Source organism: Nuphar pumila, chromosome 16, assembly GCF_984573655.1.
Source record: "Nuphar pumila chromosome 16, dmNupPumi1.hap1.1, whole genome shotgun sequence".
Lineage (NCBI taxonomy): Eukaryota > Viridiplantae > Streptophyta > Magnoliopsida > Nymphaeales > Nymphaeaceae > Nuphar > Nuphar pumila.
The window spans coordinates 83,490,518-83,562,606 of NC_143264.1; the positions used below are offsets into that span (position 1 = coordinate 83,490,518).

The 72,089-nt window shown below is 37.8% G+C and overlaps 4 protein-coding genes across 4 annotated transcripts in view; 1 reads left to right on the forward strand and 3 right to left on the reverse strand.

The window, feature by feature from the left end:
- Positions 1-8,961: 8,961 nt before the first annotated feature.
- Positions 8,962-23,417, reverse strand: LOC149813888 (dnaJ protein homolog 2-like). Its single transcript, XM_089990715.1, has 8 exons — positions 23,338-23,417; positions 20,317-20,542; positions 19,289-19,451; positions 19,046-19,184; positions 17,602-17,735; positions 17,355-17,497; positions 9,969-10,167; positions 8,962-9,538 (listed from the first exon to the last, which is right to left on the reverse strand). Exons 2-8 carry the CDS (start codon positions 20,464-20,466, stop codon positions 9,216-9,218), a joined length of 1,251 nt encoding a protein of 416 aa, XP_089846841.1. The 5' UTR covers positions 20,467-20,542; positions 23,338-23,417; the 3' UTR covers positions 8,962-9,215.
- An 11,535-nt stretch (positions 23,418-34,952) lies between these two features.
- Positions 34,953-43,621, forward strand: LOC149813889 (V-type proton ATPase subunit F). Its single transcript, XM_089990716.1, has 5 exons — positions 34,953-35,035; positions 35,883-35,966; positions 37,307-37,388; positions 41,421-41,503; positions 43,322-43,621. The coding sequence occupies exons 2-5, from the start codon at positions 35,904-35,906 to the stop codon at positions 43,484-43,486; spliced, it is 393 nt and encodes a 130-aa protein (XP_089846842.1). The 5' UTR covers positions 34,953-35,035; positions 35,883-35,903; the 3' UTR covers positions 43,487-43,621.
- Positions 43,622-44,619: 998 nt separating this feature from the next.
- On the reverse strand, positions 44,620-47,743 carry LOC149813890 (expansin-B15-like). The gene is made up of 4 exons (XM_089991220.1): positions 47,557-47,743; positions 46,964-47,076; positions 46,572-46,759; positions 44,620-45,102 (listed from the first exon to the last, which is right to left on the reverse strand). Exons 1-4 carry the CDS (start codon positions 47,741-47,743, stop codon positions 44,760-44,762), a joined length of 831 nt encoding a protein of 276 aa, XP_089847346.1. The 3' UTR covers positions 44,620-44,759.
- A 6,009-nt stretch (positions 47,744-53,752) lies between these two features.
- Positions 53,753-72,089, reverse strand: part of LOC149813891 (peroxisomal acyl-coenzyme A oxidase 1-like) — a 19,357-nt gene continuing 1,020 nt past the window's right edge. The window contains exons 2-14 of the mRNA XM_089992453.1: positions 70,283-70,391; positions 69,128-69,189; positions 67,772-67,981; positions 67,504-67,591; positions 67,235-67,397; positions 65,455-65,653; positions 63,188-63,385; positions 61,573-61,704; positions 60,824-60,944; positions 60,159-60,269; positions 56,641-56,710; positions 55,305-55,488; positions 53,753-54,210 (exon numbers count right to left, since the gene is read on the reverse strand). Of these exons, the coding sequence (XP_089848579.1) occupies positions 54,001-54,210; positions 55,305-55,488; positions 56,641-56,710; positions 60,159-60,269; positions 60,824-60,944; positions 61,573-61,704; positions 63,188-63,385; positions 65,455-65,653; positions 67,235-67,397; positions 67,504-67,591; positions 67,772-67,981; positions 69,128-69,189; positions 70,283-70,391 (1,857 nt within the window). The 3' untranslated portion in view covers positions 53,753-54,000. The remainder of the gene's footprint in view (positions 54,211-55,304; positions 55,489-56,640; positions 56,711-60,158; positions 60,270-60,823; positions 60,945-61,572; positions 61,705-63,187; positions 63,386-65,454; positions 65,654-67,234; positions 67,398-67,503; positions 67,592-67,771; positions 67,982-69,127; positions 69,190-70,282; positions 70,392-72,089) is intronic.

The following is a 72,089-nucleotide window of genomic DNA, read 5'->3' on the forward strand; positions in this document are numbered from 1 at the left end:
CCTGTTGTCGTCAAAGGACTCAAGCATTCCGGTTTTCTAATTTGCTTTCATGATTGGCTTCCAAAACTTTATTTAGATGCACCGATTGTACCTTGTCCCCCATATCGGTGAAGCTTTCTCTTGGACCAATCGGCGATCTCGCCTGTGTTGTCGTCTGCTCGACCAAGTTCTCGTATACCCGGATCTGCTAGCCTCCCTTAATTACAGCTCGTGTTGTCTCCTTCCCCCCATCCATCTCATATCATAGTCAGGTTGTTATCCGATGGGGGCATGGCTTCTCCTACTATAGAACCTTCAAATTCGAGCAATGATGGCTTAAGGAGGTAGGTTTTGAGTCAATCGTTCTCAAGTCTTGGAGTAGACCTTGTTATGCGACCCGGGCGGCATCTCGATGCCTGGTTAAACTATTTTGCTTATCTTGAACATCAAATCTTGGCTTATTTCCAATAACATAAGCAAATTTCAAAATCTGGGGAAATGGGAGCGTGAACTATCTTTTATCCATCAATCTCTCTTGGCTATGACCTCCCTGTCTGCATCCAATATTGAAACCCTCAATGATAGATCGGCTGAGTTGACTCTGTTATTGCAATTTTGGCAATTGAATGATGAGATTCTCTGGAAGCAGTGGTCTCGGGTGATATGGCTTAAGGTAGGTGATAGAAACACCAGGTTCTTCCATTCTTTCGCCTCTCATATGCATAGGAGACAAGTCATTCAATCTATGCCCATCGAAGGTGTTTTCTACTCGGGTGACTAGGTTCTTCAGCTGTTACCGATTATTTCACTAACATGTATTCTTGCAGCCACTCGACAGGTGGTTCTATGGGTCCTGCATTAGTATTGTCCATGGACTGGGCTCTCTCCAAGTCGATGCAGATGTCTTTCACTGAAGATGAAATCTTCTCGGCCGTGCGAGAGTCATCTAGTTGGAAAGCACCAGGATTTGATGGGTATCCTATGGATTTCTTTCGCATATTCTGGCACTGCGTTAAGAGTGACATTCTTAGTGTCTTTGCTAAGTTTCATCGCAACAATCGATTTTTGATTCACTCTCACCTGTCTATTGTTTCTCTTATTCCTAAGGATGCACCCATATCAGATATCTTGCGGTTCTGCTCCATATCCGTGTTAGGGAGGTTATACCACATTATCGGCAAGGTCATGGCAAATAGGATGCATTCAGTCGCTCCTAGGATTTTTTCGAAGGCACAGTTCGCCTTCATCCCTCATAGACGACTGCAACATTCTTTTATTTTGGCCACAAAAGTGTTGCACTCTCTCAAGATCAACGGGCGGCCTTTCTTCACTCTTAAGCTTGACTTCCATAAAGCCTACGACTTGGTTCATTGGCCTTTCCTTTTTCACATGCTGATAAATTTTAGCTTTGGTAGGCGCTTCTCTAGCTGTGTGCGTGAACTGGTTACCAATGCCCAATCCCAAATTCAAATCAATGGGGTCTGTGGCCAGTAGTTCAAACTTGGTTGTGGTCTTCGACAATGATGCCCCCTGTCTCCTTTACTCTTTAACACCACTTTTGAAGGCCTTGTGGTTTTGTTTAAGAGGGCAGTGGAGTGTGGTCTAATTGATTTCTTCGGTATCCAGGAGTTCTCGAGCCATATCCTTACCTACGCTGATGACATGATTATTTTCGGCAGACCCTCCATCCAACAAATGTTAAGATTCAAGTTTATCCTCTTTTTTTTCTATCGATGTCAGGTTTATCTATGAACAATGATAAGTGTTAAGTGTCCATGGTCAATGCCCCTACGTCTATGCTGGCCATGGGCCAGCGGATCTTCGGATGCGCTGTTTTGAAAAACTCATTTTCTTACATGGGCCTGCAACTTCAGATAACATGTATCCCAATGGCAGCCTGGAACGCAACTCTTCAAAGGGTTCAGAACAAAATATCACCTAGCAAGCTTCCTACCTTTCCATCGCTGGTAGACTTACTCTCATCAAGCATGTTTTAAATGTTATGCCATAATTCTTTGTGTAAATGTTCTTGATGCCTATGGGGGTCAGTAAGAAGCTCTCTCGGGTGTTGGCGAACTTCCTGTGGTCTGAGCAAGGTACCAACACCAAGCGCCACCTGGTGGGGTGGGAAACCCTAAGGCTTTCTCTGTATAGGGCGGGTTTGGGGGTCTTGGATCCCAAATTGAAAAGTATGATGCTCATCGTGAAGCAAGGCTGGCTTGCGCACCAACCAAGGTCTCTGTGTGCAGTGTTTTTCTCGCTAAATACGGGGTTGTTGAATCGTTGTTTGGTGGACAACACATGATTCGGCAAACTGTGTCATAGTTGTGTCGTTCATGGATCAAAGCTTGGCCTGTTGTGCTTTCAAATGTTGGCAATGATGACCCACAATCCCAGTTCTTTGGTCGTGCCTTTGGGCCTAACGACTCTTCGCACAAAAGCTTGCTACCTCTCTTTCTTTCCTTCGAGGGTGGACCGGTTCCCTGCGCACCTTATCTGGGGCAGAGGACCGACTTCTCGCTCACGCTTCCTGGAATGGCTTATCTTACACGAACGAGTGCAGACGGACAGCTTCCTCAAATCCATCGGCTTCCATCTTCTGAGTAAATATGTGTTGTGCGAGGAGGTCGAAGAATCTGCGTTTCACCTTTTTTGAGAGTGCCATATTTTTCAGAGCATCTTTAAGGTTACCTAGAATAAACCAGTTGTCAGCATGCGAAAGGAATCGTTCGCTATCGGCCTGTTGTGGGGCCCTCAGCTAGTTGACAGTTGCAATAAATGGTGGATTATTTAGCGAGTGTGGCTACTCTCGTCATGGTGGGCCGTTTGGATGACACGCAACAATGTCATTTTTTGGCAAGTTTCGATAGTTTTCAATAAATTAGTGAACTGTATTTTGGCAGACGTGTACACCATTTTGCGCATTAGCCTCCCAGATCTTCAGCGCAATCTGCCACCCTGACCCCCACCTGATCCAGGTTGAATCTCGTTGGTTTACTGTGTCTTTTGTTTTTAATTTTTGTTTTCTAGGCTTCTAGGCATGTCTGGGGCCGTTTTTGTGTTTCTGGCGGGTTCAATGTTGGTTGAACTTTTTTCGTAATGTTGATGGTTATAGTTTGGCTCTCTCTCTCTCTCTCTCTCTCTCTCTCTCTCTCTCTCTCTCTCTCTCTCTCTCTCTCTATATATATATATATATATATATATATATATATAGATATGTATATATGTATATATGTGTGTGTGTGTTACTAGAATATGAGAGCTGAAGTGCAAACCAAGATTTTCGTGGGTTTTTCTATTCTTAAATCTAATCATACAAATGTGTTCTACAAGGTTGGTTTTCTAGGAACCAGTTATTGAATTGTCCAATTACAATGCATAAGCAGGATTTTTTTTAGTACTTAATTTAAAATCAACTACTAAGAATTTTCATAAATATTCAACCAGATCATGTCGTGAAAAAATGATCGAACAGTTTATTCCTAGCAAATGAACCATGCAAAATGGATTAGCAAGCATGGATTATAAAAGAAGTGTAAAAAATTGCCTGGTTCACATAAAAGATCTCATATTTTCAGTTTTCATATTTTAGTGGCCCTACACTGAGCGTATACTACCTTTCTTTAAAGTCCTGATTGGTGTGTAGCAAGGAAGCCCACTCTCCAATCTGGTAAAAGTGAAGTACTAGTCTCTCTCTCTCTCCAATGAATGCTCTTTTTCCTTCAAAGAATACCTATCTATTCTTATGTGATATACTGAATATGGGATGTATGATGAAAGTATAATGATTACATATAGCACCTGATGGTTGGCCCCAGCAGATTATTACTTTTAGCACTGTCCCTCTCTATTCTCCTACGCATGTTGCATGAGCTACAATGAGATTAGCTTCCTTCAAAAGTAATGGTCCTTCTCTGCGGCTGATTAAAAGAAATGACTCTTTTCTGCAAGACAAGGTATTATCTAGAAACTGCTGCACTACTCAGTGTCATCTGAACAGTGGGTTAGCAATACAATGTAGGTCCTCACTATCACTGCTACGGTGAAGACCGTTGAGCTCTTTCAACAAGTAGAAAAGGATCTCCAATAACAGGACAGGAGGGTTGTGCCAGCATTTCTAAAAGTGGGCACAATTGAATTCCCATAATTAGACTAAAGCCAAAGGCATTTGATCATGTAACTCTTAGAGACTGCCCGGATGTCCCACTCCCTAGTATATTTGCTCTCCTTTTCCCTTTTTTTCTGCTTGAAGGATCCCAACAGTTAAGACTCTGTCAGGGATTCCATAGTCCGTGAATAAGGAGGGAAATCATGGAATCCTTAACGCTCTTAACTGTTTGGCAGTTTGTATCTGCCAAATCCCAAGAGATGAGATGAGATTTGGCAGGAACAAATCCCTCCCATCTGTCAAATCCCCCTACAATCTCATAGAGGTGGGGAATGTTATCCGACCGAATTCGTTTCCGTTTAGTTGCATTTGGTAAGCCAAGATCATAACAGCTCAAATTGTAGTTCAAGTTCGGACATGGAAATGAATTTTAATAACTCTCTAGATGGTGAATGACATGTCAACTGATCCGATTTCCCTCAGATCAGGGTTTTTCCGAATCCGCCCAAATAATAACCAACCGGGTGATTATGTTAGATCAAGAAAATGAATCCCAAACCCGCACTGGACGTCAATGGGTTGGATTCGGGTCGGATCTAGGCATTATAGAAGCTGGCTTAATTGGATCTGATCTAATTGGATTCAAGATCGGACAAAAAAAGATACAACCAAATCCGGATCCGACTAGTCTAAAACCAGATATTTACACCTAATCAGATTCAGATCTTAGTCCGATTTGGGTTTTAATCAGATTGGGTTTTGATTTCAATGCACAATTAATACCTAATCCGATTCTAAATTTTAATCGGATTCAGATTAAGGTTGGATATCGGGTCACATCCAACCCATTGACTTCCTTACAACATATATAATTTAAAGGGTATTTAAAATGCACATTTTCACTAAAAAAATAGATGTAAAATAATCAGGTCAGCTGATTCAGGTCGGATATTCGAAAAAAAATTGCCAGATCAGATGATATCCAGAAAACTTATGTCCCAAACACAACCCACATGTTACTAGGGTCGGATTCGGGTTGAATCCAATAATTTTCGGGTCAAAAATTTTCATGCTGTAACCCGAGTATTCAGGTTTGTGTCAATTAGGGTATCCAACACAAACCCAACCCGTTGACAGGTATATACCGTATCAATGAATGAAATATAACTCATGCTTTTTCAAGTATTACAAAGTCACAATTTAGATGCATTTTTTTCATCCTATTTTTTTGGATAATTCAAGGGAAAACCCCTATCAATGACCACACATCGTCTGGCCTCTGGTTGGCAAAACCCTTAAGATCCCCTGCTTCTGGTTGGTACCCTTGAGGACCCCCTTGCCCATCTGAGATAGCGTACACAGCTTAGACCTTGTGGCAAGGGATACCACCCGTAGGTTTCTAACCTGTGACGTCCCAACTTAGTGACATCCACAAGTCACCCCCTACCAGATGAGCAAAGCTATAGTTATATTTTGGTCCATTCTTGGCTTTTCATCTGTTTGCACCTTCCAATTATTTCTAAGTATTCAAAATTATTGGTTCAAAATATGCTCTAAAGTAAAAGAACCATGATAACCCCATCGGATTGATCAGATTTATTAGAAAAATGCCTACATCAACCGCACCAAACACTTGCGTGCATGCTCTCTCTCTCTCTCTCTCTCTCTCTCTCTCTCTCTCTCTCTATATATATATATATATATATATATATATATATATATATATATAGTCAAGTCCTTCGTTAGGCCCCAAGTTATGTCCTTACAAAAAAATGTGGCTGCCAGTAATTTTTGCTTGATCTAAACTAATAGATGTCATAGTCCACTTAGCAGATATCAGGCATTCAAATAGCCATTTTTCATGCGTCTTTTAGAGGGGTGAAAAAACAATAATTCATATTGTGCTAAAATTTTGATGATTCAAGCATAATATGAGATCTACATGGTTAATCATCTGATTATGATGTATAAAGGAGATTTTTTTTAAGCTTTAAAATCAACAGCTCATAATCTTCAAAAAAATTCAAGCATTCAAAAATCACATTTTTCATCGAAAATACACGATTCAACAGTTGATTCCTAGCAAATTTACAATGTTGAACACATCTACATGGTTGGATTTGCAAAAAAATACTGAAAATGCCCATATTTGTAGTTCTCATATTCTAGTGAATATATATATATATATATATATTAGAGAGAGAGAAAGGGGGACCAACCAACACATGGACAGTCCAAAATCTCTTTAAACAGTCGGATCCTCTCTCTCTCAACACCTCTACCTCTCCCTCTCCCTGCCCTGAACCGACCCACTGGCACCACCTCCACCCTCGCCTTCTCCATCTCTCTAGGTATGTTTAACGGGCCGGCCTTTTCAATTGTTGATGGCAAGAGTTTGTATGGCTGTCCGGTGGTCGGCCGCTAACCGCCTCCCGCTCTCTCTCACCAACCACCCATAGGTTGTCGGAAGGTGTGCTACAAGGCGATTTCTGGCTGACCACTAGGCAGCAGTCAAGTAGTACCTATATGGCAGCATGAAGAAAATAGGTGGTAGCCACCCTTCTCTCTCTCTCTCTCTCTCTCTCTCTCTCTCTCTCTCTCTATATATATATATATATATATATATATATATATATATAGAGAGAGAGAGAGAGAGAGAGAGAGAGAGAGAGTAATGTGCTCATTTTGCTCTCGTTCTGCCCAGTTAGGCCCCTTCAAAAAGCGTAGTTTTGATTTTTATTTTTTCTCACATCTAACACCATAGATGTGATCTATAAGTTTTGTTTAGTGAGAACCGGCATTTGGATCAGCGGAATCTGATCTGTATACAGGTTTTTCTGGTGATGCAAAATCAATGGATATGAAGACATCATTTTTTTAAACTCATAAAAAAACATTTTTTCATCGAAAAAATATGATCCAAGAGTCGATTCTCACTAAATTGAGCATGCTAAACACATCTAATGGTTCAGATCTATCATAAAACACTTCAAATTATAGGACCGTTCAACCAAAAGGTCCAAAATCCACAACCAGTGATGACCGAACAGTTCCTCTTCTCCAATGTTTGAGGTTTATATATTCATTTTTTGTAATTTATTTAGTAACAAACATGTTTTATACAACACATTTTTCAAAACATTAAAAATCAACCACTCAAAATGCATTGATTTTTAGCTCATTAAAAAACACATTTAAATATCAAAAATTCATAATCCAAAACATGTTGCTTACTAAATAAATGATAAAAATACAATATGTAAAGTCTGTTAGATGAAAAACATTAGGGCCAGTGTGGGATTTTAGACCTTCCTTTGGTTCAATGGTCCCCTTTGGGCTGGTGCTGCCCCTTTTTTCATTCCGCCACTTGAAAAATTATAGCTTTTCATGATTTTTCACACATCTAACACCATAGATGTAATCTATAGGTTTTTTAATAGGAACCAGATTTTGGATCACGGAAATCTGACCTATATATAGGGTTTTTCGATGATCCAAAATCAATGGCTATGAAGGCATCAGTTTTACCCCAGCTCATAAAATCACATTGATCGAAAAATATGATCCAAGAGTTGATTCCCACTAAATTGAGCATACTAAACACATCTAACAGTTCAGATCTATCGTAAAACACTTCAAACTATGGATCCTAATGGGGCAGAACAAGAAAAGTGGGCCTAATATGTTCAGTTCTCATATATATATATATATATATATATATATATATATAGAGAGAGAGAGAGAGAGCATGACACTTTTTTGTGCTTACCGAGCTTTGAAAAGATTGTTTCTATTTTTTCTAAAATCTGACCATACAAATGTGATCTACAGGTTTCATTTTGTGAGAATAGACTTTTGGATCATCCTTCCATCACCAAGTTAGGTTTTTATAATATTAAAAAAGCTACAGTACAATTTTTTTAAAATATTTAATGCTTAAAAGTCATTTTCTTTATCAAAAAAAACATGATCCAAGTGTGATTTCCTAATAAATGGATCATGGAGAAGACATCCTGTAGGGTCAGATTTTTTGAAAACCTGAAAACACCAATACAAGCTCAGTAGGCATGCAATAGGCACAAAAAGCATCATGCACCTACCATTTTCTCTTATATATATATATATATATGCATCTCTTTTAAGTATTTTATGATAGATCTAAACCATTAGATGCATTTAGCTTGATCTATTTAGTGAGAATGGGATCTTGGATCATGTTTTTTCGACATAAAAACATGTTTTTATGATCCAAAAAAAACTGGCACCTTCATATTGATTTTAGATCACCGGAAAAACCTGTACCTTTAGAAAAAATACTTAAAACTAAGAATTTTGAATGGGCCTAACAATACCAAACGAAAAAGACAGGTCTAAGGAACGGGCGATGCGCGCACACACACACACACATATATATACACTCCGTCCTAGTGTCTGATATGTTACTTCTTTTTAACCATGTGTCACCTAATGTTTCATTTGGCGGGTATCGAGGTGAATGAAGGATTTTTTGGCAACACAAATATCAGTGGCAATAAACACACCAAATTTTGACGACTTAAAAATTCATGCTTTTTTCATTAAAAAAACACAATCCAAGGGATCAACCATGCTGAATACATCTACTGGGATTGAGTAATTTGAAAAAACTTGCAACCATTTGATCCGAGGGCTATTGAAAATGCAGCCAACCGTAGCACATAATATGTTGTCGTGTGTGGAGAGAGAGAGAGAGAACTGCATGTATTCATTTTTACACTAGTCATATTCGTCATTATGAAGTCTGCTTCCAAGAGTCGGGATCTTTTTGTTGTGCATTTCAACAATGAACTTCCTAGACATGACGTCAAATGCTCTAAAATTCTAATGCTGAGAGCCTTTTGAATCAGAAGCACAAATAAGAGTAATACTTGGATGTTTACTAGTAAAGACTCGAACATCAAGATGTCATTCATGCCACGAAAAGGGAATAGCAGCTCCCAAATAAACCAACAAAATAACCAGAGAGAAAACGGAAGGATAAACTACGAAGCTTAAGTACTTTCCTAGATCATACACTGAAAACCAATAATGGGTCCACAAAAATCGAGAAGCAAACGTTACCCCAATCACTTGGTAAGCAATTAAGGAATCACTGCTGGGCGCACTGAACACGTGGGCCAGAAGACTCGTCATCCTCATCGTATGCTTCTTGCTGTTGCTGCTGTTGCTTTCTTCTCATCTCCTCGTCAATGTTCACATCATGCAACATGGTCTCCTCGCACTCATCCAACTCCATGTCTGATAGGTGTTTGTTTGGCCTTGGTGGTAGAATGCTCTCCAGAGTCCGGCACTGGTCCAGTGAAAGGACGCCAGAATCTGGGAAGTCGACATTGAAGTGGATGTACAACCGGCCCTTCATGAATGGCCTTTGGTAGTGTGGCATTCCCTCGTCATTGACAGCTTTGTATTGGCCTGCAAATCATATGATAGAACAATAAAGATAAGAGGTGTAATAAAATGAAAGAAGTAAACTTGTTGATCTTAGTCACAGCAGTATCTGAGTAAACAATGAGATATCGCAATAACTAGATAGAATAATGCCTGACAAGTGCTGCAAAGTTCTATACAAGTGTATATGAGTAATGATTGTATGACATCTTGAATGTACAATGTTACACAGCATCAAATTTTCAAGAATTGTATTTTTGTCAAAGCGTGGCATTCTTTCTGATAGTTTCCAGTCTTAAGGCGAGAAAGGTTTCAAACAAAAAAGCAGTGATATGTGAGCATAAACCTAATCAATAACTGTAACCAATAAGCTTTAGTTCAAACAAGGTCACAATAGAGTTTGCTCCAGATCATGGACTAACATGCCATTGTCGTTTCAAAGTAGAATTCTTACCCGGCTTGATAATTTCTCCTGGGTTTGATTTAATAAGTAATTGTCTGCCATCAAGATGAGTGAGGGCAAACTGAAAACCACAAAGAGCCTCCGTCAAGGTGAGAGTGTGTTCCACATAGAGATCATCAGCCTTTCGTTTAAACTTTGCATGTTCTTTAAGTTGCAGGACGAATACAATATCTCCTGTAACTGTGTCAGGCTGCATGAATCAAATAGAAAGATATTAAACAATACTTATTGCAAAAAGCAAGATGGCGGACAACAAGGAAACCTCGCATGTATTGTTGCAATGATACCATCATGCAGCTTTTATTACACAAACCAGTTATTCAAATTTCAAAACCAAACATTGTTAACTAACAGGCGGTTCAAAAATATAAATGCTTCTCCAACAGCGAAGGAGGGAAGAGGGAGAGAAAACAATGCTTTATGGAGAGGTGATAGCAAAGGATAACATGAAAGAGATGTCTCATGACAACTAGGTGCTACTAAAAAAGAACTAAGGTTTCACAATACCTAAGAGCTTAGAACCTTTCAAATGCAGGAGATGACACAATGATCACAGGAAAGTGAACCAGTAGGGGGAAAAGGGGTAAAGATAGTTAGGTCAACAGATAACATTCATACTATGCCCGGCGAAAAGGCACATTATGCTTTAAATGGTACACGCATCAACAATACAAAATAACCAATAAATTTGGTTGAAAATTCCAATAGAAATATTTTAAGACGTAGGCTTGTAATATGATAATATCTCTGCAGAGAAAAAATAACAAATACATCAGATATAACAGAAAGTGACAAGATTTTCAACCAAATCGTTTCCTTATATCACAGTAAATAGAAAAAAGCAGTTCAATAGAGCACATTGCAGGATACTGTGCACCAGATCCTAGTGTTTTCACAAGAACCTGGAAATACATAATTTTTAAATTTTAAAAAATGAAGCCATAATATGCAGCAGCGACAAATAAAATCCCATCACTTTCAAAAAGATGTGTCATTTCAAAGTATTGTTAATGTATTTATATATATATTCTTAAATATAAAAGAATATATATAATGCCCAACAGGGACATTTTGGTCATTTCACATCATGTAACTATGTTAGTCCAATAGGAATAAGTTAGTTTTTCTATTTTTTAATAAATGTAATTTTATTAGCCATTAGGGGGTCTATGGGAATTACCCATAGAGCCGTACTTTCCCAACATCTCTGGGAGCTCCCAAGGCTCCTCTTTGAGTAGTTGTGTATAAATAGGGACATATTGTCCCCATTTATTTTAATGCTTCCAGCTAGCATTTCATTAATAAAATCCTCTATTTTTTTATATTTGTTACAAACCCTAGTTGGCTTCTTGTGTTGTCCCTAGTGGACTTGTGTTTGTGCAGATTGCATTGTGCTTTTGTATGCCCCTTGTTTGGCTTGTATTTATTTTCCGTTCATTTCATTACATGGTATCAGGGCTATAGTGCTTTTGATCTTGTGGAAAGAGTTTGTGTTTGTGAAGAAGCATCCTAAAGTGTTCGTGTTCATGATGCTTGCAAGTGAACATACATTTTCACACTTTTCTCTTTCTTTCTCTATCATTTAAATGGAGCTCGATCACAAAATTGATCTTTTTTTCAAACTCGATGGTACCAACTACATGATGTGGGCTTCAGACATGGAGAACAACCTCAAAGGAAAGAAATTTTGGGGATATGTGATAGGCACAATTCCCAAACCTCAACTTAAGCTCACCAAACTCGAAAGAGGTCAAGAAAAGGCTCTTGAAGGAGATGTTTGATCCAATGCTATTGAAGATCATCAATCAGAAATAGAAGATTCAAAGAATAACCATGCTAAGATTCTTGAATGATTCATGAATAATATTGAAATGAAAATTTGTGCTAATATTGTCAAATTTAAAAAGGCAAATAAAACTTGGTTGTTCATGAAAGGCATGTAAACTCTAAAAGATCTTGAAAGACTATTGTTTGCATGACAAAATAGAACCAAGCAAGGGAACATGAACGTATGTGATTTCTATAGTGAATTATCTCCTATTTGGGATGAATTGGCACTATTATAGCCTAAGTAGGTGGTCCCTGAAAACATGGAACTTAGGCGAGAACAAATGAGAAAAAAGCAATTTTTGTATGGATTACGTCCGGAGTTTGAACAAGGTCTTCTCTCCTTAATAGGACATCTTCACTTCCTTTGAAAGATACGGTGGCCGAAGTATGCTAAGAAAAAACTCGTCTTGGCATGGCTAAAAGAAGAGATTAAGTATTGGCCGTATCTAGGCCCGAGAATAATGTTAGAGAATATAGACCACAAATTTGGGAGGCAAAATGGCTCATGAAACAACAACTATGGAGGATCAAAAAAGTTTATTTATCATTTTTGCAATGAGCTCGATCATATTAGACCACTTTGTCCAAAGCTTAGAAACAAGGTGGCTTCCGTAGAAGAATCCACACCAAATAAAGAGGAAGAAGGCAAAAGTGGAGGTGAACTAAAAGACACTCGATGTCAACTAACTATGGCGCTTCAACAAATGCTCAAATCTTCATCTTCTACATGGGGTGCCGCAATTGCCTCATCTTATCTCGGTGAGTGTTTATGGATTCTTGACTCGGGCGCTTCCTTTCATATGACCCCACATGAGATTATTTTGCCCGACGTATACACTAACCCAAATTTGCCTTGTGTTTTTACCGTCAACGAAACATCTTTAAAAATTTAAAGTATTGACAATTTAGATTCTAAAAGTTCTCAAAACTTTTTATTTTTAGAATAAATTTTCATACTTAGATCTGATGCGAGTGAAGAATATTTGTCAAATGAATTTCAAAATTATTTAAAACAAGATGGAATTTGTCATCAAAAGTCTTGTTCTAGAACTCCCCAACAAAATGGGCTAGCGGAAAGAAAATAGACATATTATGGAAACCGTTAGGACCCTTCTTATTTCTAAAGATATTCCAAAGTCTTTTTGGGACGAAGTCGTTTTAACTTCAACATATTTAATAAATTGTATGACAACATCATCCTTGCAAAATATTTTTCCTTGTGAAAATTTGTTTAAAATGACACCCGACTTCAAAAGATTACGGATTTTTTGTTGTAAATGTTGTGTACTCCTACACAAAAGAGATAAATTATCCCCAAAAGCCATTGAATTTGTTTTCATTGGATATGGGGAAAGTCAAAAGGAATATAGATGTTTTGATTTCAAAAACAACAACCTTTATGTTTCTACAGATATAACTTCCTTAGAAAATGAGAATGGTTTTGATAAAAGAAATGAAAAAGAAGTAGACAATACTTTTTTATTTGATCTCGATCCAAGAAATAATAATTCTAATTATGATTAAGGGTGTCAACGGGCCTGGTTTACATAGACCCAGTGTTATCAAAAACATGCCTTGAGGCGCAAAAGGCGTGCCTCACCTTGAGGCGAGGCCCTCTGTGCCTCAAGGTGCAAGCCTGAGGCGCAAAAAAAAATTTACAACAAGACTTCTGAGACATAATCAAAAATATTTTTATAGGTTAATCTCATATATTTTCCAGTTATTTCAGTTATGTAATTAGTTTCATAGTATATTACTATATTTTAACTTTTGTTGGTTAATCTCATATATTTTTCAGTTATTTCAGTCATGTAATTAGTTTCTTAATATATTTTAACTTTTGTTGGTTAATCTCATATATTTTCCAGTTATGTAATCAGTTTTTTACTTACTTTTATATGTTAATCTCATATTTTTTAGAATAATCTCATATATTTAACTTTTGTAGGTTAATCTCATATATTTTCAGTTATTTCAGTTATGTAATTAGTTTCTTAGTATATTTTAACTTTTGTTGATTAATCTTGTTACGAAAACCGCGAGCAAGAAACAACCGAAGGAAACAATAAACAAGAACGATCAAACGAAACACAGCAAGGACACACAGATTTACGTGAAAAAACCTCCTCTCAAATCCGAGAGAGAGTAAAAAACCACGACAGCCCAGAGGAAAAACTTTATTGCTCTTTTTCGACAGTTACAAGAGAGAAAGAAAAGAAAGAATTTATACAAGGCAAGGGCGACAGCCCTAAACCTAAACAAGTCGGGTCTGATCCATAAGAAACCGGGTCTCAAACTTAAGCTCAACAACAACTACGCCTTCATCCCAAAACAATTGGGGTCGACGATATGAACCAACAAAGAAAATCATTCTGGATCTTCCACATGAATCCTGTTCCTCCAATCATTTCTATCCAATGACATGTCCTCGATGAGGTTCAAAGCATTCATATCCTTTCCTATCATCTCCATCCAAGTCTTCTTAGGCCTACCCCGACCTCTTTTAACTAATATATTTTCTCATTTATCCATCCTTCTAACTAGAGCATCATTAGGCCTTCGCCGAATATGTCCAAACCACCGTAAACGATTCTCTCTCATCTTATTTTCAATGGATGCAACGCCTACCTTTTTGCGTGTCTCCTCGTTTTGAATCTTATCTTTTATTGTATTTTCACACATCCATCTAAGCATACGCATCTCAACTACACTCATTTTTTTAATATGATGTCTCTTGGCAGCCCAACATTTTGTACCATATAGTAAAGCAAGTCTAATTGTCGTCCTATAAAACTTTTCCTTCAACCGCAATGGCATTCTACGATCGCCGAATTTTATCTCAAACTTAAGCCCAAGAAAAAAAATCTTCCGAAGGGCACTGCCCCCCTAAGAGCCCCCGCCCGCTGAACGCGCAGCGGGACCCACGCTGAGGTTAGCCCCCGGACCCCCAGCAGGACCCGCGTCGAGGGGAGCCCCCTTAGAATACCTATGGAAGAATCCGATCTTAGAATACCTAGTCGTCCTTCTATTCCACCCAATAGGTTTGTGTCTTATGACTCCTTGTCCCCAAACTATAGAGCTTGTTTAATAGAATTACTATTATCATGAACCATATAATTATAATGAAGCCAAAAAATTCTCTCATTGGAATGAAGCTATGAAAGTGGAATTAGATGCCCTTATGAAAGCCAAGATATGGGAAATAACTACTTTCTCTTTGGGAAAGAAAACCATAGGTTGTAAATGGGTGTTCAAGGTTAAAACCAAGAGTGATGGAAGTATAGAGAGATATAAAGCAAGTTTAATTATCAAAGGTTATTCCGAAGAATTCAGAATTCACTATGAAGACACATTTGCACCTCTAGCTAGGATGACTAGTGTTAGAACCCTAATAGCAAGTGCTTCCATATAAAAATGACCTATCTATCAACTTGATGTCAAAAATATTTTTTTTCAATGAAGAACTAAATGAGAAAGTTTATATGGATCCCCCATTGGGCTTTGGTACAGACAAAGGAAAAATCCTTAGATTTAGAAAGACATTATATGGTCTCAAAAAAGCTTCTAAAGCCTGGAATGATAGATTTAGTAGTGTTATGATTCATTTGAGTTTTCATTATTGTTATATTGAGAGTGTTCTTTTTTATAAGAGTAAAGGTATCAATATTGTTATTCTTCTGCTATACGTGGATGACATGATAATAACAGGGAATGTTGAACAAGAAGTTAATGAAATTAAAAACATTTTAAAAAAAAATTGATATGTCCAACTTGGGATTTTTAAGATATTTTTTAGTTATTGAAGTCACCTAATCTCCCAAAGGCTATATTTTTTCTCAAATGAAGCTTTTTGCTGATATTTGTGCTAAGTCTGAGTTTACAGATGAGAAGAAAGTGGAGAATCCTGAAGATGGGACACTTTTGAACGATCCCACTTCATATAGACAGTTGATTGAGTCACTCACTTATTTGACAATCACCAGACCAGACTAAACATAGCTCATGTTGTTCAGTCAGTCAGTTTCAGCATGCTCTAACCACTGTACACATGAGTGTTACGTTGTAGATTGTGAGATATATAAAAAATTCTATAAATAAAGGGGTTTTTTTTCTTCATCTTCTTCTTTAGATTTATTTGCTTATATTGATGCTGATTGGGGAGGAAATCCAAATGATGGGGTCGCAACCACCGGTTTTTGTGCTTTTCTAGAGGACTCTTTGATTTTGTGGAGGTGCAAGAAGCAGCAAAAGGTTTCACTATCATCTATTGAAGCTGAATATAGGACTATGGCTACGACAACTATGGAACTTGTATGGCTAAGGAATCTTCTCAAAGATATGGGAATAGACATATCCAAACCTTCAAAGATGTGTTGCGACAACAAAAAGGACATCTACGTTGCCAGCAATCACACCTTCTATGAGCGCACCAAACATATTGAAATGGATTGTCATTAGGAGTTATCGAGCTACCATATGTTACTTATGAGTATCGACTTGATGACTTTTTCACCAAAGTTCTTGTTGCAACTTGTTTCATATTCTTACTTAACAAACTTTAAGTGTATACACCGTAAGTTTGAGGAGGGGTGTTAAAGTATGTATTTATATATATTCTTAAATATAAAAGAATATATATATAATGCCCAACAAGGACATTTTGGTCATTTCACATCAGATAACTAGGTTAGTCCAATAGGAATAAGTTAGTTTTTCTATTTTTTAATAAATGTAAATTTATTAGCCATTAGGGGTGCTATGGGAAAAGGCTCCCTCTTTTGAGTTGTGTATAAATACGGACATATAGTCCCCATTTATTTTAATGCTTCTAGCTAAGCATTTCGTTAATAAAATCCTCTATTTTTTATATTTGTTACAAGCCCTAGTTGGCTTCTTGTGTTTGTGCACATTGCATTGTGCTTTTGTATGCCCCTTGTTTGGCTTGTATTTATCTTCAGCTCATTTCATTACAAGTATCAGTACCAACTCATTAACAAAGGGTTTAACCATAATTTACCTACGGGATTGCTGCTCCAACAATATCATAAAGAGACACATTATTTGCTTTTTGAATATGCTAAAATGATGTTTTTTCTCCTTACCATAGAAAAACATTCAAGCAGACATAACTCTCCTTGGAAAGGTTTTCCCATAAAGTATTCAAAGTTGTCTTGCAAGTAAGAAGGCAGAAAACATGCATGAATAATTGAGCATGCATATGGATGCTTATTCGTTTATTTATTCATGTCACATTGATGTCAAATCACATGGCCACTACTACATCACATTGTCAAGCAGAACATAAGTGAGGGAAACATATTAAAGGAGCCAACTTTCTCCTCAAAAGGAGCCCCCCTAGTGATTTCAAATTCTCCACATAGCTAGAAGATGACATGCAGATTTAAAAGTAATGTCACGAAGCCACAAGACAAAAATAATCTAAGGAAAATCAGAAGCTATTCGAAAAGCAAATAAAGGAACCTCATGCAAAATAAGAATGTGTCAAGGATAAGTTTCAGTTCTGGGAGAAAAAGAAACTGGGCTTACTGCTTCATCAGCTTCACCCTGGAATACAATTTTCTGACCATGTTGCATCCCTTTCTCAACATGCACCTCCAGCACCTTCTTCTCCTGAACAACTTTTTCTCCTTTGCATTGTCCACATCTGTCTTTCTCACTTATAACTTCACCTGCAGAAAGCATTCACTTTTCACTGGTAAAACATGATTTGAGACAAAGAGATGAATTGAGACAAAGAGAGCACTAAAGAAGAACCAGAGGCCCAAACACACACCTGAGCCTCTGCACTCAGGGCAAACATGCTGCATTTGCTGGATCATGCCTGGTCCAAGTTGTCTAACAGAGACCTTCATCCCAGAGCCTTGACATCCTGAACATCTCCCTGATGCACCACTCTTTGAGCCTTTTCTGAAACGGGTCATATCAGAGGTTACATGAGTAAGCGGAAAGCCATTTTGCCACTGATATAATTGAAAAGGTGGTGACAAAAGAAATAATATCCAATAAGACGGCACACCTGCCTGAAAATGAAAGCTAACTGGCTAAAAGCATTTCACTAGTTTGAGCAACACAAAGTTTACCATCAAAAATAAATAAATTAATTAAAAAAAATTAAGACCCTGTGGTATTACTTATCAGTGTAACCAGGAGGACTGGAAGCAGGAGGATCCCGAGTCATAAAATATAGGATGCCTTGGGAGCCCATAAAAGCATCAATTAGTTTAAATTAACAAGTAGGATCAGTTACATAATAAAAATAAAACAAAATAAAAGTATTGAGGGATGAGAGGAGACAGGCTTCCTTCTTCCAACAAACAAAGTTTGCCAAGTGAAAAAACAAGGGGCGCCAACAAGGGTGTTGTCACTCACTATGAGTTTCTCTTTAAATCCATTGTCACTATTAAAATCTTGTATGATTTTCATACAGAACACAAAATAGCTGATGGCAAATGTAAATTTAAACTTCCAAGATTTTTCAGTCAAACTAAAATTGATCTGAAAGTGAGGCTTTATGGGAATACAGATAGAATCAAACTAGGCATAAGGGAAACTGTAATAAACTTCAGCATTTACCAACACCGGCAAAGCCAGAAACTGCTAGCAACCAGTCAGAGCAACATCCAGCCTCCCGGCATTCCAGTCAAATATAGCAGCAGAGTTAGAGTTTGGGACCCTAACCTGCATCATCCAGCTATTTAGGGTAATGAGAAGGCCTCTAGACAAGGTGGCACCAGAATTAAGGACTGGCAATTCTTGCTGATCAGACAGTAACACCAGAAGTTTGTAGCACCATCAGTGCTGGAGGTTCTAGACTCTGGAGTACACAGGATAGCCCATGCAAACAAGTGCACCGTACCACAATTCAAAAAACAGTAGGAAATTGATGGAAGTTCCAAAATTAAGAGATCTAGTCGCCACCCCCTTTTTCTCCCAAGATTCCTAAATAGGAATTCTTGAATTAGTGACTATTAACTAACATTGATACTGAATAGAAATATCAACATAAACTCAAAATATTAGGAATCATGTAGGTCGTTGTCTTACTCGGTAAGTCATACATTTTATTTCAACAACTCCACTTACAATGCCTCAAAGCATCTAGATTTCTTCAAAGATTCATCGAGCAATCATAGAAATGTTTTGGAACCTGTCAATATGCAATCCTAACCAAAACTCTGTGCACAAAGCAGAGGTATGTAAAGCTTTAAAAGGCATACCCTTTACATTTGGGACAGAGAACATTTCTTGACAAGGATAGCTTCTTAGAAGTTCCATTGTATAAGTCCTCAAGAGAAACCTTTGTAGTATGTACGACATCATCACCCTGCTTTTGCCTCCTCCCTCTTGAACTACCTCCTGAGAAATCCAAGATACATTATGAATCAAAAATATGTATACCAAAGAGGAAATTGGAACATAAATAGAAATGATAGGAGAAACCTCAAAATAAAACAACTCACCACCAAAGCCTGAACCAAAGAATGACTCGAAAATATCAAAGGGGTTATGGGAAGCACCACCTCCCCCCATTCCCTCTTTAAGTGCATCTTCTCCATATTGGTCATAAATTTCCCTCTTCTCAGGATCGCTGAGAACCTCATACGCTTGAGCCAATTCTTTGAACTGAACCCAACAAATATTAATAGGTTAATATGGAGTAGAAAAGTCATTAATATTTTTCTTAAAAAAGATGGCATTTCTACCCCCATTTAAATACCAATGATTATAAATATCAGAAATGATATGATATTACCGCAGAGCAAGATACAAAAATCCACCACACATGTAGTTGTAATGTCAAAAACTTCAAATGAAACTGGAAGCCAAAAGGAAGTTGAAATCAAATGAACGGCTAAGTGCCATGGCTATGTACACTAGCTAAACACATGACAGCATTGCATGGGGCCCACAGCTACAGAGGGAAAGCCCTACATGAAATGCTGTCATGTGATTGGCTGTGTCAAATAGCCATGACACTTAGATGCTCTCTGGATCCCCTCTCGCCAAAAGGCCTAACCTTTAATACCTCACAACATTCAGATAACCTATCTTCTTGTGTAGCAGCAGAACTTTTATAATTTGCGTTTAATAACCAAAAGCACCTAGATGGTAATCAGAACCTTGAGGCCAGTCAAGCCTTAAGACACCAAAATGAGATGAGCTAAGGGCCATCTCAGGACAAGACTCAATGGCAAACCTTGTCCAATTAATATGTGAGTGTTCTAGACGAGCAAAGCTAGAGACACAAGTAACCAGAGCAGGTGAACAAGGGCATCATCAGTCTGAAAACTGCTAATGAAATCATCTTGACTCCAGTACAAACTTGGAAGCATGCTATATTCAATCTTATGTGTGCCGAGAAGAGTAATCAAAATCTGAGTTGCTGTGACAGTCAAAAACAGAACCAACTTGACATATTTCTGAGCCAAAGTTAAGCCCCCCTTCATAAAGATAAAACAAAATGCACAATTGACGAGTATGCATTCACCTTCTCAGGATCTCCTCCTTTATCTGGGTGATTCTTTATAGCAGCCTTCCTATAGGCCTTCTTAAGCTCATCTTGGCTTGCATTTTTCGAAACGCCGAGGATTTCATAGTATCTGGTGTTATCACTTTTCCTTGGTGCACGTCCAAACATGATTGAAGATTTTTATGAACAAAGATGTTTTATGATAGTCACCCTAGACAACAGCTTCCAAGGATTTCAGCAGCACCTAACATAGATGAACAAAAGATTTAACAAAGGCAAATAAATGAATAAAGTAACAAACCAAAAAGCACAACGAAAACAGACATAAGTCACATAACAAATAACCTATGAACTCAGACCAAACAACACACCAAATACTTGTCAAAAAATGCAATTAGGAAGAAACCCACAAATATCGGAAAAATATAAACATTAAAAAACAGAAAAAGGACCTCATTGTTGAGGGTACAAAACCAAATAATGCATTGTACCCCATATTCCCACCATACATCCACAGGAATCAACATGGTAAATACTGGGAAATTTCATTCCCTCATCCAAAACTACCAATCAAAGAAACCAATAGCCTGGTGGTCGGACGGAACAAAGAGATGTAGCAATTGTAATATAAATATGGAAAGCCCACACTGAAGGATTTCTTTTTCACTCTGGCTATCACATATCCCAGCAGCATATTACAAACCATAGTCACAAATATCAATTTCAGGAATTTATCAGCAAGGGAAATTTTTGGGAGATTTTAAAAAATGTTTTTCTCAGGAGAATCTTGGCAAGTTTTAAAAGGAATGAAATATATAAAAATGATAAAAGAAGCAGAAACAATAAAACATGTACACTTCCTAAAATTTAATTAACAAAGTATATAACGAATAATTAAAAATTTATTAATAACTAATAACAAAATTAAGTAATAGCTTATAACTCTTTTTCATTTTTTTAAGAAAAAAGGAATGGACATGACTCAGAAAAAATGAAAATGACAATAATAAACAGAAACAAATCGAGTAAGCCATCTACAATAAAATTATACATCCAACCCCAATTGTGGCCTCCATGATCAACACAATCGGCCTCCTCTCCATTGGGCAGAGTGTTTGGTTATGGAGTTTTTGGTATGGAGGGCTATAGAGATGGTGGGAAGATGGTAGGCTATTAGGGAAGGAGTTGGGGAGAGGAATAAGAGGAAATTAGGTATATGGGCATCGCAAGAGATGGCAATGGTTATCTTTTGAAGATAGACTAAGGCCCTGCATGGAGGGAGAGAGAGAGATTGGTGGGTGACATAGGTGTAAAATACCCTCGCATTCTTATCGATTTGGTGTATATGCATTAATTTGTAATGCTCATTTGCCGCTGCTTTTGAATGGGAACATGCAAAATAGTCCCATATCGATGGGTGTATGAAGAGGACTCCTCGCACCACGCTTATAAAAAAACCATCAAAGTGTCCAACTTTCAGCCAAATCTGATGGGCTTCGTTTTTCCTGTCGGTGTAAAAGGGTGTTTATATCGTGGTTAAATAAAAAAATGTATTTTTATCGCGAGATAATAAAAAGAAGCCATATTTTCAATATGTCGCATAAAAAAACAGAAAATTTCAGGGAGAATATTTTTGTGTTTTTTTATGAGAAATTCAATTTCTCGCCAAGACTATGTTACAAACATTAAGAACCCCTAATTCAAAGCCGCAAACCCCATCATCAAAGCAAATTTTCAAGTCCACCGTAGTAAATACTGCAAGAATTCCATTCAACGTGACATTTTAAACAACCAGTCAAAGAAACCAATAGCCCAGTGTATCCAAAGAACCAGAGCCACCATAGTGTAATAACAGAACTCTAAACTAAAGGACTTTTGTTTCACCTTGGCAATCACAGAATCCCAGCATACTAGAAGTCTAGAACACTCAGAACACCTAATCAAGAATCAAACTTGATCACCAAACCAAATTTCCAAACCCAAGCATGGTAAACACTGGAATATTTCATTCCCTCGTGTCATTTAAAAACTGCCAATCATAGAAACCAGTAGCAGATTCGTGTATCCAAAGAACCAGAGCCACCATTATGAAGATAAGAAGACCCTCACACTGAAGGTTTTCTTTCTCACAACAGTTATCATAGAATCTCAGCATACTATGAAGATTAACCTAATTCAGTATCACAAACACCAACAACAAACCAAATTTCCACAACTACATGGGAAGAGAATCCCAGCATATTTCATTTCCTCATGTTGTCCAAATCTACTGATCAAATAAATCAGTAGCTTACAGTGTGAATCGAGAATCAGGGCGATTGTAATGTCAATAAGAAGACCCCCACGCTGAAGGATTTCTTTTCCAACCCCCACATCTCAATTCTCAGCATATTTACGAGCAATAATAAACCCCAACTCAGAATCGCAAACCCGATCGGTTGACCAAATTTCCACATAAACATTGCAAAAGTGGGAGAAATATCATTCCCTTGCCTTGTTCATGTACCGGACGAGGAAAACCAGCAGCCCTGGTGAAAACTAACAACCATCGTAATGTCAATGACAAAACCCCAAACTGAAGGATTACTATTTCCACACCAGACATCGCAGAATCTCATCATATGACGAATGCTAATAACCCCTAATTCAGAAGCAACCCCATGGACAAACCGAATTTTGCCAATATTGTGATCCACATGAACTCACTGGTGATTTTTACCGAGAAAAAATAACCCATTCTGAACACCAAATTATCCCTCCCCACATACATCAACCACACGGAAGAAACACTCCTCGCACTGATAAACATGCAAACCATCTTAGAAACAGCCCACGACACAAAAACATTAAGAATGAAATTTAAAGAAAATCAAACCCTAATGCATGTTCGTTTCGTCAGAAAGTTTGAAACCCTAGAACGCCCCGATCGAAACCCTAGCGCGAATCGATCGATGCTTTCCTCATGATAATCAAACACACGAAAATCCACAATCTCTCTATTAGAAGACTAAGAAGGGGAGAAAATAGAACCGATCGTACCTCACTCGATTAGGGTTTGAAGCTTCTAGCTTTTCTCCTCGATCGAGAGAGAGAGAGAGAGAAAGAGGAAAAAGGTTGCGTGTCTTATATATAGGAAGCTGCTCCGCTGGCAGATATTGACAATAACACTCTCAATATTTTAATTATTACATTTAACCTCTTATTTATCTTGATCTCTTTCAGATGCCCAGCTGAGGTATAGGAAAAGTTGTTAAAAAACTGTTTTCCCAAACAAAAGGAAAAAATCGGTCCAAATCGAATCCAATTATTTTTCGGTCGGGTTCTTTTTATTTAATTTTATTTTTTCAGATTTGTTTTTTTTTTAAAAACATACAGGTGAATTGATTCTAGTTACAATAAGCCTAATTCATGTCAGTTAGGCCAAAAATAAAACGATTTTTAGAATTTTGTTTTTTACGACGAGGAACTCTCCCGGAAGCAAGCCGGGTGGGGCCCATGACCACTTTACCTTACGTGACCCAGCGGGGTTTGATCCTGTGTCTTCAACTCAATGCCTTAGCAATCGCCCTATTTCGTTTAATTAAGGCATCCATCCAATCCGAATCAACTATTTTAGAACGATTTTGATAACATTGGTATATAAGGGTGGGCATCCCCGACTGGGCTGGCCCGGTCAATGGCAGGGCCCATTTACTAACAGACCGGGGTTTGGCCGGGTTCTTAATAAGCTTGGGTTTGAAGAGAAGTACATGGCCCGGCCCATTGCCAATGGGCCAATGTGAAGTAGGCCGGGGCCAGTCCGGCTTGGCACAAACGCATTTATTTTTGTTTATATCCGTGATGCAACATGAAAACCTAATTCTCAATTAGTGCAACTAATTAGGTAAATAGTAATAATTAACAAATAAAAAGTTCGCATGCAACTAATTAGGTAAATAATAATAGTTATCTAAGTTTTTATGTAATAGCTAATTTTTTATATTATTACAAATTTTAATAACTCAGACCTCTCACATCATATCGGGCCCGGCCCACGTATGTAACGGGTCGGCTTTCAACCTGACACCTAACGGGCCCAAACCTAAAATCATGGCCCAAACCCGGCCTATGGAGGGGGGCTGGGTCAGCTTGACCCATTGGGCTGCCCGGCCCATTGCCCACCCCTAGTATATATATGGTATTTTTGTTACTTTTTTTTAATGACCCATTCTATGTCATCTAAGGTTGAAAAGTGTGAGATTCAGGTATATAATGGTATTTTTGTTTTTTTGCAAAGCTTTTGCTCTTTGGTATTAGGGGTGTCAACGGGCTTGGTTTACCCGAACCAAACCCTATAGGATTCGGGTACGCTGATAAATAATAAAACCTGATTAAGACCTAAGTCCTTACCCGACGGTCTCATTAATACATAGACTCGGGTATAATTGTGAGATTTTATATCAGACCTCTGGCTCGAATTCTGATTAAGACCCACAATTTTCCAATGTAAAAATGATAAAAAGTTTGAATTTGTCGGGTATGGTTTGGGTCTGGTTCATGTAGTTTTTATCGGGTCTGGGTATGTTTCCCTTATAGTAAACTCAAGTCCGGACACGATAGCATACCCGAAAATTGGGATCAAGTCTCGTACCACATGGGTCCGAACTCTTGTCATATCTCATATCTCGATATAATAGCCTAGCATTGCCTTTGATGTTGCAATATTGTTATTTGTATTTTTGACATCCGGTAGATATTGCCATCTTTAGCTTAGCCTATTTTTTGTAGTTTTGCACTTTCCTTTTGTTACTTCTACCGTGTATATATTGTAATCTCTTGGCACCAATACACAACAACAACAACAACTACTACTACTACTACTATGCCTTCATCCCAAAATAATTGGGGTCGGCGATATGAACCAAAAAAGAAAATCATTCTGGGTCCTCCACATGAACCCTTCTCGTCGAATCATTTCTATCCAACGCCATGTCCTCGATGAGGTTCAAAGCATTCATATCCTTTCCTATCATCTCCATCCAAGTCTTCTTAGGCCTACCCCGACCTCTTTTAACTAATATATTTTCTCATTTATCCATCCTTCTAACTGGAGCATCATTAGGCCTTCGCCAAATATGTCCAAACCACCGTAAATGATTCTCTCTCATCTTATTTTCAATGGATGCAACGCCTACCTTTTTGCGAGTCTCCTCGTTTTGAATCTTATCTTTTATTGTATTTTCACACATCCATCTAAGCATACGCATCTCAGCTACACTCGTTTTTTTAATATGATGTCTCTTGGCAGCCCAACATTCTGTACCATATAGTAAAGCAGGTCTAATTGTCGTCCTATAAAGCTTTCCCTTCAACCGCGATGGCATTCTACAATCGCACAACACTCCAGTTGCACTTTTTCATTTCATCCACCCAACCTTTATCCTATGATTTACATCTCCATCAATTTCTCCATATTTTTGAATGATAGGTCTCAACTATTTAAAACAGTCATCCACCAGTATTTCTTGCTCACCAAGCTTCACTACACTCTCATCACTACTTCGTTGCTTTCTAAACCGACATTTCATATATTTTTTCTTACTCTTACTCAACTTAAAACCTCTTGCTTCCAATGTTTGTCTCCATAATTCTAACTTAGCATTAACACCAGCTTTAGACTCATCAATCAAAACAATATCATCAGCAAACAACATACACTACGTCACATTTTTTTGAATTAATCTTGTAAGCTCATCCATTACTATAACAAATAGGAAAGAGCTTAATGCAGATACTTGATGTAACCCAACCGTTATAGGAAAATTGGTTGTCACCCCTCCACAAGTGCGGACATTGGTTACTACTTCTTCGTACATATCTTTAATTATGCTAATGTACCTGAGAGAAACACCTTTCTTCATCATTGTTCACCAGAGAACATCCCTAGGTACTCTATCGTATGTCTTCTCCAAATCAATAAAAACCATATGCAAATCTTTGTTCCTCTCTCTATATCTCTCAATAAGTTGTCTAAGAAGATGTATAACTTTCATAGTTGATCTTTCAGGCATAAAACCAAATTGATTCTCTGATATCATGACAACCTTCCTCAACCTGTACTCAATCACCCTCTCCCAAAGTTTCATAGTATGACTCATGAGTTTTATACCACGATAGTTTGTGCAATCTTGTATATCACCTTTATTCTTAGATAGAGACACTAAAGTACTCTTCCTTCACTCATTAGGCATCTTATTTGTCCGCCAAATCTTGTTGAAAAGATTTGTCAATCATTCTAAATCTTTCTCACCCAAGCATTTCCAAGCCTCGATAGGTATACCATCTGGGCCAACTGCCCTTCTTGATTTCATTTTCTTCAAAGCCTCTGCAATTTCTTTCTTTTGAATCTTGCGCATGAAGTCACGATTCATCTCATGAAAAGGAATGGAGAATTCTCCAAGATCCTGAGCATGACTTCCATTAAATAGCTTATCAAAATATTTTTTTCATCTCTCCTTAATCTCCTCATCTTTGACTAAAACCCTTTGCATTTCATCTTTGATACATTTAATCATACCCAGATCTCTCGATTTTCTCTCATGTATGCAAGCCTATAAATATCCTTCTCGCTCTCTTTGGTATTCAACTTGTCATAAACCTCCTTATATACCTTATCCCTCGCGTTTCGAACTATTTTTTTAGCTTCCTTCTTCGCTATCATATACTTCTCCAAATTCTCATTATCACGACTCTTACTTAGATTTATATAACACTCTCTTTTAACCTTAATAGCTAATATGACATCCTCGTTCTACTATGATGTATCCTTACCTAGCGGTATACCGCCTTTAGACTCACCCAATACCTCCTTAGCCACCTTTTTCATGTCACCCGTTATCTTATTCCACATTGATTCTTAATCCTCCTCGAGACACCAATCAACTTCCTTAACTACCTGCTCTACAAACAGTCCTTGTTTAGATCCCTTCAGTGCCCACCACTTAATTATAGGATCTATCCTATGTCTATCCTTTTTGCGATATTTTCTAATTTTAAGATCTAAAATTAAGACTCTATGTTGTGTAGCTACACTTTCTCCCGGTATAACCTTACAATCGATGCAACAACCCCTATCTCTCTTTCTAAGTAGGAAAAAATCTATCTGGACTCGTATTAACCCCACTTTTAAATGTTACTAGGTGAGACTCCCTCTTCCTAAACCAAGTGTTTGTTAATATCATATTATAGGACAAACCAAAATCTAAAATCCTTTCTCCACTTTCGTTTTTTTTTCCTATACCATAGCCTTCATGGATACTCTCAAATCCATCCCTACTAATGCCTACATGTCCATTAAGGTCACCGCTGATGAAAAGCTTTTCTCCATAAGATATCCCTTGTACTAATACATCTAAATCTTTCCAAAATTGATGCTTAATGGAATAATCTAAACCTACTTGAGGTGCATAAACACTAATAATATTTGTACCTAATACTAATTTAATAAGTAAAATCCTATCACCCTTCCTACGGACCTCGACTACATTATCTATAAACTCACGACTAATAACAATCCCTACTCCATTCTTATTCCTATTTATTCTTGTATACCAAATCTTATATCCCCAAGGTTCTGTCACATTTGCTTTCTCACCAACCCATTTGGTCTCTTGTAGACATAAAATATTCATCTTTCTTTTACACATAACATCTACTAACTCTACTGACTTACCAGTTAAAGACCCTATGTTCCAAGTGGCTAACCTAATTTTATGGTCTTAAACTATCTTCTTTACCCCCACTCGTCCAACAAAGTGAGGGAACCCTTGCTTATTTGACACCACACCCTGGCGCCGGTGTGACGCGTCACTTCTGGGCGACAACCTAGCAACCCTTGCCCATTTATCATTGCCTTTGGGCCTATAAAGTACAGAGCATCGCTCAGTAGGGAATGCCCCAACGAAATTCTCATATTGGTTCATATTCATAGGGTGTGACTAAGTTTTTATGCTGGCTGTCACTAACCTACCACAACCCTCCTCCTTTATCCGAGCTTGGGACCGGCAGTGTATAACCAATACAACGACAAGAAAAGTATTCTTGTTTTACATGGTATCAGAGCCATTGGTTTGCAACCCTAAAATGCCATTACCTTTCTTTTCACAACCTAAACATTGTTTCTATCCATGTCTTCTTTAGGGAAAGAGATCGCTAGCAACAATGCTAACTTTCCCTATTCGTTGGCCTCATCGGATAATCCAGGCACACCGTTAGTGTTATGCCTTCTCGAAGGTGGGAATTACGTCTCAATGCCATTCGATCACAAATTCTGAGTAGTGAACCACTCTCATCCTTGAGCAAGATATACTCCCTCGTCTCCCAAGAAGAAAAGCATGGTGGAGGGACGAGCAACTTTGGAGTTTTCAACATTGCTGTCGAAGGGAGAACAGACGCAGAGATGGTCACGCACAAAGGGAGACAACACGGCCAAGCAATATGTCCAGCGACCTGATGCACAACACAATGGTCATCGATCTAATCTCAATGGTGGAAGAACTGGCAATAGTAGGTACTACTGTGACCATTGACATAAACAAGGTCATAGTCAAGAACGGTGTTATGAGTTTGTGGGATATCCGGTAGATTGGGAAGAAAAAAGCAAGCCCGGAAAAAAAGGCGCAAATCGACAAACTGGGAGAACCAATAATGCTACCAATGAACCCACATCGCAAGGCACCATCAGCTTGACCCCTGCAAAATATAAGCAGTTCAAAACCTTGCTGAGACCCACATCTCATGAAAGTGTAGCCAATTACTTTGGTAAGGCCATTGCTTCCAATAATCACCTCTTTTGGATTATGGATTCGGGTGCTTCCGATCACATGACTTCCTATGAGACCATTTTATCTAACCTTGCACCACATAAAACGCTCCATCCTATCATTTTACCCAATGGCACGCACGTCATGGTGCACAAACAAGGCGACACAACGCTCTCACCAAACCTTGGCATCAAAGATGTTTTTGTTCTCCTTGCCTTCAAATGCAATTTATTATTTGTCCACAAACTAATCACTCAATTAAATTGCCCAGTTACCTTTTACCCTGACCGATGTATTTTGCAGGTTCGTACCACGAGGATGGAGATTGGGAGGGGTGAGCAATGAAACAACATCTATTACTTTCAAGGCAATTCTACAATAATGGCGCACATGGCATCTCATCCTGGTGACTCCTCTTTATGGCATTATCATTTTGGACAGGTTCCATACGATCATATTTCTTTTATTATTTTTGTCAAGAACCCAAAACAAATTTGTGACGCTTGTCATCGTGCGAGACAAGTTTGTTTACCTTTTTCTTTTAATGAAACTTTTGTTGCTTTTCCTTTTTTATTAATTCATTGTGATATTTGGGGGTCATATCGGGCCGCTAGTTTTTTGGTGCTCATTACTTTTTAATCATTGTTGACGATAAAACTTGATGTACCTCGACATATCTCATGAGAAACAAATTCGAGGTTCAAACACTTGTCAAACAATTTTGTCAACTGGTAAAAACACAATTCAATCACCAAGTTTAAACAATCCGCTTTGATAATGGCCAAGAATTCATTGCTTTAAGGGAGTTTTTTGGAGAGCATGAAATCAATCACCAAACAAGTTGCCCCTATACCCCTCAACAAAACAGAGTGGTGGAGTGAAAGCATAGACACCTTCTTGATGTCGATCGCTCCCTTCATTTTCATGCCAATCTTTTTATCTATTTTTTGGGGGGATTATGTCCTAACGACCACATATCACATCAATCGAACCCCATTTGCTGTCCTACACAATTTGACACCCTATGAGCCACTCTATGGGACTCGTCTTGAGTTTGCCCATTTAGACACTTTTGATTGCCTCTGCTATGTTCATCAACATTCATCCGACAAATTTACCTCTCGCTCTATAAAATGAGTTTTTGTTGGATATCCTCAGGGACAAAAAGGGTACCACATTTATTCTCTTGAAAATCGCAAGATCGTGGTGTCCCGAGATGTCAAGTTCTATGAAGAACAATTCCCTTTTAGTTCACCCACAAACACAAACTCCATGCTCGCTCCAAATCTTCCAAATTCAGTGGCAGTGCTACCCCTGCAAAATGATTCACCTCTCACGCTTACCACTTTGCCTGAAAATCCTGTTTCATTGTTGCCTAACCAACTTCCTGTTGTAGATCTTTCACCTCCATCACCACCTGAGATGTTCCCCGACTCACCACTTCCATCTGCTCACTCACCAGGCGTTGAGTCTCTTGCAAGATCACCTCCTCCATCGCCTCTCCCCGCTTCTAGTCCACAAACACGTCCCAATCGCAAACCAGCCTACTTGGACAACTTTATTTGTAACGTTGCCTTTATGCCTTTTTCTGATTGTTCACTCGAACCCCCAATGTCCTCAGGTATGGTTACTTCTCCTTCCTACACTGCTTCCCACAAAGCCTTTTGTTGCTACTTTAACCAATGGACAGGAACCCCAATATTTTAGCCAAGTTGTTCAGCATTTTCAGTAGCAGTGCCATGGATAAGGAGATAAAGGCTCTTAAAGAGAATGACACTTGGTCCTTAGTACCACTGCCCTCATGCAAGTGCCCCATCAGCCGCAAATGGGTTTATCACATCAAGTACAAGTCCGATAGCACAATAGAGTGATATAAGGCTTTCTTGGTGGCTAAGGGCTTCACCCAAGTTGAAGGGGTGGATTACCATGAGACCTTTGCACCAGTTGCCAAACTTGTCACCGTTCGATGCTTATTGGCAGTTGCCGCCATCTGGGGTTGGGAACTCCATCAACTTGATGTGGACAATGCCTTTCTCCATGAGGACCTTCATGAGGAGGTTTACATGTCTCCGCTGCCTAGCTATGTGGGACCGGGGGACACTCGAGTATGCCACTTACATAAATCTTTATATGGCCTTAAGCAAGCTTCACGTCAATGGTTTAGCAAGTTCATGACGTGTTTGAAGCTTTTTGGCTTTCAGCAGTTTCGGGCAGATTATTCGCTCTTCACCTATGCCAAGAATGGCTCCTTTGTAGTAGTTTTAGTTTATGTTGATGATGTGATTTTGGCAAGCTCATCCCACTCTCTACTTCTTGCAGTAAAAAGATTTATTGCATCCAAATTTCTGGTCAAAGATTTGGGCACATTGAAATATTTCTTGGGCATAGAGGTTGCACGCCACAGATCCAACATTTTTATTAATCAACGCAAATATGTGCTTGATTTGATTCACGAGATGGGCATGCAGAATGCTAAGTCCGTCGCTTTTCCTATGGAGCAAAATCATCATCTCAGCATTGAAGCCGTTGATCCTCACTCTAATCCACGACAATACCGCAGAGTTGTTGGGCACTTAATCTATTCGACCATAACGAGACCTGATATTGCTTACTCAGTTCATATATTGAGTCAATTCATGCAGTGACCATGCCAATCACACTTGCAAGCTCTTCAATGATTACTTAAGTATCTCGTTGGCACCCCAACACATGGACTTTGATTCTCAGTCGATTCATCTCTGCATATACATGGGTTCAGTGACTCTGATTAGAGAGCTTGTCCTACAACACAAAGATCAGTTATTGGTTACCTCACAACCTTAGGGACCTCGCCATTATCATGGAAATCAAAGAAGCAGGCTACAGTAGCCCGATATTCAGCTGAGGCTGAATACAAAGCCCTTGCATCAACCACTTCATAACTGTTATGGTTGAAAGCTTTACTTACAGATTTTTGGGTTCCTCATTCCCATCCTATGTTGATCCATTGTTATAGTCAAGCATCACTACACATAGCTAGCAATCCTGTTTTTCATGAACAAACCAAGGATATAAAAATTGACTGCCACTTCGTTCGCAATCATTTGCTAGTAAGAACAATTGCTACGACAGATCTGTCCACACACAGCCAGTCGATCGACATTTTCACAAAAGCCTTGGGACGAGCGACATTCCATCGATTAAAAAGCAAGCTTGGCCTTCGCAACTCTCCGGCGTCAGCTTGAGGGAGGGTCTTGCCATATCTCATATCTCGATATAATAGCCTAGCATTGCCTTTGATGTTACAATGTTGTTATTTGTATTTTTGGCATCGTGTAGATATTGCTATTTTTAACTTAGTCTAATTTTGGTAGCTTTGCAGTTTCCTTTTGCTGCTTCTACCGTATATATATTGTAATCTCTTGGCACCAATACAACAACAAGAAAAGTATTCTTGCTTTAAGTGAACCACACCTGACCCGTTGATACCCCTGTTTAGATCCTATCTGATCCAACTCATTTAGATCTTAATGGTTTGATAACCCTCAAAGTATGCACATTTTTTGGTTGTTGGACACGAGTAGTAAGGGTATTTAAATACCCTTTTTAACCCAACAAACACACAAACCCCTCTCTTTCTCATCTCCCTCTCATTGTGTCATCAATTGAACCTTCATTGCGCTTTAAGTGTACCTCTCTCTCTTTGCAATTGCTGCTCCCTTGAGCTCTCTCTCTCTCTCTCTCTCTTGTGTCTCTCTCTAACCCTATCTGCCCCTCTCTGAGCCCTCTTTCTCTCTCTCAATCGATCTCGCGGCATCCCTTTCTCGATTAAGAGAGAAAGATGAGCGCCCCTCAGCCAACAAGAGAGATCTTAAAGGGGCATTTGATTGTGCAGACAATAGTGTCTGATTGCATCCAATGCAAACATCAGATGCATGGGATGCCTATAACACAACATCTCACGCATCCAACAGTGCGGTATTTCACCCCTCTTTAGGAGTTGTTTGATTGTGCATCCCACTCGTTATGCAAGACATCTTGATCACTTGACACATGTTTTTTAACAAACATGGGATGTGGTAGACGCACAAAACACCTTTTGCCACATTCAACTTTGTGTGTGTGTGTGTGGGGGGGGGGGGGGTAAACATCGTTCTACCCTCTCCCCCATTACGAAATGAACAAGGATAGGAGAATATAGTTGAAAAAAAAACACAACGGGGGCACCCTTCTCTTTCTCGAGTGCAACACTCATACGAGTAGAGGTGAGGGAGAGCAGGCCAATCGACGAAGGTGAGGCCTCTTCTTCATTCTTCTTCTCTCTCTGTTTGTCCCTCTTCATTATGTTTTTTTTCTTTATGAGGGCTTTTTATTTTCTTCATCTTTTTTTTTATTAGGGTTTCTCCCCCTTTGATCTTCTTCTATTTATTTTATTTTGATTTTTCATATTCTTTTGCTCTTCTTCTTATTCTTCTTGATTAGTTTTTTTTTTTTAATTTTCTTTATTTAATATTTTTTATTTGATTGTCATTGATTATAGTTTTTTTTTTGTTTTCATTGATTAGTTTTATTTTTATTTTTATTGATTAGGGTTTTAAATATTTAATTTATGGTATATTTTTCTTGTAGTTTAAAGTTTTTTGGTTTATTTATGATTTATTTTCTTGTATTTTAAGGTTTTGTGATTTATTTATAAAAAATATGAATATGAATTCTTATTTTTATTTTTTTGGTTTTATGAATATGAATTCTTGCATTTTGGTTTTTGGAATATGATTTTATTTTTTTGCAATTATGGTTCTTGGGTTTTATATAAAATGATTAAGAATGCACATTTTAGGGTTTTTGGTTTGTATATAAAAAATATGAATTCTTATTTTTTTTCTCAAATTACTCTTTTCTCAAAAAATATAATTTTAAATTAAGGCTTTTTATAGTTAATTTGATTAGTGTTTTATTTGATTTGATTAGAGTTTTTGTTTTTATTTTTTATGATTACGACTTTGAATCACATTTTTTTTAATTAAGACATTTTTTATTTTGTGGTTTTTGGATCTAATTCAAGATCCAAAAATCCATGATTTTAGACATACCTTGTAATTGGACCCATATTCATGCAAAAAAATATACAATAAACTTGTTAAAACATGTAAAATGGTAGGTGGATCAGGTCATACAATCCAAAACAAAATAATCTGACCCATTATCCATGTCTGCGTACAACAAACGTTGAACTTTGAAACACAGCATCTGAATACGATCCAAACAAACGTTGGACTAGGCATAATTGTTACAAACAAGTCATCAAATATGCCTTGAAGCAAACACCAAGTGGAAAAGCGCAAATGTGGCCCGAGAAGCATTTTCCGCACGAGGGGCTTTTGTGGGAATTTTGTTTCCTTTAATTTCCATTTTCATATCCTGAAACAAACGGGTTCTCACATCTAACATCCGATGGAGTCCAAGACGGCATTGTTTAACCATGTTAACTTGGCAGAGTTGGTCTAAGCACATAAGGCTGTGAATGGGTCGGGTTGGGTCCGGGTCATGATTGACCTGCACCCGCCCATACATAGCGTTCGGGTTTGATCGGGTAGTAAAAATAAAATCCTAAATCTGAACCCGGATAATTTTAATTTTTTTTTGCTATACAAAAATTATATATAATACTTGGTTCGGGTCGGGTTAGGTCAGGTACCCAACAAAAATCATAACCCAAACCCGCCCGCATATTGCTCAAGTCGGGTTACTATTCGGGTCGGGCACCGATACAAACTGGACCCGTTGACAGCCCATAATTTTGGAAAGGTTAAAGCTGTATTTATAAATACATAAAAATGGGTTTTTATAAATTATGCCTTTAAAAATAATAAAGCATAACACAAAAAGTAAAACCAAAATTTCGGTTTTCTCTCGACCCTCGGCTGCCGGGAAACCGCCTTCTTCTTCCTCCCCAGGTAACCTCTCTCTCTCGGTGGTGAGACTCCGGCCAGATCAAGGCCGGAGATGGCATGTGTGTACGGATCGGACTGTGCAGTAATTAACATGGGGATCGTCTATTATTCTGTTTGATTTCTTCAATTCTGGAAGGATACGTTTTTTTTAGTTTTCTCTGGACGGATAATCTGTTCGGCCCTTTTTCTCTTCTTATTTCCTCCAAATTTGGAGGAGAAACTCGCGTTTTATGTGAATAACCATTGATGGATTGATTGCCAAACATGGGTGGGTATAGATTTTCTGATTGATGGAGGAAAATGTGTTTTGGGTAGCGGTGGGTTACTTGTTTTCTTGGATTTTGGTTCATGGTTGTGGTTGATACAACATATTGAATAGCCATCCTTGTTGAAAGAGACGCCATCTCTTCATAATCAACGAGGAGGAGGGGGATCTTCTGATGCCAAGGGTAGATTCATAGTGGTGAATCCAAATTGGTTGCATTAGCAGAAGTAGAGGCATGAAGAAAGGGAAGAGATGGTAGGAGGACATAGTTTAGTGGGTATTTAGATGCATCTGCTTATTGAGAAAAGTTGTGTTCGAATGCAAATAGTTCTGTATTGCTAGTTTTATTGCCCTTGGTTAGTGTATTAAGATGAGTTAGGCACTGCTTTTATTAATTCATGCTTTCACCCTGCTACTTTACTTTGGTTTATGAGCATATAATGTGCTTTTTTTCTCTGTAGTTGACATTGGTCGAATTACTTTTGTTTCACTCAATGGGGTCATTGTTTCTGCTACATGTCTTTAAAGTTTTGGTTCTATACATGGGATATGTAATTGGATAGCTGGTTGTTGTTCTCACAACAGGTTAACGAATAAAAGAGTTCAATGGCAAACAGAGCTCAGATTCCTACTAGCAACTCAGCTCTTATTGCTATGATTGCTGATGAGGTATGCATGTAGGCTTGCTGAGATGATAATATGTGTTGCTCTCTTTATGCTATGCCTTTCAGCTAATTTTTTTTCTAGTTCCTTGTTTTAACCATGATCTTATTTGATCCGTGCATTTTCTTTTAGTTGTGTTCAAGTTCCAGCTGATCTTATTTGATAAATTTATATTATGAATTGCTAGGCCCTGTTGCATAGATATGGCCATGTTGTATGTTTTTGCTGGACACGTGCAGCCTCACGAAAAGAAGATGTGACTATGTTAATATCACTTGCCAAAACATGCAGGACATTATTTTCTTGGCGTCTTGCTCTGTTAGCTATAGGATCAACTGTATAAAACTCATTTGGTAATGATTTGCTGTTTCTTTGGGATTAGATGTGTTTTGTATCATGGTTGCAAGTTTTTTTGCATTGTGTAGTTTTATTTGGAGTTGGTATTTAAAGACGTTGTTGTAACTGTTTTATGGTTTTACGTACATGAGTAGTCAGCCATTAAAAACATTTCAAAATGTGCACCAAGGTGCTTAGATAACTGTGATGTCAGCCAGCAACTACTACTAGACTACTAGTCCAAGTTAGTGCTGGAAGTTAGGTGGACGAGTATGGACCTACTTGACTAACTTAGTCATACAATGAATAAGGAAGTGGGAAGGCGGAGGAAAAGGTAAGGAGTATTATATAATTGACAGTCAATTGCTACATGTTACAACATAAACAAACATAAACAGAAGGGGTTCAATGAGCTCATGTGTATTTGTCTAAAAAGAAAAAAGAAAGAAAGAGCGAGCTTATGTATCAAATCAAGAGTTGTGGAAAAGCTCTTTCATTTTACATTTTGAAGAGTATCATACATAGTTATTTATATTTATATCATTTGTTTCAATCATGTTTAAGATATTTATTTAGGCAAATGGTGGACGATTTGAAAGAATTATTATGTTGTGGTTCAAAAAGGCTAAGGTTTTGGTTTGTGACTCAGAAGAATGGTTTTTTTGGGCAAAAAGAGTTTTATGTGTTAAAGTATCTCTTTTTTCTCAACCTAGCATTTGCATATGGCAAAAGTGGTACAAGGCAACCTAATGTGAAGTGGTGCCACGACAGCCGTGGTACAAGGCACCTAATGCAAAGTGGTACCAAGTCAAGCTAATGCTGAAGAGTGTATTTTTGATGTTGCAAATACTTCAATAATTATTTGCTTGTGATTGCATACTCTTTGAAATATGTGGATTTCACAAATAGAGTGAAATGCTATGCATAATCATTGCATGGATATACAACTTTTATGCCTTGGATATGATAATTGCATCTATTTAGTAGTTTGATTCTTATTGTTTATGTAGGACACTGTCACTGGATTCTTGCTGGCTGGGGTGGGAAACGTTGATCTGAGGCGGAAGACAAATTACCTCATTGTGGATTCAAGTATGGTTGTTTCAACAAACATGTACACACACACACACATACAACAGTTAGCCTGAGATTTGTCTTATTCACACTCTGTCTGTAAGCAACCTCTGTACAAAATTTTTTATTAACTATACCACTTTGGACATATTTTTCACTTATTCTTCCATACTATGTAAACTACCTCTCCTTCTCAATGGTCTGTTGAGAGCCCATTTAGGTGGCTAGAGTAATTTTGGCAACAGTTATAGTGATATATCTTTTAGTATTTATATGCAGCACATGCTTATATTCAGGTGGACAATATGTTATTGGTAGGACGTGCCTAGGTTGCAGTCATTTTGAGAACTGGCAACCATATCTTTCTGGTACCTGCCTAATGTAGGTTTGATTGGTGGATGGAGATCTAAATTTAGGGTAATGACTTGCAAGCAGGCCCTTAATGAATATGATTATCATGTTGTTTATGTAGGTATTTGTTGTGAAGTTTGGGCTTTTCAGCCTCTTCAGAATAAGAAATGAAGGAAGCCCCAAACTTCTTTTTCTTCAACAGTGGACAAGACTTCTTCATATGACCAAGCTTTTAACAATAGAATGAGTAAAACTCATGTCACTTTTCATCTTTCAGAACTACCTCTTCTGGTTACATGAAACCTTTTATCTGCTTGCTTCAAAGCTCTAAAGTTTCTCCCAAGATGAGATTGTTGGACCCAGGGGCGTAGCTAGGATTCATGTGAGGGGGGGGGGGGGCAAACAGGGGTGTAGGAAAAAAAATTTATTTGTGCGATAGTTGGGGGTTCGGGGGCAGCGCCCCCGAAAATTTTTTTTTGAGATAAAATAAAAAATGGCTACAATTATTAATAAAAATCTATTTCATATGGACAAATCAAACTATTTGCTGCAGTCAGGGCTGGGCTAGGACTGGACTGGGCTACAAAAATGGATAAAAATCTATTTCATATGGAATCAGGGCTGGGCTAGGACTGGGCTTTAAAAAAAAAAAAGCAAAAAAAATTAACTGTTTCGGGAGGCAGGCCCAGTCCTGCCCCCCCTAGCTACGCCCTTGGTTGGACCCAACTTGAATATTGATGGTCTCGTTTCAAATAGCCCCAAGCATTCCAACAACTCGCCTCCTCAACCTTAACTGGGATAACTTGATTAGATTGACTCCTCTCCATCACACAATCCAAACTATACTTCCAAAATTCTGCACAAGAGTAGCAATAGGACCAAGATAGGCTGGTCGCAACTATTCACGAGCATTAGAATGAACAAGAACCACTTTGCTTCCAATTTGTTGCGCAAATAGCAGAACACAACAAGCAATAATCAACAAATTGTATGAGCAATACTTCAGTAAAAACCCTTCAAGAAACAAAATGCTGAAGTGCACAGGCCCAAACTGCACTTCTGGTGCTCAATGGGAGCCAAAGTTCAACAATATTAGGTCAGCCAACATGCAATCAATATAGTCCAACACCGATAACTTCTCATCCGATGTCAAGAAAGTTACAGAATCTCCCATGAAACTTTCAATAGAGCACAAACACCAAGATAGGTAGTTTCACAAACAACTACAACATGAATGCTGTCACTCACCAAATACTCCACAAACACCTAAACCGATGAAGTATTCAAGAGTCAAAACAACCAATAACTGCCCTAAAGACTCAAAATATGAAGAGAGTTGTACTCCAAGAACACAATTCTTGCATCTAGGGAGAAACAACATCAAACTAACCACAACTGGAGCAAATATCAAAGTCAATACAGTAAGAATATCCAAAAACAACTACCACCTGAAATTTTTCTCCAAAACTTCAATAGAGATCAGCCAAAACACCAAAATATCACCCAAAAGCAAGGTTTAAAAACTCGCCGGGTCAACCTAGTGACTCAGTTAGGCTCGGTCACTTACTAGATCAAACCAGTGAATGACCCAGAAATCAACATAGCTCGGCCGAGTAATGAGCTGACTCGGCCGAGTCAGCCGAGTTTTAGCATGACTTGACCAAGTCATATATATTGTATATAATTACATATATTATATAAAATATAATATAAATATTATGTATATTATACATAAAAATATGGCTATACATATAATAATAAAAGTATACATTAAACATATTATATACAATATATTAATAATATACTATAAAATATACATATATTACATAGACCCGGCTGAGTCACGAATCAATCATGGACTAGCTGAGTGACGAGACACTGGGTTTTTAAACTATGCCCAAAAGTGATATAAGAAGCTTCCTGGGGCAAAAATGACCAAATTCCATCCATTTTGAGTCATCAAACACTATTGATGAGGGCAGAATCAACAGAAACCTGAAGAAAAAATGCAAAAAAAATCCAATTTTACCCAATCGCCTGATTATTGATTTAGATGACCTCTGAAATCAGTCTCTAACAGATCCCTAACTCAATCGAACAAAAACTTGCAGACTGTATGAACCAGAGTTACCAGAAGCTTCTTAGATAGGTGAGAAACTCACTTGCCGGAAAGTCGCTTTGAAAGTTCAATGCTCCTCGCTTCCGAAACTTGATGAGAACCTCGATTCCCCCACGCTTCTCCGATGTTTTCCACACGCTTCATCTATTTTCTTATATGTTCTCTTACTCAACTTTTTATGTTTTTTTGTTTTCTCTTACTCTTCTCACTCAATTCCATGTTCTTTCTTTAAATTGGTAGTCATCATTTTCAGATTTTGTTAAAAATTTAATTTACACTAAAAATCATGAAATTTAATATTAGTCACTTTTATTTTAGTTTTTATTTGTGTTTCATTTTGATTTCCATTCAATAATTATATTTCTTTTTTTATTCCTCGCTTTTCGCTTCCACTTCCTAGTCTGACAACCATGGTACGAACATCAAAGTGAGGGCACACACTCCAAGACAGCCCACAACTAGGTCCAGAATGAAGCCTTCTTCTTCAAGGGAAGAACAAATCCCTCACACTTCACTCACCTATGTCACAAAGATACTTGGACACGAGGACGCGTGACATAGATTCAATGCGAAAGTTCAATTGTTTTTGAAAAATAGGACGTGAGGACACATTTTTTAAAATTTTTAATCAATTCTGAACTATTTTTTGTTATTGTAATATTAAAAATGAAATTTTTATTGAAATAATACTTAAAAACATTAAAATAATATTATAATATTGTTCGTGTGTGTCGGTGTCCATGTGTCCGAAAGTCACCGCTTGTGTCATGGGGGACACACCACCAAAATGGTGTGTCCTGTGACAGTCACTTGATTTTTTTATGGCTCTGGTACCATATCAAACCAAGAAGGAACCCTAGAAGAATGAAGAGAGAAAGGAGCAATGAAGAAAGAAACTTTCATTAAGTAACAAAAGAAAGAGTTGCAACAATATAAGAGGTCAACCACCCTCCACTAACAAACTATTAAAAGTAGGACAGAAATAGACTCCTAACTTTGACTCTTACAACATAAAACTCAAAAGTACAAGTTTACCCCTATAAATAATGAAATATACAAGGGGTAATAGTAATACAGATAGAAATGCTATAATATACTACATTCCTCAACATTGTCCATGTTCTGTTTTCATGCTGCTGTATTGCAAAAAGATGGAAAAAAGAAATATGAACATTATTGGCATGACATGATGTCAGAACACTTATCTGATGTTGGATTAATGTAGTTCCTTGACTCTGATTCTTGTTTGAATTGAGAGTCTACTGGCTATTGACATGAAAATTAATTCACTGCTACTTTCCTGTTACAGAAATACTCTAAACTGGGATTTGCATGTTTGTTTCTGCATCTGTCTCAAAGCTTTTATCCTAATCTAAATGAAGATTAGTCTGGTATTTGAGTAAAAAGAAAAGATTTTTAAGAAGTTATTTGGCTTTATACACTGCATAAGTCTCAGTACTCATGATAGAATCTATATGAAGTAGTAGCTTGTCATGTTCAATCAAGAACCTGTGAACACACACACACACACACACACACAGATTTTCTGTTACTTATTAAGATGTTATTTTGTTTTCTAGAAACAACTGTAAAAGCAATTGAAGATGCTTTCAAAGAGTTCACCACAAAGGAGGATGTTGCTATTGTGTTGATTAGCCAATATGTAAGTTCATCACTATTAAGATATATACATCTCTTTTAGCATTCTTTTTCATTTGTTCACGCAGTTCATAAAACAAGCTATGGCCCCAAAGGGGTTTGGCATAGTGGGATGGGGCCTAGACCGCTAGGCAGGCGGTCTAGGTTCAAATTCCATGGGTGTCACCCCTTGCGCAAGCCGAAGCGTGATGACTCCCTGGTGGCAAGGGATTAAGCCAACGGAGTTTTACACTGCCAGGACAGTGATCGTAAGTACGGCAGGCAGAGCCAGTGCGGCTAGGTCTTTGATCCTGGGGTGGTTTCTCCGTGTAAATATAAAAAATAAAACAAGCTATGAAAGTTTCATGTTTGTACCATAGGGGCTCCACTTGTTCGGTAGGAGCTGTTAGTGCACGTCACCGTATGTTAGGACATTTTAAGTTCAAAACCCAATGGTACAATGTATAACTGGTGGGGGTCTGCCTAACCCCAGCTTGCCTATCAAAAAAAAAGTTTCATGTTTGTGTGAATTTGAGTTTCCATACAATGATCCCAAGCACTAATATTGCATTTATGTACAAATAGAATTAGATTACAGTTAACCCTAAAATTGCTATTATGTGATAATACAGTAGGTTCTAATCGCACTTCCAAGATGTTTTAGAAATAGTTCCTACATTTCCTTTGAATAATGCCTTAAATTACTAATGGAAACCAATTTTTCACCCTCTAATCACCTAGTTTATTGATTTTCAAACTTTCAAGGTTTAACATTGGAAGAACATATAATTCTGTTGACACAGAGATGGATTCCTCTTTGTGCAACAAGTTTACCTTTGGTCAGCTTGTTTCACTGAAGAGAGCAAGGAGCCACTTGACATTGTTCTATTTGCATCTGTTGATGTATGTTCAGAACATGCTCTCTGTTTGTTTTGCAGTAACAAAATTCAGATTAAGTTGGTCATACTTTCAACTTCATTCACCATGATGTTCCTAGTTCAACAGAAGCATGAAGATGCCCATTGGGAAAGCTCCCTTACCATGGGCATGAGCAGTTGATGCCTGAAAATTTTGAGATATATGTACAAAAATAAATATGTGAACACACATATGTATATATGTATGATCTGACCAAAATCAGGAAGCCAATTTTTATGGAAAGAAAAAAGAAGTCTTATGTTAACATCAGTAAAAGATTCCAAATTTTAAAAGGAAAATGGGGACAACTGGAAACATTTTTTGGGAATATGAAAAGTTTAAAAAACTGAATTTTGTTTTGAAGATCTCAAAAATATCATGAGATAGTTGCTGTCATTTTAGATTTCTTGTGATAAATTACCTTTTTTGAATTTCTTATTGAAGTGTTGCAAGATATTCTACGCACCTCTTACAGTGATGTGTGTGTGTGTCTCATGCTGCCATGTGTAAAAAGTGAAGACCTTGGGAAATAATAAAAAAGACCTCCTTTCTCTAAATGGCATGAAGAGTCTACTGGAGTAAATAGGTTGGCAGGTTGTATATGGCCCCCTTTGAAATTGTGGAAGAGAAAGGGGGTAACCGGATTGTGTATCACTGTAGAGAATTGATGTAATAATTTTGTGTTTTGCATAATTGAAAGGTTGCGGGCTTACCATTTTGATTGTGTTGCCTTTTCCAAAATATTGAGTTTTATTTGGTTGTTTGCCTTCTGCATTTTTAAAACTGTTTACTTTGTAATAGAAAGATACTTAGTCTCGAGCATTCAAGACAAAGGGTACATTTTTAAGACTACTTATGTTTGCATGTGGAGTTTGATAGAAATTGCCTTCCTCTGGTTCGTGATGTTCTCTGTGTGCTTGTTTAGGTTGCAAATATGATAAGGTTTCTGGTAGACAGCTACAACAAGCCAGTTCCTGCAATCTTGGAGATTCCTTCAAAGAACCATCCATATGACCCCAATCATGATTCTGTTCTTTCGCGAGTGAAATATTTATTCTCTGCAGAATCAGTGGCATCAGGCAGGCGTTGAAATTTCTGTATCTTGTGCCTTCTGTATCAGTCTTAAGGTCAAATCATGATTGTTTTTTTTCTTTCCCCCTTTCTGTATGTTGCGTGAACTACAATGGCATTTCAAGTTTCCCTTGGAAAATAAAGACTTGTTTCTTCTTTTTTATGGTGCTGGTGAGCATTTATCCGCAGTTCATAAATTTGATAAAAATGGGACCCTTCAATTGTTTAGTCTTGACAGTGGTACACATGCATGCATTGCTGTTGTCTCTCTTTTGGTTTGTCTAACATTGAAGCTTTGAGTTGGCATTAACCTTTCATCTGCCTGCCCACTTTCCTTTTGACATGGAAGTTCACAAACATCACTCAACTTGATCTGTTACCACACAAAAAACGTTTAAAGTCCTGCTAGTTTCTTGTTTGTCTAAAGGTAATGTCATCTTATTGCTTGTGTGTATTACACAATAAATTTAAGGTTGCTCATTGCTGTATAGCTATCCACGCATTTGTATATTTGAAGCTATAAACAGGATGTGCAGAAAAAATTTAAGGGAATCAGCCATTTGTGCTGGCCGCCTTGCCTTCACTATGGGGCCGTTGGATGTGGACATGTGCCCAGATCTTGGGGGAAAAAGAGTTGTACTGAAACAAAAGTACATGTTATCACCTTGATAGTTGGCTACTACATTTTAACAACGAAAGAAAAAAAAACATGAGTTTTGCTTTACACACTCAACACAATGTTTATTCATGAGTTGAGCTGAATTGGAGACATGGCTGTCAACTCCATCACTTAGGCTAGTCATGACAGAATTAAGTTGGTCAAGCCTGGACCTAAAATTTCTTAGCTTTAAAACGACCTCTTGGCTTCTCTTTTCTCCAATTATTTACTTTGTGAACAAGATGCATTCTTTCGTTGAATAGTGTACCATTTTTCCTTCTTTTTTATACTTATGGTAAACAACTTTGTGCCATCCAGTGAGTTCATTCAATATAAGGCCAAATCCTAGTGGGCTTAAATACATTTGCAGCTCAATAGTCATTTGATCTTGGAGGGTCACGTAACAATCAGCAATTGATATCTAAAAGAAATTAGATGGACTCTTCAGGATCCTTTCTCATAAGAGAGAGAGAGAGAGAGAGAGAGAGAGAGAGAGAGAGAGAGTCTAATATCCATCTAACCATTAGTTCTATTATTTAGGAGTAGAACAGCAGCATAACATCTAGAACTCCTCTCATTCGCACACAAGGCTATAGGGAGAGTGCTACTTGCAAACAATTGGCTTGAGATTAACTTAGTAACCATAGTTGATAACAGAGTAGTAGGTTGCACCAGGGCTCCACCCTGCTGGAATCACATGACGTGCAACCAAGGTCTTCCCAGAGTTTTGAGAGGTCAGGCGAACTGAGAATGGAGCTTGTAGAACATAGCCAGCATTGAGCCTCCAATTGGCACCCCATGACTGCTTCATTTGCAGCCACCTATTGGAGGACGAGTCCATCCTTGAGTCTTGCAAGCTGACAGCGGCGAGATCGCCATCACCATTCTCGAACTCGATCACGACCGCGAAGTAGTAGTGGTTAGAACCCTGATCCACATGGAAGGCCACATTCTTGCCAGTATATTCACAGGGCACTCTACCACCAAAGTAAAGATAAACAAATATCAGGGACTGTACACGGTCGATCCTAGTTTGTTTAAGAATATAGAAACTTTAGAGTTCATGAACTCGGTCAAATTCCCGATGAGGCCCACACTAGAACTCGGTCAAATTCCCCATGAGGCCCATGCTAGTTTATGTATATATATATATATGCCAATAATTTCCAAGATATTCTTAAAAGTAAACTTTTTAATTCCAATATATCACGAGATCATTTTCCAAAAGAATTATAATTGTGATATTGGTTCACCTTTCAATATATTTTCAATGTATGTAGAGACGGGTTGCACATCCACAGTTTGATATAATAGGGGTATGTAACGTGATACATGTCTATATATAACTATCGATAGTACCATACAATCTAGTAGAAAACCACAGGCATGAGCGTTATCCACACGGTATAACCTCATAGATTTTCCCATCATTGTTGTTTACTAGGAAACATACTTTGATGGAGTTGCTTGCAGAGTCCGTTCCACTTTTTTTAGTTGAAAATTTTTGCACACTATGGGACTGTTGATTTTTCGGAGTTCTTAAAAAGTTGTTTACACATCAAAACCACATTTTCTAAAATACACTTTTTACTTTAAATGACTGAATTAACCAAGGTACATCAAACCAGTAGAGTTGGATGCAATAGATATCCAACAGATCGTAAGTAGATTCAGAGAACTTACCACATATAATTAACCAACTGTACCAATAAATAAATAATTATAAATATAAATATATATTTTATTTATTTATTTAGAGAGAGAGAGAGAGAGAGAGAGAGAGAGAGTAGGGAATACTCTGATTCGTGCCTATTAGGTTTTTATAGGATTTGAAAATGGATGGTCTATAATTTTTATAAATATTCAAGCTTAAAAATTTGTATTTTTTCATTGATGAAACATGATCCAAGTGTTGTTTTCTAGCAAATCTACTATGTCAAACACATATGTGGGGTCAGATTCACAAAACACACTCCGAAAAACCTCATTCGCTCACAGTAGGCACATATTCCCTACTCTCCCTCTCTATCTCTATCTCTATAAATATACACACGATCCGGGATATCATCAGACACACAAAGTGTCTGATGATAGTTGGACGCAATGTGCGGCGCGATCAACAGGGCATGGTGTTTTCCACCTTTGGAGCTTTTAGCAGTGGTCTTGGACCGTCGCTAAAGTTCCGGGTTCTGCCCAGAACTTTAGCAGCTGTCCAAGACTGACGCTAAAAGTTCCAAGAGCCGAACAAAAAAATCCACTGGGCACCCCAGGCACGCCCCATGGATGTCGGAAGAGAAGGGGTCCGACGACACCCCCCTTCTCATATATATATATATATGTGTGTGTGTGTGTGTGTGTGTGTTATAGCAATCGATTTAGCAAAAATATGTATCCACATGGATGCAAGACAAAAAAGTAAGCAAGGGCCTTTAAGAAGAGCAAATACCTTGCATATTGTATGGGCAAAATGCCTGCGTTTCTCAATTGGTTTGCTTTGCCAGGTAGAGCCATGGCGCCAAAAGCGGTGCCACTGAGATCAAAATGGACGGTCTCAGATAGGCAACCAGGGCACTCATCTGCTATCACCACAGTCACCGGTTTACCTGAGCATGAGGGCTGGTGCGTACACCTCACCTACACATACACATTCGGATCAATATATAACAAAGTTTAAAGGTCACAATATTCTAGGACTTTCCATTATGGTAGTGCATTATGTATTCCTCCAAAGATCTGGTGCAGATTATCCAAGAACTTAATTGTTTTCCATAGAGTGCAACTCTATGGTAATTGAGATGATTAACAAAATTGCTTGCAGCTGTATATGATAAGTGAAACCTGATAGCATGAACCACATCCTTTCCCCGCCTTGAAGAGAGAAGGCCCACCAGCTGCTATCATGGAAGAGAAAGGAGCTTTCCCCACCGCATATCCATACCCACAAGCTCCACCTGCAACAGATATATAATTCCCATCCTCAATCACAACAGAGGTATCATGTTTCATGCAGAAACTATACTTTCCTTTAGTATCCCAGTGAGAGAGAGAGAGAGAGAGAGAGAGAGAGAGTTACCTATTCCCCTTTAATAATATAACTGCTTATTCCCTCTCTTATGTGCATAATATATAAGAATGATTTTCTAGTGCATAATATATAAGAATGATTTTCTAGTGCATAATATATATATATGAAGAGAATGACTTTCTCTCTCTTTCTCAACGGCCGTTCAGAGTGAGAAATATATGAGTAATATACTTATTGTATTGTCCTCTCTATTGTAGGATACAGTTGTGAACATGGCCATGCATGAATTTGCCAACTTCATGTTTTTCACCACATGTTTCTAAACTATACAACTAGCATGTTGGTCATGCTTCCTGGGAAATACATATGGTTGTTTTTTTCCCAGCTAGTAAACTCATGAAATTACCTTCACTTCCATCTCCCCTAGCATTTCCATACCACGTTGCTCCAGCAGGCAACCAATGTTTTCGGGTAGCAGACAATGGAAAATGCCTCATGTAGAAGCAGAAGCACACGGGAGAAAGAAGAAGTTGGGATATTAACAAGTAGAAAAGTAACTGAAGGAAGGGAATTCTAATGGAAGAGGAAACCATGGCTTACAACAACTACTAGCAACGCTAGAATTAAACTATTAAAGAGTGTGTTGAATCTTGCTGAGGATATGGTAGCCTTTTATGGAGAAAAAATGGCACCCCATTCCCACGTTGCAATGTAGACTAGCGACCTAACTGCTTTTGCATGTTGGCCCCACTCACATGACTGTACCAATCAGACTAGCATTGGCATCATATAGATGGTGATGATGCACTCTTGTTATAATTTAGAGTTTAGACATAATATTTAAGAGAGAGAGAGCCAAGTTCATGACAAAAATCCTACCACGTGCTACCTTTTTCATTATTAATTATTTATTGTATAATAGTCATGTTTGTTAGGTGGAGTAAAATATCATCATGGAGTAGTGAAGTCTTTAGTCTTTTTGTTAAGAGTCTGTCGGTAGACTTCTTGGTTTGTCATTTAGCTGATCTATGGGCTAATATCAAGCGAGAGGAATTTTGAAAACAGGCTTACAAATTCCCCTGCAAAAATTCTCAACTGAAGACCCGAATGAACCCAACTACCAGAATACTAGAATTTGACATTTTATGGTGATCACCCACAAGCCTAAACTATAGTACTAAAAAACGGATCAAAGGTTTGGGTCATGTTGAGTCCTTGTAGGTTGGCAAAGTACAAAGAGAGACAGGTCAACCTGGCCAGTTCATAAGGCTTGGTTATAGACCTAACACAACTTTGGTTAAAGTTCATTCGTTATCAATCTCGCATAATCATTCTTAGCCATTACCCTAAGATGTGGTTTTGAGCTAGTAGTGCACTCACTCTCAGTGAGCCTTGCTTGACTTGGTTGATTAGAAGCTACATTGACTGACTCAACTAGGTCCCTTACCAAGATCCAATTTTTTCAGTGTTCTATGTGGACTAAGTCCAATTTGGACTCGCTATTGATCAACACTATCTTAGTTACCTTCTTGTGTCAATCCAATAGTATAACCCGGAAATATTTTGGAGTCTTAATTTCTAAGTAAAGATGAAAGCAACCTTCAATAGCACGAGTCATCAAGTCTATCCTTAACCTAAGGTTAGTGTAAATTGAGAGACTACTGGGTCCTTTATAAGCTCACAAGGCTCCGCTCAAAAGGTAGGGGCAACTTGTGATGTCACCGAGTTGACGGGAAGTCACAAGTTCGAAACCCACCGGTGGCATCTCTTGCTGCAAGGTAGAAGCTGGGTGTACTCTATAATCAAATTGCTTTGGGTCAGTTACCAATGCCTGTAATTGGAGTGGTGGACAGGGGGAACTTCAAGGGTTTTACCAACAGGAAGCCAGCCAATGTTGGGTGGGTGATTGGGTTTTTTCCCTTGGATTATAAAAAAAGAAAAAACAATTGAGTCCTTTTTAAAAATTGAATGAACAACATTTTCCTGAACTGTGATGGTGGTCATTTCTGTCCTTGACCAATTATCAGTGTTGACTCTCAGCTCCATCAGAGAAGCCATTGGTGGCGGTTTTAACGGTTGTGGTTCCACCCTGGATATCCGGGATTATACTTTTGGCTCCTTGTCAGCATGCGATCCAACGGCCAATAAACATTGTTGGTAGGTAGTGTGATTTGGATTAGAGGGGAGTTGGATGGTTTGGTCCTTGAACTTCTTATTTGACAAAAATGTCACCCACAAATCTCTCAAAACACTTTCCATTGGGCTTTCACTACTATTCTTTAGGAGGTAATTTGGCCATTTTCAAGGAGACATGCTTTAAATTCCTTTCAAATATAAACGCATAGTTTTTAGAGGATCAGACATCACCCTCACCTAATCAAAGATCTCCTTTGTTCTTTTCCACACATGACAAGGTACACATTTCTTCTTTGCTTTGTCTACTTTTAGCAAGTGGGGCCCACGTCAAGCAAATAATCCAAAGAAAAACCCATCACCGACCGCACCTTGGATGGCCTCAGGGGCAAAACCCTTAAGATCCCCATACCCACTGAGGAGTACACCCAGCTTCAACCTTGCGGCAAATGATACCACCTGTGGGTTTCGAACTTGTGACCTCCAGTCAATTTGGTGACATTCACAATTTGCCCCTACCAGATGAGGAGAGCCCTTGTGAGTTCAATTGGTAGTTCTTTTAAAACTTATCTGCAGTGTGTGTTGGGCCTCCTAACCCAGGGGTTCTGTTTTTCAGTAAAAATAAATGGTGAAACAAGGGTTGTAAAGCCCACGTCAAGCATGCAAGGGTTTTTGTTTTTGCTGCTGCTGGGTTGTAAACAGGTCAGTTTTGTATCGACCAGACCCAAACCGAATAATCGGGTATGAACATAAAATGCGCCCACCCCAATAATATTCGGGTTGACCTGAACCCAACCTGAGCAATATGTAGGCATGGTTTGGGTTATGATTTTTACCGGGTACACTCTAATGGGTCGGATCCGGCCCTCATCGAAGCTGCGAGAGTAGGGATGGCAGTGGACCGGAGGACAATGGGCCCCCGCCCCGCCTCGCTCCATTTGGACCTGGGATGAAGGGCATGAAACAGAGATGGAGGCGGGAATGAAGGTTAAAATCTATCCCCGTGTGGAGATGGACTTACGCTTTCCCCCACCCGTCCCATCCCCATCTCAATCCCCGCCTTGCCTCGTCCCTAATCCTTCAAGGGATGACTATAGACCAAGGGGAAATGGGGCCCCTCCTCGCCTTGCCCATGTTTGGACCGGGGATGGAGGACATGAAACATGGATGAAGGTAGGGGTGGAGGTTAAAATTCATCCCCGTGCGGAGATGGAGGTTTGGATTTTAAAAAGGGGCAGGAGTGGAGACCTTGTCCCCCACCCTTGCCTCGGTCCACTGCCATCCCTAGATGAGAGACTAGGGAGGACTGTCCGGTCCTCCCCTCCTCCTCATTACCAGTGTAGGCACTCGACGGTGCCTACGCTAAAGATCGCATGACGTTCGGCAAACCGCCCGATGTTGTTCGATGGCCTGCGACCATCGAAGGGGCGTGCCACCCCCGCGCTTGGTCGTCGGTCCCAGCAAACCCCCAACCTACACCGCCGACTGCGGTGAAAATAAATTTTTTTTTTATTAACGGCCTCTAATGCCGACGATTAAAGAGAAAAACCAAATTTGATGGGATTCCAACGACTCAACAAAAAATACAATGACAAAATCAAATATTTCAATGATTTAACAAGAGCAAAAGGCTTTGATACCAATTGTTGTATCCTGATTAGGAAAATCATATTTCTTGATCCTTAAATTTGTTCACGCTAAATCATTGAAATATAAAAAATAAATAAATAAAACAAAATGCAGAAGCGTACTCGAATCCATATTTGCACCAGTAGATCTTGATGGATTAAATCTTTCAAAACCTCTATAGGTAGCCTTTCCTTCTTCTCTAAGCCTAATGGGAGACCGACAATTTTCTTTCTTGACGGGGAGGCAAAAGAAAACAACCATTATATATGGTTTTTGGGACCATAACCTATAGTCTTTTTTCAAATTCAACCTATCATGAAATTAGAAATTGACATATGAAGGCACATGATGTATCTACACATTATTAAAACCATACTTTATAAGATGTCTCGTTACTCAAACGTATAAGATCACTTTATATGGGCCTTCACCTTACACAGGGATGATTAATTACATATGTAAGCCCCCATGAAATATCTACCAGTGAGATCTTCCATGTTAGGTAAAAAATTTCTGTTGGAAGGATATATTACATGTTCCTCGCATCTCTAGAAAGTTACTTTCAGTTCAAAAAAATTCTAAGAATAAAGATGTGATTTTTGAATTTTACCTGGACTCTTGTTTTGTGAAGGATCGCCACAGCTCGGAGAAGGACATGACTGCATCGGTGGGAGACCAACAGGGCTCTTCTTGTCTGGCAGGAACAGTTAGTGCACGCCACCTTGTGTTGGGACGTTGCAAGTTCGAACCCCAATGGTATGGTTGTATAACTGGTAGGGATCTGCCTAACCCCAGCTTTTTCTGTCGAAAAAGAAGACTGCATCGGTGGGAGAAAATGCTAACTATTGAAAGTTGGCATATGCGTAGGGGTCATCCTGCGCTAAACATGGTATATCAGACTATTAATAAGTTTGGATTACCGTTTGAAAACTCTTTTAAATTTTCTGTTTGTGATGCTTGCCGAAGAACGGTGCTCCTGAGATGGCAGAAGTTGACTTACCAAAGTGGTTTTGGTCATACGTTTTCACCATGGTTGTTTTCCTGTTCTAGGGTGACAGATGGGTTGACACCTTCATGTTCAGCCTGATTACAGTTTTCTGAGAATTTTTAGGTGTTTGTGCTATACATGCCTTAGAGATTATCGTTCAAACCAACTTGACTACAAGTCACGAAAGTGTGTGTTCTTGAGATATGTGCCACAACACCAGGGATACTACTGTTTAGATGTGAAAACTGGTAGATTGTAATGTTTTTTATGATACAAGGTTCCCCTTCAAGGACAAAAATGAAGAGCTTACCAAACCAGTTTATCTGAGCCACTAAGATCCACTGTAGAGCCCACTATCATTTTTCCTAATCTAATTCAAGTACATCATCCCTCTAATCAAAACCATGACCATACCCAAGAGATACAAACTGAGTTCTTACCACATCATAGCTCTCCCAGTAGTGAGAATCAAATTAGTGAAACCCAAACCAGAAGATCTTCAACCACTTCTCCTGTCCAACCTAATCCCGAAACCCATCGAACACTGAACCCAAAATCTACCATGCATCAAAATATCCTATTCTCGTAGCACTTTAAAGTTTTAACCACTCTCCTTGAAACGATCGCATTTAAAGAAGCCTTGTAGAACCCCAAGTGGCATGAGCTATGCAAATGCAAATGAAATACGAAGCTCTCATTAAAAATCAAGCCTGAACCTTTGTCCCATCTCATCAAGCCAAACACGTTGTAGGGTGTAAATGGATCTTCAAAATAAAAAGGAGAGCTGATGTCACACTTGAGCGATATAAAGCCAGACTTTTAACCAAAGGGTTCAACCAACAAGAGGGAGTGGATAAATTTGAAATATTTAGTACTGTTATAAAACTCACGATGATAAAAATGATTTTATCTATTGTTGTGAGTAAAGAATGGCAGGCAATTATGTTCACAATACCTTCCTCCATGGTCATTTGTCGCAGGTCTATATATAGATCATCCACTGGGTTTGTAGATCCAAAATTTCTTGGGTATGTTTGAAAGCTCCAAAGAGCTATCTATGAGCTCAAATAAGCACCACACGCATGGTTTGCCAGGACAAATACCACATGGAGACTACTTTATCAGCAGCTAGAGATGTAAATGGCTCAATTTCGAGTCGGATGTAGTCAATACCAAATCCAACTAATCAAATATTGGCCAACCAAACTCAGATTTGGATGAAAAAAGATAATACCGAATCTGAAGAAACACTTAATCCGATTCAGATATCAGTCAGATTTGATTATGAAATCCTTGAAATGAATCTGGTTAGTAATCAGATTCAGTTTTCATTACTGAATCCAACTAATCAGATTCGGAACCAGGTCAGATATCGGATACATCAAACCAACGTTACCGGCAGCATGATATCATATCTTTGAAACTCATGTGGGCACAGGGCAAAATGGCTCAACCCAAAACCTGGGGATGCAAGGGGTCCAACTTTTGCATTCTTGACGAATTGCACAGGCAAATAGGTGTTGCCCCAATGCAAACGCCCCTTAAAGGGGCGTTTAATAGAGTTGAAAGCTTCTCTTCAAGAGAAACTTCCGGTTTTTGTGTAGGGGTTCCTGTTTTTTGAGGAGCTCCTGCAGATATGGAGATAACCTTATCCTGCAGTCAGACAGCCCCTAAAGTCTCACCTTTGTTCAGAGCATATAATTGCCCTCTCAATTACGTTCAAGATAGAGAAAAATAGGGTTTCCAAGAGCATAGCCTGTAGAACAAGGCTGGATTCAACCCTAGGTTTCGTGTTTGCGGTGAAGCTGGAAAGGTTGGCAAGCCAAACGCATGACTTCAAGATCAGTAGAGAGGTCGAAATTAGGTCAATATCATTTCACCATCAGCCTGCTCATGATAAATTCTCGTGCCAGCAAACATAGCTTAGATGACTGCCGTTTTCTCAAATTTCAAAATAAATGCTACGACACCTAAAATCATCTTTTTTTCATTTATAAGAGTAGGATTCTTCGGACAAATTACCACCATTAAAGATTACTCAGAAACAGATCAGAGTAGGTTTTAGATGACACAGATAAGATGACAACTTTGCAATCAGGCTCATAATCTGGAGAACCTAAACTGCTGCTTCAGAAGAGGCCTAACATATTCATGGTAACCATCTGGCACAACTGAATCATTCAGAGGGTCCTTCCACGCCTCTTTGTAGAGAGCTGGATAGACATTTCCATCGTACCGGCCTAAGGTTGAACCCAGATAGTGGTCGGTGTAGTTAAATGTGTCAACCAGTGCCACGGCATTGGGACGTACCTGCGAACAAATACAAATCCCTCCAGGTGATTATTCAAACCGAGTCAAAGTATCAAAATCTGAACTGAAAACCCAAAGGTTGTCGTATGCTGACATGATAAGAGATCAAACAAAGGCCACAGAAAGAGAACCACCAGGCTCAACAAGAAGTGCCACTCACCATAGCTGAGCTGCTAGCTGAGAAGTTGTTCTAAAACTACCTACGTGAAAGCTGGTCATTTAACTTATCCTTCAGAACATTCTAGCAGAATGCGTCTCTCTCTCTCTCTCTCTCTCTCTCTATATATATATATATATATATAGAGAGAGAGAGAGAGAGAGAGAGAGTAATGGGTCCATGTTAAATGAAATATGCTAAATAAAAAGTGTTAAATGAGTTTTTCAGGGTTTTTTCATTTTATTTTTAAATTCTGACTGTATAGATGTGATCTATGTACTTGATTTTATAGGGATCAGCTCTTGAAGTGTTTGATTCCGACATATAGGTGGGTTTTTATAACGTTTGAAAAATCAACGGTCCAAAATCTTTGTAAATTTTCGAGGTTCCAAATATCATTATTTTTATCGAAAACACATGATCCAGGTGTGGATTCCTCATAAATCGACCATCCCAACACATTTCTGGGGTCGGAACTGCGAAAAAAACACTGGAAGAACATAAAAACCCATTTAGCACAGACCCATTACTATATATATATATATATAGATAGATAGATAGAGATAGAGAGAGAGAGAGAGAGATGAAAACCTACAAACTAAAAATACTAAACGGCTTTTTCAGGGGGGGGTTACCATATACATGTGATATGCATGCTTGACTTCATATGGATCAGCTCTTGGATCATCCAATTTCGACATGTGGATAGGTTCTTATAAGGTTCAAAAAATCAGCAGCCCAAAATCTTTGTAAAATTTTGAGGCTTGAAAGATCAAATTTTGATCCAGGTATCGATTCCTAGCAAGCAAAATTGCCCATGCTTAACACATCTATGATGCCAGAAATGCAAAAAGGTGCTGGAAAATTCATTTCGACCCATTTAGCATATTTTATTTTGTAGGTTTTCATCAACACACACACACTTGGAAAAGCATACCTGAGAGTATAGAAGCCTCAGTTGCTCATTGGCAAGTGCAGCTTGTTTAGGAGTGATGCAGCTGGTTGAAAGGAAATCACCCACATGTCGGTGGAGAAGATGGAGAGAATAGACACTGCATAGCACCTGGAGCTGCTGTTTGACTCCCTCCCCAGGTATGTCTTGCTGCAACTTTTCAATAAACCTGAATGTCAAGAGAAAGGAAAGAATGAAAAGAAATGAGTTCAATATTTCAATTCTCATTATGGATGGAAGCAATGCAATTGGAATCTCATTTTTCATGAGCTATAGGCCCAGGGTTAAAAAGAGCAGACCAGATAAGGAACTGAATTCTCAAGCAGCATGGCCACCAAACGCTATGCTGCTTTATTTGTGTCACATTTTTCTAACAATATCAGGCAACTTCGGACCATCAAGGATATGGTCACATAAATTTGTCTACAAGGTGCTCCAATCTTGTGGTCAGCATGAAGGGTTCAGATGGTGATCAAACAGAGGATCGATGCTTGCCCATCTGAGAAATTCAGGTGCTTTAACAATCTATAGTATTCCAGACAACCTTGATGTCTCATATTTTCTTTCATGTCAATTGAGACCATAGCCACAGATATCATTCAAGGTATTTTCTCAAGAGTTGTTTTTAAAAACTGATTTTTCTTGGGCAAATCTTGGATGCTTTAAAAATTGTAGAAGTGTAAAGAAATATTAAAAACGATAAGAAATAATACGTTTTAACAGCATTTTTGTGAAAACTTAAAGAAATAGTGAGAAAAGTTTTTAAAATAAAACAAACAAAAAATGGAAGATGTATAAACTTAAAATATATAAAATAAGCTTTTTATAAATGTCATGATATTATCGTGATAATTATAAATAACTGACATTTTGAAAAGAATGCAATATTTTTCTTTAATATCAACAAAGGTCAAAATCTCGTAAACATCGTGATATTTTAAAAATATTGGAGATATTTATGGCTATGATTGAGACCTTGGTTGCTTACCGAGGACATGGCATTGGATAGACATGATTGGAGGAAAAGGATTCATGTGGAAGACCCAGAATGATTTTCTTTTTTGGTTCATATGGCTGACCCCAATTGTTTTGGGATGAAGGCGTAGTTGTTGTTGTTGTTGTTGTTTGTATTAAGACCTTGGTAGTTAGGAGGTCCAAAGAAGCCTTTAAGTTTCAAGCAACTACTTAAGATACCGGTTTCGAGCACCATGCTTTATCTTATTTTAGTTTTATCAATTTAAGAATACGCCCTTCCCGATACTAACTGGATCAACATGTCAACCAAAACAAAATTTAATAATCATCAGGGACATCAACATACTTGGAAACAACAATTAATTGACAGTGTGCAATTGCCATCTCCATTAAATCAGCTGAGAGCTCAGCAAAGCCTGCATGAAGAGAAAAATTCAACAAAACACACGTGAATATTTAAGAAATGTTGAATATGTCTTTCAAAGAAGATGAACATGTAATATATGATTTCTCCTTTTTTATTGGTTATCAATATAGTACAAGATAGAGAGCACACCTTCTCGAAGGCAAAATATAGATGGCGTAAGTTTGCAGTTCTACCTACTTTAAAGGCAGTGTCCAGGAGGCACTTTAAGATATTCAAGCACACTGATGAAGAGACTAAAAAACTAATTATCTTAAAGATGGCATTGTAAGCTCCGAGAATAGTTGCATGAAGAGATGGATAGGCTTTTCTCAAGTGGTCTTTGGTTGACTTGCAAAATTTGTCAAGAGCACAGGTGCTGTGGGTTTATTTAATGGATAGGGTGCAAAAAGCCCCTCGTGGTCATAAGGGTTGATATAGAGTGGTGAATTATACCTCTTCATAAGGAAAGTAGGACACCTACAAAACCATGCACTAAGATACAATGAAATCATCTAGCAGCTGATCATAAGCAACCAGGGAAGCTTATTAATGTCTTTGTTGTTAACCTCTAGAAAGATTTCCTTCCACATTCATAGGTCATTCCTTTCACAGAAGATAGGGAATATGGGACAAAACTGTTTTTACAAAAGCAATTCAGCTAATTTATGACCATAAAAAATTCATTTAAGAAAGTATATGTACAACAAGACTTATCATAAAGGTTGTGAATGATGACTGGTAGGATGGTTGAATGCCTAAGAATGGAAATGGTATGTCAGGTCTGCCAAACTAAGATAGCAACAACAATAATGATCACTATCCAGCCACAACGTACAGTGAAGATAAACATCATGTACAGGGATTTGATCTTGCCAAAGAGATCAAAACTAGAACCAGAATGTTTGTCCTTCCCTCAGACTGGAACATTTGTTGCCTAGTGGTTATCCTGTGTAGCCTTGGCCACACGAAACAAGGCCTCCCCCAAGCAAACTAGGTGAGCCAGGTGATACTTAACTAGGCTAGCAACTAGTCAACCAAGTTGTTGACTGATCCTATGAAAGTCATCTTTCCCCTTATTTGCTTCAATCAAGAATCAAGAAGTAAAAGAAACTACTACTTTCTAGCAATTAAACTTGGGAATAAAAATAAGACTTGGAACTAGCCTAAGATATATTTCCTATGGTAGAATATTTAATATTTTTGAACTAACCAATTTCTGTGCATTTATGCTATTGTATGTATAGTTTTAGGATAATATCAGAAGACTTGGATGGAGATGATAGGAAAGGATATGAATGCTTTGAACCTCACCGAGGACATGACATTGGATAGAAATGATTGGAGGAGAAGGATTCATGTGGAGGACCCAAAATGATTTTCTTTTTTGGTTCATATCGCCGACCCCAATTGTTTTGGGATGAAGGCGTAGTTGTTGTTGTTGTTGTATCAGATGAGTATTTTATCCTATATTCACTCTTAATTCATGAACCAAATTCCAAGTTGGCAGCACTTCATCAGCAACGCTTTCTCTCTTTCTTTTGCTAGGCATATGTAGCTTGTAATTGATATTTATATAAACTACAAACTAAAATATTACCCATAAAGTTTATTCATACAAGTATAAACAGAAATTGCATATTCATGATATGCATCATTGATTTTTCTTTTTAATATATTTTTTGAATGTTTAATGATCTTTTCCTTTCGCAATCTAAGCAATGCCTAAGCATGCCAAACAATCAGATAAGGCCCGAGACCTAGTGTAGACAACCCAATTTCTGGGTATATGGATAATTCTTCTTAGACAAGATATCCAAAGTCCAAAATAGGGTTTATTCCAATTTAGGTGCAACTTTGACCATGAAAACATTTTCCGGATGTTGCAAGCTTACACGTGAATCTGATATCATGGAGCAAAATTAAGACTCCAGGAAGAAAATCTTTCAAGCTGGTTGGTCCAAACAAGAAGCTACATTTTGTGACGTGCAAAATGGTGGGATGTGTTAAGATGGATGTCCTTTTCTTTGTAATTTTATATTTCTTTTTGTATTATTTGAATTTCGTTCTTAATGAAATTATTCATTTTATAATTCTTCTGTTCCATTGTTACTTCTATAGTGAGTGTATATTCAAATACATTGTATTTTTGGTTCTTGGTATCCATTCCACAGTGCATTGAGATTCCTGCCATTTTCATGACAGGATGAACCCCAGATTTTCCCTAACACCAAAAATTGAAAAGGTAACTTAGATCTACCCTAAAATTCAATAAGGATCAACTCCTAAACAGCTTCTTCCAGTCAAAATTAAACTTTAAAGGCCTGGCGTGTTATAAGGACTCCCTAAAAACCTGGCCAAACAAATTCAAACAGATGCTTTAATCTTGGATCTAGATCTAGATGCAAAGATCCACTATTGAAGCACTATAAATGGGGAGACACACCCTCATTCCAAGATCTAACCTACCCATGAAATTGATCCTTCCTGAGCTCTAGCCTTGACTTCGCCTACTGCTCTAGCAGTCATACAGTACCTATCTTAGTCCATAACTTTACTTTCTCATCTTGTCAAACCTAGCCCAGATCTTGTCCCATAATCTTGAAACCTCTTCTACCTCAAGAAACTCTGTCAGAGTCTTCCTAAGTAGATGCTGGCAATAGGAAAGGGCCCTAGGCTTGAAGTACAGTCTCATTTTCCTTTCTTGTCTTTTGTCATTTTGTTTTATTCCAGTATTAACCATGTCATGACAATATCTGTATATACTTAGTTATATTGGTTCTTTGTGATCTTCCATAAGGATTGATGGTGTTATCTAGAAACTATTAGAACTATGTTGCAAAATTAAGACGCCACTTCACCCCGAATTTGCACAGGAATGGTACAAGTCCTGCAAAGGTTATCCCTCTTCAAAGTGAGAGGATAAATCCTTGCTTGTAGCATAAGGACCTGCAATGTCCAAATTCAAAGCAAAGCATTTTCTTTGAAAGAGGGGTTCATATAAAAAAATTTGCTCTCATCCCTATGCATCACCCGGAGCTTTCAACTACATCCGGACTATTAGTTGTATTATGGACATACTTTGGATCTTTCTAGCTTAACATGCAACTCACTTGCATGTACTCTACTGACCAGATAGTTGGCCTAACTTTCAGCCTGTGTCAATATAAACTGTCAGCCTTTTCCTTGAAGCTTCCAAAATATTGTGGCTATTCCTTTATGTTACCAGCATAGAGCTTGAAGGCTTTGCACTAAGAAGATATTATTAAAGATAATCTATGTCACTTGCATCATTGCACAGATCTTACAGATCAGAAAACAAGTCGTGTCATAAGCTTGCTTTAAAAAGCATACCGAACAATTAAAGAAATACAGGTACGAGATATGGCGTTCAAAGGAACACTCAAAGCAGAGAAATTTCATATGCTATTAAGTCTAAATTCTGCTAAAAATAAATTTACCCTCTTCTGGATTTGTTGCATTTCCTACTTGTCGGGCACAAGTAACAGCTAATCTTGTTGACCTCGCTTCAAATGCCTCCAAGATAGCCTCAGGCTTCAACCAGTCTTCAGCTGCAATGGAGCACCAGAAGATGTACAGAAATGACTACAAATGGTAGCATTTATAACAAGAGAGACCACACAATAGTGCTCATGCTTTGGAGACAAGTACAATACATGGTAAGAAAACAAAAACTTGAGAGCCTCTACCTAAACAAGAAAAGGAGAAAATGAATAGTCAAGCTAGCAACTAGTCTTCCTCTTGTTTCTAAATGACCCAGCCTTTTAAAGCTTTGCAGTGTATCATGGATAGAGAGATAAGCCTCAACTATTCAGTGGATCATTACTCAAAACCACTATATTGAGAAATGAATCCCCAACTTTCACCTAGTTTTTTCTTTTATCATGGAAAGTTTTGTTCGACAGTGCAAGGAAAACACCACTTTTTCCCACTAAAATAAGCATATAATCTTAAGCAACTATTCGAGAATCCAAACTCCACCGAAACAATTAACAAGGGCCAGTAACATGTTTTGTAACCAGTAACTAGGTTTGCTTTCAGTGAATTGCATCTTGGGAGGTATAGCAACCACTTGGTCATGAAAAAAATGGAGCCTGTAATACACCTGTTTGGACACCACATCTGCACTGCATCAAGTGCTCTGCCTGCCCCAAATATGCAGTTGTGCCAACAGGTTTCTTTCCAGAACCCAGCTGAGACACGGTCTTAACAAGAAACCTAGCAACCTGCAAGCACAATGTTTCAGCACAAATGAAACAATTTAGTAAACTATGAAAATCTGTTTGCCGCATAAACTTCAATGAAAGTGCACAGGAGCAAATTACATTACCAAAACAACAGAAAATTAATGAGTATGTCAACAACAAACACTACAATAATTCTTCAAAACTTTCAACAATAGCGGTTTCATGGCAGACCTTAAATCCAACTAATAGGGCACTCACTAGTATTAAGTAGTGATTTTTGAATAAATAAGATTTGGATACCTAACTTTGAAATATCACTCTGAGTCACAAGATTTGGAAACCTAACTTTGAAACTTCACTCTGAAGCACATCATGCTCCACATGTGGACACAACTCCGGCACGGATAGAGCTAATTAAGACGAAATAAAACCTACATATGATCAGGGACCTATTGACAGATTGTAGCCCTTATGAAAGGGATTCTGGGCAAACAGGTTAGTATAAAAGAAGGTTTCCAAAAGGAATTTAATAGGCCTTACAAAAATATCCTAATCCATAGATTTCTTAAAATCAGACCTCATTCAAAACTTACAACATAGCTTGCCATTGAATAAATATTCAAATCGTCAAGGACTATTCAAGTGCTTTTGTATAAGATTAGCAAACCTGAAGAAGCAAAACTACATTATCCCCTTCATATGTACATGCAGGAACATAAACAGCAAACAATTCAGGCAGTCCACTGCTACACAAATAACCATGGCCACCACATAACTTCCGACATTCTTCAATCGCATCCTGCAAAAAAAAACACCAGTTCCCATTTATACAAATGTGAACAGCACACAAAAGAACAGGATAACAAATCAAGACATAGCCCGACAACTAAAGATGAAAAGAAAAATAATTTGCATACAAGGAACATGAAATCGAATATCCTGTATTATAAAAAGATATGCAACTAAATATGTAATTTATGCTTGAGAGGAACATGGAAAGCATTATGAGATGTTTCACGCAATCAGGAACATGGAAACACAATGCACAACAACTTGATTTTCTTTTTTTTGCAGCAAAGAGTGGTATGAAAATAAAGATCCCTTGAGATGCCATAGGTCTGAATATTAAACCTGGAGAACAACTTAATGAAGCTAACCATGATTATATCCTCCTAACGAATGATCCAGTGGCAAGAATGGTACAATGAGTTGGTGGCTCTCTCCTTGTTTCTTTTTGGTCATACAGTGACAAAGAATACAAAGGTCAAATTACCATCATTTTGTGCTGCTAGATGTACACAAAATTCAAGGATGATTTTGAAATTAACATAAAAAGGCGTAAGTATTTGGGTAGATAGCTGCACTACAGTCCAAGCAGCACCCAGCTTTCAAAACTTTTTTCTTCAAACCTAAAGTTGTGTAAAGAAATCAGCTAATAATTCTTAAAGCTGCATGCTCGAGAAGTGTGTTAACAAATATTAGAGGATGTAATGTAACATTTGATAGGGCAATAATTCCAGCAATCAAGTTTTAACAGTGTATTGGAAGCAAAGCTAACTTTGTAACCTCAGACAGAAACTACTAGCCAAGCTCCAAAAACATAGTTGGCAGTTTACTTCTCATCCTCATATATACACAATTGGTAGGGATATCTCAGTTAGTGTCTTGTAATTTGTTATGCATTCTATATCCTTACATAAGAGTATTACTGAAATTAAAGACTTGCAAACAACAAGATACTACATTCAGATTACATGACCCGATAACAGTAGTTGAGCTCATCGGATCTAACAACCATGCTTTAATAAGATTGAAAAATATGTGAAGCCTCTAGCATCCATGATGACATAAACTCTTTTGATGTTGTAGAAGTCATCATCTCAATAAATATACAATCAATCAAGTTCGCTCAATGCATTACTCTTCATAGCTATAAAACTTATAATAATAGAATGTAACTGAACCATCTTCGAATGCCATCTTACTTCAGCACCAAAAGAAAAAGAAGATGCACGCAGACTTGATAGAACACCTACATTGCATGTGTTTCATCAGAAAAGACTGCTCTAGATAAACTCCAAATCACTAGACAAACCACACATGTTTTTAGGATCAACTAAGAAGTAGGAACAAAGGAAAAGTAAATGAGACAACTAAAAGCAGATTTTCTAATAGAAATAGTGACACTACAGGGGGTTCAAGAAAAGGAGCCATCAGATTCAAGTAATACTAATAAAATAAAAATGCTTATTTAATTAATAAATGGTTGGTGTTTCACATACAGCAGTAGCAGAGGTTGTCAATGACTTCAAACCAGCAGTACATGCATGAGCTTCAGCCAAGGTTGAAAAATCACTGGCTTGTAACCTCTTTGTCACGTCCTGGTACAGCCATTTCAACCATTCACCTACAAACCTAAATGCATACGCAGATGCCAGCAAAGGGAAGAGCCTACTTTGCTGCGTTTTGTAGTCAATCACCTGCCATATTGAAATTCACATGAATAAAAGACAGTACTAACAGAGAACTAAGTCTTCTATATAAAAATTCATCGTTGTATTTTCAAGCAATCTTGCAATAAAAAACTATATCACGCTGCAAAAAAGAAAATTATCTCAATGATAAGCACAAACACAAGGACCGAATAACATTATAAGACTGAGCAATAAAATCTTGTTACAAGGAATACCAGAATAAGGAGATACAAAATATGCAATCTTCTGGTTCTGGTAGCAGAATGTCTTGCCACTACTAATAACTTAGTTATAGCATCAAGAGGCTGATAAATTGCTAATTTATTGGACAAATGAGCTTCAGTTTGCCAACCTTTCCTTGAAGAAAGGAAATCAGACATATATATAGGATGCCAACTTATGGCAAGTGTATATGGTTTGATTGATAGTCAAGGGATCAGGAAAGGCACTAAAGGAGAGTAACAACATTATTAGTCATGAAAATTGTCTTTTCTCAATTTGCATCAACTACTGAATTCTTATTGTTGTCTCAAATCATTTAGTTTAAGTATAAATATTCTACAAGTATAGATATATAAATAGGTAAATGGACAATCGTGCTCCCCAGATATTACAGTAGACCATCATACATAAATATTGGATAATGGTACATTAAACTTTTTTCTCCAGAAATTACAGGTTTTGATCCAGGACGGCTTGGCAAGGATGTGTAATGACCAAATTCTGTATTTCCTGTCACCTTGACATCCTGAGAGTTTTGTAAGATTGTTGACTGATAATATAAGCTAATTAGGAGCCAATACCATGGCATGATGATACAGCGCAACTCCTGTCTACTTCTAAATGTTTCTCAATACGGACATAGCACAATGAATGGTATGTGCATCAAAATATCTTTATTGGGAACCACTCGTTCCGTTTCAAAAGTGTTGGTGAAATTGAGTGCAGGAATGACCATATATACATAAATGCACACACAAATGCATGCATACATATGTAGACTTTGAATGAAAAGAAAGACACTTAGAATGTATCTATTATGGGGGTAAATGTGTAATGAAGAGAGGCGGAAGCACCAATAGAGCAAAAGCACTCTTTAAGAGTGACCACAAGAGCCAAGAACACAAACACTAAAAGTGTACACACAAAACTCACAAAAGTAGAAAATGACTTAAAGTCATAAGTTGAATATTATTGAAGAAAGAAAGAGGAGGGTGAAAACCCCATACTATTACAAGTGTGAGCCTCCTCTATTTATAGAGGAGGAGACTAAAAAGGAGACCATAAAGGGGGGCTCCCTTCTAGTCGTTGGGAGCCCCAACGGTCATAAATATGATCGTTGGGGCCCCAACGACTAGATGGGTGGGGCCCCTTATGGTCCTTAAAAAAGAAAAATAAGAAATAAAAAAGGGAAAAGAAAAAAGGGAAAAAGAAGAAAAAAGGAAAAATACAAAAGGGAAAAAATACATGGTAATTTACCAAAACACCCCTATCGGGATTTTGGTTGTACAGAAAAAGAAAATAAATTATGTATATATACATATATGTATATATATACGAATGTATATATATATAAGTATATGTATATATATATATATATATATATATTAATATATACATAATTTAACAAAATGAAGGACTTAGAATTCTTCAACAAGAATAAACAGCAAGTACTTGAATAGAAGTTTCTAAGATATGCCCTCACATCATATGCTTGCTCTTCTCCAAGGTGTGACAAAGCCATGATGTGATTAAAATAATGACATAATTGTTATACAAAACTTCTCGTTAGATCATAACTTTTTTGTACAGTCTGACAGCAGCAAGAGTATCAGTAACAGAAGAAAAAAAAGTATGATTTTCATGTCAAAAACAATGTCTGACAGTTAAAGATAACACAAATCAGACATCCATACGTACGGGTTTTCCTGATTTCGTTTAGGCACAGCAAGTAGATTATATTATACGATCATGGCTAAATTCAAGTTCACATTTATCAGAACAGGAAGAAGACTATTTCATCTGTAAATTCAAAAGCATTTTGAAGCCTCAGCAAATTATATGCTCAACGCTACCTGACTTTCAGGACCCCCATCTTTAGAACCAAACTGCCTTCTAACTGCACTATACCTAACAGCGATGGTGACAGCTCGTGACAGTGCAGATGAAGCATCTAAAACAATGGTTTGGCGCACATAAACCATTGTCCCATAAACTAGCTGTCTGGGCACATCGGATTGCACGTATTTTCCTTCTCTTGTCACCTGAGAAACCCTGAAAATGTTCATGGAAAGATAAGCTGAGGTTTCTTTTTTTGTTTTTTAAAGAAGAAAAAAAATGAAGAGAAAAAAGGCTAGTTCTCACTACCAACTAAGAAACACTATTAAAGCTTATACTAACTGCTAAACGAGTCCTAGTTAAATGAAGAAATGAACTAGTAACATTCAGCAACAATAACCTTGACATGATTGAATGCAAGCCTATCCCTGAACACTGCAGAGGCCAAAGGAAGCATGTAGAGAAATAAAAATGACAAAAATATATTTACTGAGGATAGTCGGTTTCCCTGCGCTTCTGTAGAGAAGCATATTTGGATACTGATAATAACATATTGAGCACCTATCTTATTTGTCCATAAGGATAAAGTGAATATCTATCATAATATATAATCATTTACATGCAACACCAGATTGATTCACGCACTCATAAAGTATTTAGACCAATATATTATGAACAGATTAAAAACAAAAAAGAAAAGAAGGTGAGACAACCAGGCAGCTGAAGGAATGAATGCAGAAAATATATGATATTTTAAAAGTGTAAAAGGATCAGGGGGAGAAGAGTTCTTTAACATGGTTTTTTGGAAGGATATCAGTTGAAAACTGAGAAGAGCAGTTGAATGCTATCGTCCCATTAGTTATCAAAAAGCTGAGAACATCGGAAAGGATAAAGTATACCGAGACAATCAAGTGAGATAATTTACTGTTGTAACTGGTTTACTCACACAAAATTGTCATTTGATTCCTTGTAACAAGATAGGGTAAGTTTTGGGTCCTCTGTTTAAGGAAGGAATACGGATTTTGGTCCCATAGGTGTATGCTGTTGTAGTGTCTTCTTTTTTATAATTATTTTTGTCTCAAAAAAAAAAACATACTGGGACAGTCAAGAGTATACTTATACATGCTTCACCTGATATTTTTTATTTTGAAAAGACAAATTTGTACTATGAATAAAAATGTGAGAACAAGTTGGTTATTGAAAAGAAAAAGGCAGGTTAAAATGGCAAATTTTCCAGCATGTTTTCTGCCAAGACTTAGTGAGAAAGTTGTACTACATGGATTACCAAAAAGATTTGCCGTTTTTCGTCCACAAAATCAAGATTTACATAATCACCAGTAAGTCGAGCCATGCGCCAGTCTGGTAAACCCAGCCAAGCCCAACCTGACCTTCTTGTACATGTACATGAACATAGATCCTGGATGTTGACCAAGTGAAACCTGGGCCCAGCCTGAGTCCAATAAGAGCTGAGCTGGACTACTGGCAGACCAGGCCCTGAGGGCCCATCAAGGTCTAAATGCCCAACCCAATGTCTACTGTTTTTGAGAGACGGGGGGGGGGGGGGGGGCGCAATCTAATAAAAGGTAACTTAAATCAGCCAGTATGTTGAACAATTCAATGTTCTTCATAGTTCACAAATATTGTAGAGACTAAAATTCAAGATCTTTCAAAGAAATTTAACTCAAAAGAAAATAATAATAAAGAAATAACACCAGTTGCCTCATCTAAACATAAAAAGCTAGCATAACGTCATAATATAATGAAAAGAAGCAAACAAAAGCAAATGTTAGAACAAACCGCATTAACATCTGATCTCTGGGGATGCGCACATGATCAAACTGTAAGACACCATTATCCATTGTGTTATAGGCCCCATTTCCAAATTTCATCCCAATATCACCAATCGTGATACCAGGAAGAGGTGAATGGTCTTCTAAACTTCGCAATTGAACAATAAACCCTGTAACACATTTTGAAAAAAGAAAGAAAGAAAGAAACATTATTGTTTTTTAAGTAATAATGCACAAATGCCCAATAACAGACAAAGCAGGAGGAAATCCAGTTACCATGTACGCCATAATCCTGGCTATCAATGATCAGACGGGCATATACAACTGCATGTGTTGATACTTTGCCTAAGCCACCAGGCCACCACTGAATTTCAGAGAACAGGAAAGTTACAAGGGAAATTGTAAGACAATATTGAATAGTTCTACACAATTTAATGAGACAAAGAAAAAGACAACTGCAAACAAGAAATTTATGCTTAAAAGGAACCATGATGAGAGTTCTTTTCAGTGACTGAAGTATTTCCCAAAGGTCTTTGTCACTCACTTTACTTGAAGTCAATGTGGGACTGTGAATGATGAATTCATCTGATTTTTTATCATATGTTGCTGTAGTCTCAAGACCTTGAACATTCGAACCATGACCAAGTTCGGTCTGTGCATAGCAGCCAATAATTTGTATCCTATATGCTAATGGTAGCCACTTCTGCTGCTGCTCATCAGTACCTTGTCCTCTTATAGCAGGTACAAACATGCCCTAAAATTGGGAATGATGACAAGTCAAAACTAGAAGCCCATATACAAAAATGACACACTAGATTCATAAAGACCAATAGCCTTAATTGTGAGAACAAACTACAGATCATCCAAAGAGACGAATAATGAATCTCATAAAGTTCAAAGTGTGTGTCCCAGAATACAAAGATTCGGGTCACTCAACCCACTTTTCACTAAATGCTGCAAAAAGAAATGATCTTTATAACTTAATCACAAATTATGATATAGAATCATGTATTAGTCTAGAAAGACAAAGCAAGACTAAATGCAAAGCCAGCACACATACTCATGTATGATGTACATACATGGATATGTACATTAGAGAACATATGTGTAAACTTGAATGTAACATGTCGTGATGCACTCTAGCATTTAATCTGGATCAAGCAGTTCCAGTACAAAACATTAATTTTTGCATTCAATCATGAAAATTTATTGCATTCGCCTTTGATTTTTGAAGCTCTTGGAAAACCTGTACACGTTGCAAGACAAACAAAAACGTGTTTATCACTAAACAAAGATATGTATATCAAAGTTGTAAGTTGACCTACAAAGCATTAAGGAAAAGTTAAAAACCCTGTGGGAAGTGCTAGTTAGTACAGTACTAACAATATGGCGTGCATGTGTGTGTGCACGCATCTGTAACATTTGGTTCTATAAACAATACCATATTATCCAGTAGAAAAATCATAGTTGCAAGTGTTATTTACTAATCAGATCCTAGAGGAGTTTTGACATCGTTTATTTAGTCAAAAACATGAGCTGGGTCAAATTTATTTCAGTTTAATAAACATGTTCTTATTGTGCAAACTTGGTGCAATATCTCAAAAAACCATCAAAATCTGGGGTTACCAAATACCCATTTAAAACCACATATTTTCATTTTGAAGATGGATTACATAATTCTAGATATCCATAGAAAACCCACTTTTGGTGAATTATGCATTTGCAATACAAAATTAACTTTGTAGCTGAGTACAGACGGATTCTGAACAATCACATGCACATAGTCCTAGATAGGAATACTGACTACATAAAATCAGTCTCGTTCAACATGTGCCCCAAGATTACCATAAGATATCATCAACACAAGGCTCACCAAAGAGGAAACACAGGGTCTACTTACCCAGTGGAGATCTGTATATGCTGGTTCATCAACAAAAGACCTCAACTTTGATGCCTCTTCTTCTGATAAGATAAAACAGTTGTTGTTAGACAGTGAGACAACCAAAAAAGCTAAATAAGTTAATCAACCAAATTAGGTCCAAGGTATTTATTTAAAAAAAAAGTCAGCCTTAGCTGACACCCAAGTTAGTTTATAATGCTAAAAGTTGGGACCTCTAAAAACCTGGTATCCAGTGCAGGATGTGTTGTAGAACCAATGATAATAATAGAATTAAAAGAGAATTTTGACAAGAAGAAATATGATTAAGTAGGAATGCATTTCTTCTAACATGATTCCACAAATTATATCAACAGATTCAACACCAAGTCCTTCAATGAAGGGCTAGCATTAATACCAAAGCAGATTCATCCCCTGGAGGAATAGCAGTAGAATAAATGGAGAAACTGCGATGAGAATGCCATTAGCATGAGTAAAATGAAAAAACTACACGGTTGGAAGGAAATGAAAGCAACATACTGAAGATGGAGAGAAAGTCTAGAGATAGTAGATGGGCATCAATAGATCTAGGATCAACTAGATGCAGACAGAGACTAGGAAAGATTGTATTGAAGGTCTAGTAGCTTTGGGGTTCTACATGCTTTTCAATTTGCAGAATCAGGGGTTTGCCTTGAGATACTATCAACAAAACGACAGGTATGTCCTGATTCCTGACAAACGTCCTTGCAAGGAAATCAGATGTTAATATGAAAAAATGAGAGAGAGAATGCATATCCTTCTTCCAGGACTTGATATTCCATTTGAGAATTTGCAATGACGTCAAAGAATAGAATGTTTATGAAAAAACACTGCAAAAAGGTTAATAAAGTTGTTCCATCTTGTTAATTACAAGAACTCAAATCTTCCTCGTTAGATTGCTTTAAAATGTTTCTCGTTAGTCGTTAATAGATGATACTGTAGATACTCTGAAAGTCTGAACTGGCCGTACTTCAGATATATTCAGACACACAAGCAACTAGAAAACAGAAGTAATTTCACCAACATGTGCTGAAGGGAGTGAAGGCGATGGAGATTGGGGAATAAAAATTCTTATGGTAAATTGGTAATACATCATAGAAATGCTACATGTTATTCTCATAAATAAAATATGAGGTATACCTGTAAGACGGAGCTCAATAATCCTCTTCCATGCATGAGCTGCTTTTCTTAAGGTGTTCTTAAACAACTCCTTTCTGCCCAGAGTAACCCTGTTATCCTTGCGGAATACCTAGGTAAAGGAGAAGAAAAAAAGAGGAATCCACAACTAAGAAACCAGTATAACTGAAATAGTTGATTGCCTACAAAAGTTGCTTTAACATTTAACGAAATAGGCAGATAAGATGACAAAAATCAATAGACACAGTCAGGATTATGCATTAAACAAGATATAGAAAAAAATTAATGACACTAGTCGTCGTTACTGTCTCTTCTTTTTGGAAACAGTGGTGTAGCCATAAATACGTTGGCAAAAATTCCATGACCCTACCACCTGGACATGGCATTGAACCCACATATGTTTCATTACAGCTTTCAATATGCTTGTTGAAATAGTTGATATATATAACATGAGCAACAAAAAAAATGCCAGTGCAAGCAAAACTGATGCTCCAAATTTTTGGTTCAACAACACAAGACTGCTGTTCCAAATCAAAAGTAGAAGAAAACATGGACTTCTATGCCCCAAAAAAAAAGGTACTCTGGTTCATGAAAGAAACCCGCAGAAAAGTGACAATGAATAGGTAAAGGCATAGTCAGCAACACGTGAAACAGCAAAAAATTGTTAAGCACTGAATACATGATTTAAAAGGTTTTGTGTTCAAAAAGATTGATGAAAAAAAAATCATAAAAAACAAGTTACAAAAAAAATGGCAAACAATATACAAGCGTTTTATTTGGTTTTAACTTTATAAAACATGGTCAAATAAAGGACATATATACAAGATTTTCCTTGAAAATGAAGTTAAGTATAGGATTCAATTCCATGGATCAGGATAATCTGAACCAGGGTCCAACAAAAATTGGGCCCATAATCGAGTTCATTTGAAAAGTATTTTTTATCAATATAATTCTTCAGATTCTAAACGTTTCTTTCAAAAGAATGGGCTTTTGCTGCTGATTTTTTTAATAAAAAATGTAGTCTCGTTTGTTCTTGTTTTCAAACAGAATTTGAGACGATGTGACAAGAACAAGAAACAATAGAGTTCTAGACTTGATTTGTCCTGTGCATACTAAACATCAGCATCCATCACAAGTAGGGTGTGTCTGAGTCATATTGCAATTCACTACCCTTTTTTCCTCCTTTTGTTTGCAGGAGGTGGGGGTTGGTTTTGCTGCTCACAATCATTCAATGGAATAAATAAATATAAATAAATTATATATGTAGAGAGATAGAGAAATGAAAATCTACCATATAGAAAACGTACCAACTCTACCCACTAAGATTTTTTTGGTATTTTCTTGAAATTCTGACCTTACAGATGTGTTCAGCATGACTGATTTACTAGAAATTGACACTTGAATCATGCATTTTGGATGAAAAAAATGGTATTTGAAGCCTCAAAATTTTAAGAAAATTGTAGACCTATGATTTTTGAACCTTATAAAAACGTACCCATGCATAGAAATCAAATGATCCAAGTGTCAAATTCTAGTAAATCAATGATGCTGAACACATCTGTAAGGTCAGAATTTCGAAAAAACATTGAAAATTGACCATCCCAAGCAATCGGGTACCATCTGACAGTGATGCAGTCGGGTAGCTTCCCACTATTGGGAAAAGAAATATATAGGGGTGTTGCGGGGAGGAAGAAGAAATCAATGGATTCAACATAAGACGATCAAAACGGTACATGAAATCACACAAAAAGTTGGCATTATCGAAAAACTTTTGCAGATCAAATAATTACTTATAAAATAAAATTCCATA

Coding starts and splice junctions, on each gene's coding strand:
- LOC149813888 (XM_089990715.1), bottom strand. CDS start 20,466: ATGTTTGGACGTGCACCAAGGAAAAGTGATAACACCAGATACTATGAA. Junction 19,185..19,288: donor CTTTGGTTCAGGCTTTGGTG/GTGAGTTGTTTT, acceptor TGGATTTCTCAG/GAGGTAGTTCAAGAGGGAGG. Junction 9,539..9,968: donor AGGAGAAATTATCAAGCCGG/GTAAGAATTCTA, acceptor TATGATTTGCAG/GCCAATACAAAGCTGTCAAT.
- LOC149813889 (XM_089990716.1), top strand. CDS start 35,904: ATGGCAAACAGAGCTCAGATTCCTACTAGCAACTCAGCTCTTATTGCT. Junction 37,389..41,420: donor TTACCTCATTGTGGATTCAA/GTATGGTTGTTT, acceptor TTTGTTTTCTAG/AAACAACTGTAAAAGCAATT. Junction 41,504..43,321: donor TTGTGTTGATTAGCCAATAT/GTAAGTTCATCA, acceptor GTGCTTGTTTAG/GTTGCAAATATGATAAGGTT.
- LOC149813890 (XM_089991220.1), bottom strand. CDS start 47,743: ATGGTTTCCTCTTCCATTAGAATTCCCTTCCTTCAGTTACTTTTCTAC. Junction 46,760..46,963: donor GATGTGGTTCATGCTATCAG/GTTTCACTTATC, acceptor GTGTATGTGTAG/GTGAGGTGTACGCACCAGCC. Junction 45,103..46,571: donor TTGCCCATACAATATGCAAG/GTATTTGCTCTT, acceptor CTTTGGTGGTAG/AGTGCCCTGTGAATATACTG.